At 45.5% G+C, this 71,710-nt stretch overlaps 3 protein-coding genes across 4 annotated transcripts in view; all 3 read right to left on the minus strand.

Annotated features, from left to right (window-relative positions):
- Positions 1 to 10,586: 10,586 nt before the first annotated feature.
- On the minus strand, positions 10,587 to 40,689 carry LOC144101604 (astacin-like metalloprotease toxin 5). Of its 2 annotated transcripts, none has more exons than XM_077634746.1 (6): positions 40,455 to 40,689; positions 36,937 to 36,998; positions 33,418 to 33,490; positions 21,487 to 21,607; positions 15,384 to 15,559; positions 10,587 to 10,913 (listed from the first exon to the last, which is right to left on the minus strand). In XM_077634746.1, exons 1-6 carry the CDS (start codon positions 40,561 to 40,563, stop codon positions 10,690 to 10,692), a joined length of 765 nt encoding a protein of 254 aa, XP_077490872.1. In that variant the 5' UTR covers positions 40,564 to 40,689; the 3' UTR covers positions 10,587 to 10,689. The 2 variants fall into 2 exon arrangements, with proteins under 2 accessions (XP_077490872.1, XP_077490873.1); XM_077634747.1 differs by having other exon boundaries at positions 10,588 to 10,913; positions 21,487 to 21,601; positions 40,455 to 40,686.
- A 9,002-nt stretch (positions 40,690 to 49,691) lies between these two features.
- On the minus strand, positions 49,692 to 54,600 carry LOC144102367 (astacin-like metalloprotease toxin 4). The gene is made up of 3 exons (XM_077635658.1): positions 54,567 to 54,600; positions 52,076 to 52,318; positions 49,692 to 49,915 (listed from the first exon to the last, which is right to left on the minus strand). Exons 1-3 carry the CDS (start codon positions 54,598 to 54,600, stop codon positions 49,692 to 49,694), a joined length of 501 nt encoding a protein of 166 aa, XP_077491784.1.
- A 2,914-nt stretch (positions 54,601 to 57,514) lies between these two features.
- LOC144102368 (zinc metalloproteinase nas-6-like) overlaps positions 57,515 to 71,710 on the minus strand; it is a 25,749-nt gene continuing 11,553 nt past the window's right edge. Inside the window, exons 4-5 of the mRNA XM_077635659.1 lie at positions 62,399 to 62,574; positions 57,515 to 57,751 (exon numbers count right to left, since the gene is read on the minus strand). Coding sequence (XP_077491785.1) covers positions 57,516 to 57,751; positions 62,399 to 62,574 — 412 coding nt within the window. The 3' untranslated portion in view covers position 57,515. The remainder of the gene's footprint in view (positions 57,752 to 62,398; positions 62,575 to 71,710) is intronic.

Here is a 71,710-nt window from a genome sequence, read left to right on the forward strand (position 1 = left end):
AATCGATCAGCTTGAAACCATCCAAAATCGCGCGGCCCGTTTCATCACATCGCAGTACGACAGACGACACAGTGTAACGACACAGTGTAACAACCCCTGGCACTTCGGGGTAAAATTTCACGGCTTTGTTTATTTCACAAATTATACTACACCTTTCCGCATCTAAGAAACTCTCTGTTGCACCCGCCGCTTCGCACCTCACGCCGACTTTTTAAATCTTTACGTTTGCAGCGTATACACGGCTCCACAAACTCATTTAATAAATCGTCTTTATTAGCTCCATTATACTGTGGAATGACCTACCCGATTCCGCAGTTACTGAAAAAGAACCTAATAAATTCAGACAGTTATTAACAGCACATTTCAAGACTGAGTTTTATTGCTCTGTTTTTGAGTGTGTGCATGTGTTTTTTCTTACCTTTCTCCAAGTTCTTCTTGAGCCTCTGTGTCTTTCTTGGTATTGACAATGTTAATAACGTTAATGTTGAACATGAACTCTGCACCTTGTATTCCTTATTGATGTTACCGACCACTGTATTATGTAACGACTGCCCCCCCCCCCTTATCTAATGTCGTAAGCCAAGGGTTTTTAACGGTAAATAAATGATGATGATGATGATGATGATGAACTTATGGGGTTCACTGAGCCGTCGGTTGTACGTGTACCCGGTTTCTGCTCATGGAAGTATTCAAGAGTCACTTGTTTTAGTTATATCGGTTATAATCGATCTTCTTCCTGACGCCAGATATTGAAAGAAGCACATGAGGATTGTTCAGGCTACAATGTGGCGAGTGCGGAATAGAGAGGGCTGTAAACTCGGACGGCAGCATGGCGAGATGCGCATCAATTGTGTTTGTAAACGATGTGCGTGGCCTGGTAATAAGAATACTAGCAAGATAATGAGAGGGAATCCGAGAGATGGTCTCGCAAATGTGCCCTCAGTGCGTCAACTCTAAGGCAGGTAAGGATTGGATGCTCCTGAGAGAGGAGTATAGTTGCGATTATAGAAGCATATTTCGACAAGCCTAGGCAGGTCCGGAGAGCTTGAGCTTAAACGCTTTGTAGACTTCGTATGTTGATTTTTTGGAATGTTTCCACGTGCAGATGGCTTTAGCGAAGAATCCCCATGAATAAGGCGTTGTACAGCTCCATCATCGACAACACTGACGCTCCTCACGACTTCCCCTAAGAAAGGCGAGAAAGTGAGCAACTGCTGTCATCTCATTCTCATGTAAGAAATATGGGGGTCCATGATAGATTTCGGTCGATTATTATCCCAGAAATCGATGACGCTTTTCGTTGAGCATTGCTGTGTCATTTATACATACGATATAATGAGTTATGTTCCTGAGTGTAAACACAACAAGCGAGCACTTTCCGGTTGGAATCTGTAGGCCTTGTCGGTGAAGGTAGGCTGCTAGAATACAGCACACCTTTTGAACACTCACTTGAACTTCTGGGCCCGTAACTCCGGATGGACAGATGCATCCGTTGTAGCGACTGTGGTATCAAGTCGAGAAGCCCGACAAGTGTAAAGTTGAACAGATTTGGGCTAAGCACCCCACCCTGTGGGACTCCGCGGGAAGTGAAATGAGATGTTGGCACATCCTCAGTCTGAACAAAGAGAGATCTGTTGGATGAATAACTGCGTATCCAGTAGAATACGTGGCCACCAAGTTAAGCAGCTTCCAGAGCGTCCAAAATAGACTGGCCAGTTACATTGTCATATGCGCCCTTTGTACTCCGGAACCAGGCCGCGGTCCTGGTCGAACACGTTGTCAAATGAAGAGCGTCCACGTCTAAATTCGGACATTATAGCCAGATATAGACCACAGTGCTACATGTACCACTCAATTCGTGTAAGCACCAACCTTTTCAGCACTTTGCCAACGCAGCGAGACAGTGCTAATGGACGGTATGAAGTCAGGTCAAGAGGCGCTTCCCCTGGTTTCAGGAGCGGCACTACTCGACTGGACTTCCACTCGTCTGCAACTGTGCCCTAATTCCTTGATTTCCGGTAATACTCCAGAATGACACACCTAGCTTCTTCTCCAAGGTATGCAAGCGCAGAGTAAGGCACACCGTCGGCACCCTGCGATGATGGCCGTCTCCAACAAGCCAGCGTGGCGTCCAGTTTCTCGACGGAGGAGGGGAGGTCCATCCGAGAATCCTGAGAATCGGGAACATTGCGGATGGGGTCGGTGGTCCTGCTACCCTAGCGTAGGAATATTGAGCTACCTCAACCTCGCCATGTCATTGGTAGAGTGCCAGAGACTTAAATGGATGCCGCTGGTGTGGGGATGTTCGAAGACCACGATAGGCATTCCAGATACATCACAAAGTGTCTGTGGATCAAGCATTTCACAGTTTCGCAGAAGGACATCCAATGTTGAGTCTGGTGGGCTTGAATTCTGCGCTGAGTTTTCTTTTGGACGCGCCTCGCATCTATGAGGCCGAGGTTCACTTAGTGCATCAGTATCTACGCTGTGCCCTCCGGCGCAGCGATCGCAGGCGCTGCAAATTGATATCAAATTCAGTGTGCTTTGTAATTACTGTGTCGTGAATTACCGTGTCGAATTTTCTATGGCCTGCTTAATTTTCTCTTCCACACCTGACGAAAACGCAAATTTTTTCATGGCCTCCTTAATTCTGTCTTCCATACCTGAGAGTATCAGAACGCTACCCTCGTGACTCTGCAGTTTTTGGTATTTTGTGCCATAACCAAGCAGGCGCCGCTCTCTTTTTGTCATGGCGATGCACGAGGAGGCCGCTAGGCCTGCTTTAGAGCCCGGCTGGTCGGCAGCGACCACCCAGAAAAAGCGCATCTGCCAACTGAGCAACTCAAGCAGCCGGCAGACTGTGGTGTACTCGGCGCCAAGTGACGACTCCTCGACAGACGACGGGCTCATACCGGTCGTTACACAGAAGGCCTATCGCAGACTGTGCCGACAAGCTGAGTCATCCTCATCCAGCCCGTCAACAGTCAACAGAGCGTGAAGTGTTGTTTGTTCTACAGGAACCATCCGACAACCTAAACCTTCTGAACAGGCAAGCCACCTCTACCTATCTGGAAAGCCTCGTACCGGGAGAGACCAAAGACGTGAGAATAAACCCATATAGAACGTGATTGCCATTGCATGATGTCAAGGAGCGCAGCGCACTAGAAAGTCTGACCCCCATCACCAAACTTGACAATACCATCGTACGCCCACTCATTTCCAAGGCAGCGACACTACCGCTGGCGTAATTTACGTCGACATCGCCGTCTGTGACGCTTATTTGCCTATATTGATCAAGCCGGTGACCGACAGCATTTCAATCTTCCATGTCCAGCGCATTCGCAGGTCTAAATACATTAAGCTGATTTTCAAAGGTGACTGTATACCATCATACGGGAAGGTTGGACATTTCCGACACCCAGTTCGACCTTTCGTCTCGAATCCGCTACAGTGCGGGAGATGCATGAAGATCGGCCACGTGAGCAGCGCCTGCAACAGTCCACCGTGTGCCCGAGATGTACCGGACCACACAGCGGTGACATTTGCAGAGGGACTGCCTTGAAGTGCGCAAACTACCGTGGCCCTCACGACTCTTCCTCGAAAGACTGCCCTCGTCTTCAGACTGACCGGGCAGTACTCAAACAAATGGCGCGACACAATTCTACGCACAGAGGCGCCGCAGCAAAGGTGTGTCGATGTCTTTCGCGTCACCGAATGTCTTCCAAGAAGGCAACTGCTTTTGTTGGGAAGGCCCCAAGCACAACTGCGGCGTGTCTGTCTTCTTTAGCAACCGCACTAAATAAAGGGAGCCCATCGTCTCCCGCAAATCTTTGTAGCGTTTGTTTGTTAATTCTTAAAAGCTGCCGGCACGCCACTTTATCGCTTTGCGATGCAAGACGCAACCAGATTTATCTCCATTGATCGCATCCAGGCAGAGCTGATTCTACATTGCTTCAGAGTGTTCTAGTAACTTTGCACGCTTTATCTCGAAAGTTCGCTACCAGCTTTAAATTCAGCACGGCCGACAGCGGCGGGCATTCTGTTCGACGAGCGCCGAGCACGCTTGCTGCTACTCCGGCGCCGAGCGATTCAGTCCATTGTGGGCGCAAGTCAGCCCAAATAAAGTGTGTTGTTTATGCGCCATTTTAGATGTCGTTCGGTTCCCCGGATTGCTGTCTCCACTAACCTGCTTGTGGCACCAGTTTTCCTGACTACATTAGAACCAAAATTGCGAGCAGACTGAACCAATATTGTGAGCAACCGTTTCTCCTACAGCGTGTCATATGATTTCTCTTTACATATAACTGAGTTGGACTACTCAAACTTGAGCGTACCCTGTGACAGTAATTCGAACCACCGCCATATGCACCTTCAATTGCATGTCTTCTGAGACTCTCTGCCTCTTCTCTTAAAGCGCGGTTGAGATGTCCACGGAGATGAGGGACAGTTACTGCACGATTTCGTTTCTACAAAAAACAATTTTCGCATTAAAACTATGGCGCAGCCGTTCGTCGTACACAGTTGCGGGTACTGTCATACAATTGCTCGCAGTGTATAGCATACGCCTCTTAGGTTGGAGGCTAGTCGTGCCGAATGAATGAATGAATGAATGAATGAATGAATGAATGAATGAATGAATGAATGAATGAATGAATGAATGAATGAATGAATGAAACACTTTATTCTTAAAGAGGATTCTCGCGGCGTGGGTGGGTACGTCATTCCAAGGCCGCAGTGGCCTTTGCAGTCTTGCGAGCCCTCTCGATCAGCTTGAGCTTTTCGTCAGGCTTCGAGCAGGACAGCGCAGCCTCCCACTGCTCCGGTGTTGGTGTGTCGTTTATTGGCGCTGCCTGCGTTTTCTGACAGGCCCTTGTAACGTGATAAAGCTTTGAGTGTTCCCCGCAGAGCGGGCATTTGCGCCTCCCGGTGGGCGAATGCCAAGGCATTGGCGCCCGCGCGTTGGTTCCCCTTGACAGCCTCATGGCCTCGTGTCCACGTCATGAAGCATCTCGCAAAGGTGACTGTTCTCGCCTTGAGTATGCGGATGGCCGCAGTTGATATGCGCCCACTGTTGTACCTTCTGCACGCCTCTTGTGAGTCTGTAATTTTTCGAGTATTCAAATGAAGTATTCGTGTGTTTCACTCGGACATTTGTGGATTAAGCGTTTGTGGAATATGCCTCTTCGTTTCATATTTCAGAGCGCAACCTCCGTCGACGTCGCACGCTCACGATGACACACCAATAGTTTCGCCGTCACAGGACATACACAGTCTTACGTGTCCACTGCATTTCCTTGTCAGTTCTTTAAGAAGTTCTTCGGCTACTGATACTAGCATGTTCAGCGCATGGCCAGTTTAAAACAAACATTTACAACGAAAGTTACTTCAGCTTTGGCCCGCCATACTGCCGAGATGAAGCGGTGGCGTACAGGTAGAGCGTAAGCCTCGCGTGCAAAAGGACCGAGGCTTGGATCCTGGTACCGCGCAATTCTCCATCGGGTTTGAGGAAAAAATACCACGTGTCGATGGAATTGCATAACAAGGCCTGGGGTGCGGCCTGGTCGCGGTGACCAGATCCGACAATGCACTCCCTCACCAGAACAGGATTTGACCACGCTGTTTTACTACTTGGCCACAAACTTCTATGCACAAACCAATGAACCCTCGGCCTTCAGTCCTTAGCGGCTGCAGAGCAACTGACCAAGGTGGCGGTCAGACCTGCGACGCAGCAGGGGGAGTTAAGAATTTATAGCTCCGGACAGGCCGCCATTGGAATCTGAACCTGGCAACGTTTAACGTTAGAACGTTATCTACTGAGGCTACCCTAGCAGTGCTGTTCGTGGAACTAGCGGGGATTAAATGGGATGTGATAGGGCTTAGTGAAGTTAGGAGGACAGGTGAGGCGTATAAAGTACTAAAGGACGGACACATACTATGCTATCGAGGATTAGCGTATAGACGAGAACTGGGTGTGGGATTCGTCATTAATCAGGATAGAGCCGGCAACGTAGACGAGTTCTGTAGTATTAACGAGAGGATGGCATGTACGTAATTAGGCTCAATGGGAGGTACCAGCTGAAGGCGGCGCAGGCCTACGCGCCTATATCGAGCCGTGATGACCAGACAGCTCAGTGGCTGTATTAAGACGTGTGGAGCCCGCAATGAACAAAGTAAAATCACAGCTCGTTGTAGTGATAGGCGACTTCAATGCGAAGCTGGGCATGAGGCAGGCTGGCGACCACGCGCCAGGCTAATGTGGGATAGGTTCTAGGAACAGCAGGGGACAGTTATTAGTAAAATTCGCAGATACGGGGGGGGGGGGATAATTTACGCATCATGAATACCTTCTTCCCCAACCGAGAGAACAGGAAGTGCACCTGGAAGAATACCTTCTTCCGCAAACGAGAGAACAGGAAAAGAACCTGGAAGAGTCCCATTGGTAAGGCTAAAAATGAAATCGAGTTCATACTGTGCGCTCAACCTGGCAGAGTTCACGATGTGGACGTCCTCCGAAATGTGCGCTGTAGCGGCAACAGAATGGAAAGGTCTCGAATTAGATTAGACTTTAAAAGGGAACGCAAGAAGCAAGTGAAGAGGATGTTCATGAACTAGTTAGCAGTAAGAGGGAAAATACAGGAATTCACGATATCTCTGCAGAAAAGGTATTCAGCTGTAACTGAGGAAGACGATCTTGATGATGATACTATGAGCGATAATCGGACAGCTATCATTACGGAGTGCGCTGTAGAAGTAGGCGGTAGGATGGTAGGAAACGAATGATCTTATTACTAAACGCCGAAGCATGCGGGCGTCTAACCAAACCGACAGAACAGAACAAGCAGAGGTATCGAAGTTAATAAATAGGCGCAAAGGGGAGGAGGGGGGGGGGGGGGGGGGCAACCGACATAAGGAAGATTAATATGGAGAAAATCGAGCATTCTCTCAAAAACAGAGGTAGCCTAAAAGCGGTGAAGAGGAAACTAGGCATATGTAAAAGCCAGATGTAAGAGACAAGGAGGCCAATGTCAGCAATACGGATATGATGGTTAAAGTAAGCGATGAGTTCTGCACAAATCTGTACAGTACCCAATGTAATCAGAACGATAATGAGACCGACAGTAGCGCACAGCAATGCATCATCCCGCCATTAAAGAAAGAGGAAGCAAAGAAAGCTTTAGGAGCAATGGAAAGGGGAAGGGCAGCTGGTGAGGATCAAGTAACACCAGATCTGTTGAAGGATGGAGGGGAGATCGTGCTAGAAAAACCAGCCACCCTGTATACGCAATGCCTTATAACTTCGACCGTACCAGAAGCTTGAATGAATGCAAAAATTATCTTAATTCTTAGGAAAGGAGACGCCAAGGACTTCAAAAATTAGACCGATCAGCTTACTATCAGTTGCCTACAAGGTATTTACTAAGGTAATCGCTAATAGAGTCAGGGCAACCTTAGACTTTATTCAACCGCATGATCTGGCAGGCTTTCGTAAAGGATATTCCACAATAGATCATATTCATACTATCAATCAAGTGATAGAGAAATGCAGAGAATATAACCAACTTCTATATATAGCCTTCATTGATTGCGACAAAGCAATCGACTAAGTGGAAACCTCAGCAGCCATACAAGCATTTTATAATCAGGGTGTAGAAGAGCCTTACATCAAAATACTGGAAGATAAATATATAGCAACTGCACAGCTACCATAGTCCCCCATAAAGTCGCCAAAAAAATTCCAATAAGGGAAGGCGTCAGGCAAAAAGGCATGATATCGCCAATGCTATTCACCGCCTTTCTACAGGAGGTATTCCGAGCCCTGAATTGGGAACAGTTGGGAATAAGAGTTAATGGAGAATACCTAAATAATCTGAGATTCACTGATGGCATTCACTTGCTGAGTCACTGAGGTGGTTAACTGCAAATCGTGATCAATTAGTTAGAAAGGCAGAGCAAAAGGGTGGGTCTAAAACTAACATGCAGAAAACCAAAGTAATGTTCAGGAGTCACGGAAGGGAACAGCAGTTTACAATTAGTGGAGAGGTACTAAAACTAGGAATACGTCTCCTTAGGGCCGGTAGGAAGAGCTGATCCGGATCATCGAGGGAAATAACTGGAAGATTAAGAATAGGGTGGAGCGCATATGACAGGTTCTCTAAGATCACAAATCGCAGTTTTGCGATATCCCTCAAAAGAAAAGCGTACAACAGCTGTATCTTACCGGTACTCACCTACGGGGCAGAAACGCGGAGGCTAAAGAAAAGGGTCCAGCTGAAGTTAAGGCCAACCCAACGAGGCATGGAAAAGAAAATGTTTGGTTTAAAGTTGAGACCGGAAACGGCAGATTGGGTGAGGGGACAAACGTGTGTTAATTACATCCTAGTCGAAATCAAGAGGAAGAAGTGGGCTTGGGCAGGGCATGTAATGCGAAGGCAATATAATCGCTGGTCCTTAAGGGTAACGGAGTGGATTCCAAGAGAAGGCCAGCGTAGCAGGGGGCGGCAGAAGGTTAGGTGGGCAGATGAGATTAAGAAGTTTGCAGGCGTAGGGTGGACGCAGCTAGCAACGAACACGGTTCACTCGAGAGACATAGGAGAGGCCTTCGACCTGCAGTGGGTGTAGTCAGGCTGAAGATGATGATAACTGCCCACCATTCTACCGTGCAATGTACAGAATCAGCCGCAAGACCTTAACTATTTGGTAAGTAATTTAATGTGATTAATTGAATCATAAGTTTTAAATTACATAATTACTTTTAACGACCTCCTCCTGCCACAAATGACAGGTGGCATGGTGCCACCTGCCACCATTCCGTTTCAGAAAGAAACTCCTAAAGGTGATCACTAAAGGCAAGGGGCAATGAGCAATGAAGAAAATCTCCCTCTGCATGCTTAAAAAAGACGATTGAGATATAGTGCAAGAGGTAAGATACAGAACGGTTGGGAGGCGATGGACATTTATATTAGATATTTCAGGTCCGCACTAGAACCGCTGGGCTTTTCCTAATAGCTGACAGCGTAGACTTTACGGCCAAACGCCGGGCTAAACGGCTAAACCAAAACTATAACAGCGGTCGCTTCTTAACTCGCAAAGTCGGTAAGCTTAGATGTGCGAACTTTTTTACTGCATGCGCAGGTTTTATTGTCCCGTGCACCATGGCTTCTTTACAGCAATTTAATGCCTGATTAAGCTTAGTTTTCGTCCGTAAACTTACAAATTTGCATCAAGGAAGTGACAGGGCATTTTTCAATCCCTGTTATGGTAAATACGGCAAGATTGTAAATTTAGAACTTTTAGTCATATGTCAAGGATGCGCATGCAGCTATTCTGGGAACTCTCGTGCGCATCGACAACTTGCAACAAATGGACCGCAAACATCATTAAAACACTTTCAACAGCCTCTTCAAGGATGATGCATATGTATCTGCATTATAAAAACTCCTCAAAGAAATAAAACATTTTTCGAACATTTAAACTATAACGGCCGGTTGAAGGCTTTCTGCCACGTTTAGGTAAAAGGCGATTACTTAAAATTGGAGCGACAGTGTACCCTATGCATATTCCTTGTTTTTCTAAAAACATGGCATTGCACCATATAACAAATGTCGAAATACGATAAATGCTTTACATAAAGAAAAGGATACCCATACCGATTCAGTTCTGGAAGGAAGTCCACCAGTGTTCTCTATACATGTTTCAACACACTGGCGCGAATTTGGAGAAGAAAATATCAAAGTCATTTAATGTTGACTGAGAAATCTGCCAGCTTTTTCAAAAATAACGATCAACGCTGAGCTTTCAAGGAGGGAGGTAGTTCTCCTTCAGCCGCCCTAAGCTGTACACAAAATGACAAAGACGCAATTAAAAACAGAATTGTAACCACGAACATGAAAACTTAAAAAAATTACATGGTGAAGTAGAGACGCTGCATCACATTTTATGATCGCGCGTTGTTTTTTGTACGATTGTGGTTTATAGCAATCGGAGTGAGAATTCATCACTTAGTTTCATAAGTGAGAGCCTACCACAACGCACTGGCGCAATGACGATCGTAAGCCGGAGTATGTGCGAGTTTTAGGGACTATATTTGGAATGTTTTCTGCCACGTTTAAATTGTGTGTGCTCGAGAACAAGGGGCACCGTTTGAAGCCTCAAGTTTCCAAAGGAACAGTTTGCCACTGAAGCATTTGTCTGCATGTCGGCATATCGTCCCCTTCACGTCATTTTATCTGGCCATTGCATATGAGCGGAATGTTTCAGATGGAATTTTGCATTTCACAGATCTTCGCAGGCTTGTAAACGGAAGATCATACTTCTTCCCGTTTTTTTTCGGTGTTACGCTGAGAACCCTTCTATGGATTTATGCGCATTATTACAGCAAGAGAAACCCCAGGGTCCTGCTATAAGAGTAAAAGCATAGAAAACTAAAGAAGAACGGCTGCGCGCACATTCAGCTGGAGCTGCATTCATTCATGACACCGTGGAAGTGTCATCTATGTAGTCATGCATGCAAAGCGAGCTCCGTGATTAAGGATGAAGCAAAGTAACGGAGCTCCGAAATGCTGCCGCACTCACATACTGTTAGAGAAAGAGCCAGAAGCTTAAAAGGCATAGCTATTTTTGTTGCTTCTTTATTCGAGCTTCTCTTATATGGTTCTTTCGCATGGTTTTGCTACGCACTAAATCTGTGTTTCATTTACAGTCGTAGAAGTCGTTGACGCGCTTGAAGTCCCAGTAGCTCAGTTCTTTCTTCTCGTAGACGTCAATAATCCGCTGGCCATCCTTCGTGAGTATGGTCGGCTGGGACTTACTTCGAGCGAATGCGTCCGAGCCGTACTCCATGACAGAACTTATGTCGAAGGGTGAGACCACGGCTTCACTCGACCACTTTCTCTTCTCGAACTGGTTGCGGTATGCTGCATGAAAAGTCATGATTTCACTGAAGGGGTGATACAGAGCTGCCAAGCGAGAGGACACCTCCTTTACAGTTCCCCCGCGCTGGACATCAGCAGCTCGACGCGAACGCCTCCTGCTGTGGCTATGAAGTTTGTTAGGTAGAAAAATTTCTTCGACCTATCGCTCAGATCTAACAAGTGCGTCCTTTGTAACAAGTTAAGACCCCGGGTCGTTTGCCTCCACTGGGAAGGTCTACCCAGTTGAGAGGGCAGTACATGAGGTCTTCTAAGCTTCGGAACACTTGGAAGCAGAAGGGCGCACAAAAATTCCCTGCACTGTAAATTTTTGATAAAGGCTCCACCCCGGCGGTCTGTTGCATATCTTTGCGTATTTTAACGCGAAAGCGTTAAGGTTCCTTGTGAGCAAAAAATCAGGAGCCCGGCTCTGGCGGGTTGACCCCAGAGAGCAACATAGAAGGCAGGTTGGCCACCTGGGTCACGTGTCCTTGCAGAGTCCTCACAACCTGCCCACCGCATAGTGAGAAAACTTCCCGCCATGGCAGGTTGCAATTAAATCAATGATTGGTCACTCGAGAAAAGCAACCTGTGTCGTACAAGGCCTACCGCTGGGAGCATCTGCCATGGCAGGGCAGTAGCACCTCACTTATTTGCTCTATCACTCCTCCAGGAGAGTTATGAAGGCTCCCAGGTATCTGTGAAAGTAAAGTAGAGGTTGACCTTCTGCATTTATGGGATTTTATCCATTACGCTATCGCGTCATATCTTAAAGGCGAAGCTCAAGTTTCCGTCCCATATTTTAATCCCCTTCGCAAATGTGCAAACGGTCCTAATGTAATACAAAAGCCACTTTGAGCCGACGGGAGCATAGCATTCTCTGGATCCGCGTGCCTTATGGCCAAATATCTCAAACAAAATGCATTAAAGAAGTTGATCTTGAGGAGCCGCTTTCCGTCTCGAAATGTAACCGTTCTTACTGCTCCTTTGTTCTGTATAGCGAGCCTTTACGTCTGAAACCGACCATTCTTCCCGACGTTTTCTTTCAAAAGCTCGATACGACCAGTTCAAGGCACTGTGTAAGAAAAACATCTACCGCGTGATACGGGCTCCTCCGCCGAAAATTTACGGTGAAGACCTAACTCTTTAGACAGCCACACAATAAGCAAGCTGCCTCAAGAATATTAGCAAGTTATCCACATGATTTAGCAGAAGTGACCATAAACACTGCATAGTGTAAGCTGGACATTTGAGAGATATGGGCAAAAACGCAGTTAACGCAGTTGTCGCTGCCTCGCAGCCTGTAATAGCTGACTGACAAGCCGTCACTGCAAGACGTTAAGTCAGCTGCATTTATGCTTCGACCCCCGATCATGGTGCCAAAATTACCACTGGTGCCGAATGAAGAATCTGTGAGAGCACGAATCTCACATGAAGTCCGCATAGTAGCACGGGGGTTTTTGCTTGGGCGCCGTTCTGTCTATGGTACAAGCTTAATATTTCCCCGTTATTTTGGCATTCTGAAGGCAAAACTGTGATTTACATTCCAGGAGTGTCTCCCAATCTTTTAGCGCAAAAGCATTTCTAGCCGCCCTTTCCAGATTTCAGCTTTGTCTCTGAAGCTTTTGTGTCTCTGTGAAGCCTCTGAGTAGCAGCAGTAACTTGCTCACTGGGTCAATAGATACCTTAATCGCGATGTGAATAGGCGGTGGTATGCACCTACAATTTGAGGCAGTTATGCTCCTTTGCTTTTCTCAGAACCTGAGGAAAGTTTGAGCTCCACTAGTTCTGAGCATTGGGAAGCTTCGAAACTGGCTCCCTTGGTCAGTAGACAGCTCAATCGCGCTTTGAAGTACGTGGTGATGGTGTACATCAGAAGGAACTGTGATTTTCACAATATTTCGTGCTTAGCGCAGCCAAATAGGCATTATTATTTCCTTCTTTTCTGAATCCTTCCCTATTGAAAAATGTGTACAGGTTTGAATAGGTCGACAAATAGGATAATGACACATTTCGGTTAACATTACAGTATGAAGCTTCCAAAGCAATTCAGCCTTTGGGAGACTCCTTAGTGGAGGGCTCCGTATTACTTCGATTACCCGTGGTTAATTACCGTGCACTTATATCACACAGCGCATGGAAGTTGTGGGTTCGAACTTGCCCGGTACGGTAGAACTTCGATAGAGGAAAAATGGAAAAGGTCCGTGTACTGTCCGGTGTTAGTGCTCGTTAAGAACCCCAGGTGGCCGAAATTATCCGGAGCCCTCCACTACGGCGTCCCTCATAGACTGAGCCGCTTTGGGACGTCCATCCTATAAAGCCAAACCAAATGTGCCATAATCCTATTTGCTGACCAATTCAAACCTATATACACTTTTCAGTAGGGATTCTTTCAGTCTGCCATCCACAGTGAGGTTGTTAATGTACCATCGCTTTCCATGCAATTGTTTGTCCTGGCCTGAGCACTAGCACACCGTCGAGAGACGGTGAAGACGGTGCGGAAAGCGAAAAGGGTAAAATTTTGTACGCTAGCGGAAATCAAGAGATGTGCGCCTAGGTAACAGGGAGACAGGTGAGTTTCGGTTCGGTTTACGCCGGGGCATTCATCAGTGCGCCAAATAGACAAGCACTGCCTTTTATTTTGTGCAAATATGACACTGTAACATGCTAGCTGTATTCCCTTTAACATATTGCGGATTTGTGCTCGGTCATTTTTCACGGAGCGGTCATGACTTGTCTATATCATTGCGCATCTTAGTTTTTATAAAGTTCTTTTCCATCTCCAAATTGATTCTTCTCTTATCCTGCAATGAGCAGCAGAAGTCTTGCACTTAACTCAAAATACGCATCAGTCTGAAACAATGAAACAAACAACGAAACATAGACAAGCACCTTTAAGTATTAGAATATTAGCGGATTACAGGCACATTCCTTGTCTCCGTCTGTTTTTTATTTCATTTCTATTCGCGCGCCGAAACACGTGGTGGCAATAATGATCGAATCTGCAGTCTGTCGCTATGCGCATGGCTGGCAAAATAATTATAATCAGCTCGTGGCCATGCATCCATATATCCTGACTGATTCCCCCTGTGAGCACCATCCTAAGTAGAACTAAGCAGCACTGGAGTCACTGGTGTAGAGAAAATATCAGTTCTGAATTGTGGGAGACAAGGAGTAATTTTTATGTGCTGCTAAGGAGTGCAGCCTAACAAACCCAGGCGTGGCGGTCTAATTTTTAAGGATGTGAACACAAAACACGCCAGTGTGCCGAGATATTTTAGCGCGCGGTAAGGAATTCCGGATGGTTTAAATTAAACTGCAGTCCACTTTACGGCGTCCCTGATAGCTCATGTGCCGCATCGGGAAATTAAAACGCACATATTGCAAATTAGTTTTGTGAGCGTGACGCTCCTCTTGCGTATATCGTCGATCGACTAGAAGCCTTCCACTGGGCTCGTGAGCAGCAGAATAAGTTCCAAGCCTGATTTTCATTCGCACGCAGAACTACATGAAAAGTGGTGACCTAATCTCTTAAACTAAGTGCCCCACGTAGCCATCGAGATTCAAGGCCTTGAGCACGGTTTTCCATATATACTGAACCAGCAGCTTTGTTTGATACTGTAATACCGGTGTGTTTCAAGAGCGAAGTCAGAACTATTGGCCTAAATACAGGAAGGAAAAGGTGCTTGAAGCGGTTTTTGTAGACGCCTGCCCGGCACACCCTAGTTGATTGAGTCGCGGTGGTGCAGTGCTGAAATGTTTTGTTCTGAACAGTTGTAAACAAACGCCTACAATTTCCTCACTGGCGACGCTACTTTTATTACGCCAGCTTGATCCCTGTTATACGGTTTTGACTGAAATCATCATTAATGTCAAATTATCGACATTCTTTGTGCTACTCTAGTATTTTAGATTTATTTCAAGCATGCAGACTGCTGCCGAGAGGAATGCCTTCAAACCTCACTACCTGGCATTAACGACATTCAACCGTTGACTATTGTACCTTGCAAACAATACTGCCCTGTCGAAAGCACCTTAATGTGCCGACCAGCCGACGTTTCATCCAAAAGATTTCAGAGTGAAAGCTCTACTCCTTCCGTAGAAAGCTGAAGGTCACGTGGCTATGAAATTTGACCTTGAAGCTAAGAGAAGCGGAGGTTTGGCTCTGACGTCATGCTATGTGACTCGCGACGCCTCGCCAGAGCTGCGCGCGCGGAGCCGACGGTGCTCCCTAGCCTCCAACCATCGAATCGCCTGACTTTGTGCGCCTTCCCAGAGCTGCTTATGCGGAGCCGACGGGGCTCTCGCAACTGCCGGAAATCGGGTGGAAACGAATTTCGCTGTATAAAAGCTTGTGGCGTGTGCGTACCTTCGTGCGCTTACCTTAACAGAGCTTTTGCTCGTCTTATTAGGTTGAGCTGGGGTGAACCACAGCTAATGTTTTGGGACTCAGCATCAATTATAATTTTTGCGTACTTGGTATTACATTGTCCAGCTTCACATTGAGGTGGTCGTCCCTGTCGGGGCGTGTGTGCTCGTGGTGGAAGCCCAGGGCATGCAGAAGCTCGTGCGCCACTGTGGTCATGTAGAGGCAGCCACGGCCTAGAGACAAGGGCTGTTCTCCACCTATACGGCCAAAGTAAGAGTAGCACCTGCAAGACACGCGTCCTATTTTAAGCTGCGATGGGCGAGATAGCTTGTGTTTACATATCATAACAGCACGCTTCATTACCGGAATGAAATACTGCAAAATCCCCCCTGTCCCGCATAAATTCCTAACCAAGACAAAAGAAGTAGCCCTCAGGCAATTGAAGCCCAAACTTTCCCGAACTCCTATATACAAGGTGTTTGACCTAAGACTTTACACAGTATTTAAAAACTGCCTTTTTGAGTTTGAAGAGCGCTTTTCTCGGCATAGCCTTGTCAACAGTGTAGTACATCGTAATTAAGTACATCATAATACGTTCTAACTGTCAGGCTGGTTGACTAATATTGAATAGCTGCCTGCATAACAATTACTCTTAGGCTCCTTAATTAATGAGATGCGTGTAGCCCATCGTAATTAATAACCATATCAGCTTTTAGAATTTCGAAAACGTAGTTGCCTTCGGCGCTGTGGCCCAACAAAGTATGGCTATTTGGACTAAATACCTGCACTGGAGAGATTGCTTGCCTGCAATCGTCTTGAAAGCGCATGTATTTTGACGCGATGTAGCCAAAATTTGTCAGCCTACAGCACCGACGGTAGCCGAATTTTCGAAATTATAAAAACAGATATGGACACCACTTGCGATGAGATACAAGCCTTGCAGTAGTTAAGAAGCCTAGCAGTAATACTTTAAAAGTTAACTATTCAATATTAGTTAACCAGCCTGTTAGTATCTCTTGGTCGTATTCTGATCTATTACACCGCTGACGTCGCTATGCCGAAAACAGTGCTCTTCTTACTGAAAAAGCCTATTTTTAAAAATTGTGTAAAGTCTTCGGTGTAACAACCTGCGTCAACCGTGAAGTGCTCTGAGCTATATCGTCCCGCTGCATTTCACGCAACCATTCTAAGGCTAATGTAAATCATATACCATAAGAGTGTCCTATGGGCTTATCATAACCCAAGGGAACTTGTACTATCAAGTAAGAATCAGTGGGGAGACTGCGTTGCCCAGAACGGATACGCAGCAACAACTTCCCGCCACCTGATGTCGTCGTGAGGGAACACGCTCGTTAGTTCAAGACAACCCTTAAAGCCTAACCCTTCCACTCATGCACTCTTTGTCTTGTCTTGATGACAATAAAGTTTTGCCGCCAGCAAGCGCCAGGAGGCGAAAAGGGCGCTAAAAACACGAGACGTACAAAAATCGTGGTAGAACAAGGTTGGAATGTAAGCGAAAATAAATAAAATAAATAAAAATGACTGCAATTCACTTGAATTCAAATTTCCATCATGGTCTAAATGACTGAGGGGGGAGGGGTTAAAAGAGAAATAGTAATGCACTGGGATTGGCACACGAAGTCGTTTCGTGAAATGAACGGGATTTATAACTCGCGCTTCCAAATCTCTAAGTAGCCGCCCTCTGTTGTCTTTTGAATATTTTTCCTGTATCTTGTTGTGAAGGGGCACGTTCACTTGTTCTAATGCGCGTTAACTTTTAATGCGGAAGGATTACTAGTCCCATTAGGAGGAAAGCCGGTGGCGTGTGTCTATGAGTATGTGTACCCGCCGATGGTAACCAATCTCAGCAATGGCAAAAAAAAATTGGGCGATGTCATCAAGCTCCCGTATGACGTAGTGCAGATATCGCACTAACATATATAGATACCACACACTCAAAACAGGAACAGACGAAGTGCTTACTTTCAGCCGAGTCTATTGGATAGGATGTAGCGTTTTTACAGAAGTAGAAAGAGTGAATTAAAAAAGAGAGAATTGTTTTCGTAACTCAAAAGGAACACTGTCACCCGCCTACCTATATTCTGTCCAAACACCGCAACCATTTCATTTTGCTACCTTCAACGGCTACTGACGGTGCCCTGATGCAACTTTGTGTTCCGCCTCTCCTTATCTTGAATTCTTCAATAATCTCTCTCTGGATGTATGTTTTTGTCTTACGTAGGAAGGTGGTGTCGTTAAGATAAGGATTACATTCTTTTTTCCCTTTGTTGACCTTTGTTGCTTCGTCATGGCGGGGTTTCCCTTTGCAATGATGACCCCAGAGGCCCCAGAGCCGCCGCTCTGTTGCCTTGATGGGTAGCCATTATCCCCTCGCGCTCCGTGTTTTCCTTTTTTTTTTTCCTCCGGGGTCGGCTCCCCGCGGCTGCGGGGTGGCCGGCGGGGGACAACACGTTTCTTATTTTTTATTTGTTTCCCTTTCTATCTGTATCTTTTCTAGTATTCTTTGCCTCCGTTTGTTTCTTTTGTTCATGTGTCGTACATGTGTGCCAGTGCCAACTCCTTATGAAGAGGAAAAAGACCCCTGTAACCTCAGTCTTGAGAAAGGACAGGCTCTGTCCGAAACGTCGACTCAAAATAAATCTATGGCTAAATGAAGCGTTTTCAACTTTAAATTATATATATATAGCTTACTGGGACTACTGAGCACGGACTGAGCTTTATTTCCACTGGCAAGTATGGCGGCCACTTCTCCAGAGACAAACGTGTGTGGTGATGAATATGTGCAGATGAAGTCGAAGGTTGAATACTGTGCCTACACTTTCTTCCATCACGGAGGAAAGCGACCGGCTCGGACACAGGTTATAGTGAAGTAGGGCGTCGTGCGAAGTGGGTTAAGCGTGAAACATGAACAATCTCAGCACCGCGGCAACGACGGTCATTTAGAAGCTGGATGGGGGCAACGCGATAGTTCGCTAGGGATGTTTCTTGTAGTACAGTGTACGGACCACCCTAGCGGGTGAGGGATTTTTAGCACACACGGCAGGTACGCACCGGAGTCTTATAAATTCATCGCCATAGAAAAAACATACTGCGCGGTGGGTGAAGCCACAGGTGCTTTTCTAGGAGGTTTGGTATGTGTCAGTATTCAGGCAGCTAACGGCACAGCAGTAGATAAGACGAGCAGTAAATTCTTGTTGAGAGAGTGGTGAAAAGGTTGTGGGAGCAGAGAAGTAAAGGTTCAAGAGAAAAAAAGGGAGCAGCTAGTTATTTTTTGCACTGCAGTGTTGTAATCAAAGGTAACGAAGGAGAGCTGGGCGTCCCATCTTGTATTGTCGGGTTGGATATACGCAGAGAGCATATTTCAGAGGGTGTGATCAAAGCGTTCTGTTAGCCCATTTGGTCCAGGGTCGACAGGTGGAAGTGGGTTTATGGACAGTTCTAGAAGCGTGAAGGACTTCGGCAAGGACGGTATACATGGTCACTTATAAGGACACGACGTGGTCACTAATAAAGAGACGATGGGCTCAATGGCGCAGAAGTATAAATATGGCATTAAGGAAGGAATGGGCGATTTAAGAAGTGGAGCCGAAAAGAACGGTGGTTGTTTTGCGTATCTGGTTAAATGGTCGATGACGGTGACGATCCAATCTATGCCAGACGGGGTTAACGGTAAGCGACCTTAGAGGCTAATGTCAACGACTTCGAAGGGGGAGAAAGAAGAGCAGAAGGGCTGCAGAAGACCCCCAGGAGGCGACGTGGCACGTTTGCGGCGTTGACAAGGGGTGCCAAACGTAATATATTTTCCAAAAGCCGTTGAAAGGCAGGCCAAAAGAAACGGCGGTTGATGCTGTCATAAGTTTTCTCGAAGCCTAAGCGGCCGCCCATCCCTTCGTCGTTAAAAACCTTGCAGAACTTACGGTGAAGAGAACGGAGTATGACAGGTACCCAGCAGTGACCAAGGGAGTTATAACAGCGCTAGAGAAAGATGTCGTCGACTAGTTTGAAACAAGAAGTTCGCAACGTACGCGGCCATTGTGAGGCCGCGTAGCGCAACTGACACGATTAATAAAAGTCCGACAGTAACGGTCATCGCATTGTGCTGAGGCGAGATCGTCGAGACTGCAGCGGGCATTGAATCAATGGCTGCGGCTGTCAAGGTTGAGATAGCTGATGAATCAGCAGAATGAAGGGGAGGGGGGGGGGTTAGCTTGAGGCGACGGGCAATGAGAGATTGCGTCATCGGCCTAGTGTTTGTTTCCCGATTTGTAGGCTACGGTAAGGTCATATGGCTGAAGGCGGAATATATAGCGTCCGAGGAGCCCGGACAATTATTCTGTTGCGACCACCAGCCACGGGTATGATGGTGAGTGGCGAAAGTAAAATAGCGGCCGTACAACTGGGGAGACATTGCTTTGCGGCCCAGACAACAACGACGCACTCTTGTTCAGTGATCATGGAGTTTTGGTCCACTGCAGTTAGGGTAGCAAATGTGTTTAAAGCAAATGATCCGAGGCCTTTAAAAACATGACGAAATCGATCGTACTCATTCATGGCGTTGCTGACACGTCGACACAGGCCCAGTACACCTTCAGTGTAGGACGCGTCAGATTTGCCCAGTAGGTGGACAAGCGTATCTAACTTTTTCTTTTCCTTGTCAGGGCTTGAACCAAAGGTTCCAAAAATTTGTGGAATCTGGAGGAGAAGTGGGTCAACTTGGAGATGGCATCCTTGATGTTCATGAACCAAGCATTGGCCATGGCGGTCAGCTTGATCGACGCGGTTAGCAGCTTCATTGAAGAGTCCCAACGATTATATGCACTGTATTGGTTGTACTCGTAGAGTCATTCCTCCACGTCGTCGCCGCGTAGACCCGCAAAGGTAGGAGGCTCGCGCTGAAGTGTGGGTGACGGTCCGCGTGGGGTGTCCACCGGTTTGCGGTCTGCCGTGTGGGTTGGAGTCGTTACTGCCGGCTGAGCGATTACAATCGGGAGGAAGCGCTCCTGCCTCAGCGGTAGAGCCAGTGGGATTTGGGTAGACGGTTCCCATCGCGGCGGATGGTCCGACCAGGTGGTGACTGGAACGCAGCTGCAGTGTGGCGGCGGAGAGTGCGCAAGCATCGAGAGCACCTCCACCACTTGTGAGACGACGGAGCGATCTTCAGACCCACTCGCAAGTATGGCGGCCACTTCTCCAGAGACAACAATGAGCGATGATCATGATGGTGATGGATTTTTATGGCACGAGGGAATCTACGGAAAAAGAGCGCCATGACACAAGGTGTTTTCCATTTCTCAAGGTGGGGTCAAAGACCCATTTCCCAAGAATTTCACCCTAAAGAAGCCGTGAACCAGGCCAGGGGAAAGCTTGTACCCATTGTATCACCGGTGGGTAGTACCCGGCGGCACTGGGTATCGAACCCCGCACCTCCCGCATGCGAGGCGGATGCTCAGCCACTTGGCCATCACTGCGGTTCGATGATGATGAATATGTTCAGATAAAGATGAAGGTCGCACGGTGATGATGAATACGTACAATGAGGAACGTCGCACTCTGTGCTGGCAATATAAGTGTATGTACGTACCTATAACTATATATATATATATATATATATATATATATATATATATATATATATATATATATATATATATATATATATATATATATATATATATATATATATATATATATATATACCTTTTCTGAGTTCCAAACCATGACAACTCAATTTTACTTTTTCGACGGCAACTGTATAAATTCAAGAAATTATCTTTACGAGTGCAGTAGTTGGAGAAATGTAGTCTCTATGAATTGATACCATGCAGGCAACCTAAAATATAGGTACGCCTATGGCGCATTTGCATAAATAATTTACAAGCATATGGCTGTTCAAAGTCACCACTCGCAGAAGGAAGTCAGCGTTCGGACCACAAGATATCTTTACAATAACCTAACACCCTTATAACTGTACATAAACAGTCAGTCATTGCTGTTTTCGGAAGAGACCAGAGGGAAGTCTGTAGCAGTGTCAATTAAACGTGTGCTGCGTTAAGCAGATAAGCCCGTCTTAATCTCATGCCATTTACCTCAGTCGATTATTAAATCGTGCGCTTTCATGAAAATAGCGCTGTGGCTTCAATAAAGGAAACAAAGAGTGAAGAAAAAAAAGTGCCCACCTGACGCACTTACCCATCTCCAATGAAGAGATAGAGGTAATCCGGCTGATTAGAGCGCTTCACGAAGCGCAGGCAGGTCTCATTCTGGAGAGTTGTCATGGCTGTCTGCACGACTTCGAACTCCCTGTCTAGGGGTGAAAGTAAACCGTATTTTAAAAAAATGCGGGGTTTCACCTATTCCGTAAATCAATTAGCGCACCATCTACCCGATCGAGGCTTCGTACCGAAGCGTGGCCTTGTGATAGAGCATCCGCCTCGCATTCGGGAGGGGTCAGTGCCGCCGGGTACCCGCCGGTACCGCGCCATGGCACAAAGTATTTTTTTGTTTACTCAAGGTGAGGTCGACAGCCCATTTTCCAAGCATTTCACCCTTATTAAGCCGAGCACCAGGCCAGGGGAAGCTGGTACCCATTGTATCACCGGTGGGTAGCCGGCGGCCATAGTCTATGGCTGAGCCAGGCCATCATATCTGAAGCGACTAGACCCAGTTCACTACTTAAGTCTGCGTCTTTCAAGCGGTTTGTACAGAACATCTCCCATAAACAGTCTTTATGTAGAAAGAAATGAATCATTGCTAGGACACAGAAGAACAATGCTCAGATGCGCATACGTGCTAAAAGAAAGGTCTCTACCGAAATATATTTGTTATCCAATTGTTACAAACTGCACCTCCAGAACGCTGTTCAACAACCCACCCCAGGCAAACAGACCTCTGCTTCTCCGCTTCGTGGACAGTTGCCAAATCTTTGAAATATCAGATAACCTTCCTGATGTCGCCTGAAAACATGACCCACTGGTCCCATGGTGCAGCCTTCCCGCTGTGTGTGACTTCACGTTCACAAACCTCCGAAAAAAAGAAACACCGCACGAGCCCATATTGCAGGAATACTGGGCACTGCAAGAGAAAATACGCGAACTACACGGATTTTTGCACTGATGGCTCAAAAACAGCATAATATGTTGGAACCGCAGTCGTACTAGGATCCTGGCAAAAAATAGTTAGGCTGACAAACTGTGCATTCATTTTTACAGCGGAATGTTATACAATCTCTCTAGCTGTAGGCAGAATAATAAAGAATAACATTCAAAACAGCATAATCTACACAGATTCACTTAGCGTGCTCATGGCATTACACTGCATAAATGCATTCGAATCCTTCATATGAAATAAAACACAACATAGAAAAAGTCAGAACACAGGGACATACAATTAAAGTCTGCTGGGTACTCAGCCATGTTGGATTATATGGTAATGAAAGAACCGACAATGCGCTGCACAGGCTCGCAGTCGTGCAATCGTGAAAGTCAGCGTGCCCCATAGAGACTGCATGATATTAATCCACAGTAATCTCAAGGCTAAATGGCAAGAAACCTGGGACAGAGAAGTAAATAACAAACTGCATTTGTAACAAACTGCATCGTCAACATCGGAAGGAAGCATGCTCAGAGCTCTTGGCACGGGATCTGCGTTCAGCGCCACTGCTCTCCACCGCTATAAAGAGCCTGTCCTGGATGAACTTTGCCACTGGGCACGGTGGCACTGCTAGCATGCGGCACGCTGACAACCCGTTTGTTCTCATCGTGCAGCTGTCCTTTGGCATGCTGCTTCATGCCGGCGATGGGGACACTGCGCAAGCCGGGGTGACCAGGTGACCAGGACTGCGCAGGGGCTCATCGCTACTCAATGCCACGTGCTGGATTCGCCACCGTATTCATCGTGGGAACTGCATCGTCAACATCGGAAGGAAGCATGCTCGGAGCCCTTGGCACGTGATCTGCGTTCAGCGCCACTGCTCTCCACCGCTATAAAGAGCCTGTTCTGGATGAACTTGGCCACTGGGCACGGTGGCACTGCTAGCATGCGGCACGCTGACAACCCGTTTGTTCTCATCGTGCAGGTGAGAAAACATTTCGGATATTGCATACGCTCAAGTGACCCTTTTCTGGTAGTGCTGCCGTGCCCACCATTTTGTATCCTGGTTCTTGATGTTGCCTTGACATTAAAAAAATTGCTGCTATTAGGTGGTGATATTGAAACTAACCCGGGTCCCGATCTATCCCAAATTTCAAAACAGCTGAAGGATATTGCAGTCTACATCAAAGATATTAAAGAAAAACGCATGGTAGACATAGAGAACAAGCTTGACCTCCTCACAGTCCTAGAAAGCAAAGTTGAATCCTGTCAACAAGAAATAGCTTGCATGAACCAAGTCATAGACACACTTCAACAAAAGATTGACGACCTTGAAAACCGCAGTAGGCGATCTAACCTAATTATCTATGGCCTACCAGAAAAAGAAGACGAAACTAGCGAGTCATTAGAGCAAACTGTGAACAAAGTCATCATTGAAGACACTCTAAAGCTAGAAAAGGTTGCCATTGAGCGCATACATAGGTTGGGGAAACCCGCTGCAGACAAAACTCGACCGTTAATAATGAAGTTACTTGACTACAGACAAAAAGTTGCAATCCTAAGTCAGGGATTCAAACTCAAAGCAACAGACTATTCATTGGTGAAGACTTCTCTAAAAGAATACGAAACATACGGAAGAAACTTTGGGATAGTGCGAAATCAAATCGCGAAAAAAAGGAGAAAGTATCCCTTCGTTAGGAGAAGCTTCAAATTAACAAACGCGCATATATTTGCGATGAAGAAAAGAACGAGAAAGTACCGATGCAAAAAACGACCCAGAAACAAGCCGCTGAATAACCCGTCAAACTGCACAAGCTGCACTATCAAAAAATTGAGATTGATAAATGTAAATGCCCGCAGTGTCCTAAATAAAACGGAAGATTTGAAAAGCCTTCTAATCGACTACGATCCTGATATTGTGGCCATCACGGAAACATGGCTATCGCCCGCTATACTCGATCACGAGATTGCCCCGCCAAACTACACAATCATACGGAAAGACCGGCCTTCACGAGGTGGAGGCGTGGCCTTAGTGATAAAAAATTCTCTTCACTTTGTCCTTCTTCCCGAGGTGAACAACGCTGAAGCAGTTTTCTGCAAAGTATTGTGCGATGCGATGTCAGTCATAACTGGTTGCGTTTATCGAAGCCCTTCCTCTGACTGTGCATGTCTTTCAGCAAGTCAACAGTATATGCAGCGTCATGTCCATCAATCCAGGATTATTCTGGCGGGAGACTTTAACCTTGCCGATATAGACTGGCCCACAATGCACTGCACATCAGAAGCTTCAGAAGTGCTAATAGACATAATGCTAAACTTTAACCTTCATCAACTTGTCACTAGTCCTACTCGCATTCAAGGCTCAGCAAAAAATATCCTCGACCTAATATTTCTTAATGACCATTTTCCTTTAAGTGAAGCAAAAATTGAAATTATTGAAGGGATAGCTGACCACAGTATACCTATGTGCACACTCCCGCTTCGATCATTACATTACTAGCCCGTCTACGGTAAAAAGTTTTTTCAACTTTCATAGGGCAGATGACGCAAGCATACTAACTCATCTGTCGCATGAATTCAATTCCTTCTTGGAAAAAGCTTCTGAAGAATCTACTGACGTAAATACTTTGTGGCTACATTTTAAAAGCATCGTCATTTACTGTGTAAAAAATTTCATCCCAATGATAAAGAAAAAACAGCAGCTTAAGAATCCATGGATCACACGTGACGTCATTCATGCTAAACGGCGCGTAAAACGGCTTCGTAGGGTTAACAAGATCAGCCCAAAATTATCCACAACTTTAAAGTTAAAGTCTGCGGTATCGCAGTTCAAGCAAAAACTAAAGGATTCGAAACAATACTACTACACTGTCACTTTACCTAGCTTCTTGAGGAACAGTCCACAAAGATTCTGGAAACATCTGCTCAGTACCCAGCCAACGACAACCAAACTAACCAAAGACGAGAAAAGTACAATGGCTAATCAATACAACAATTTCTTTCAGTCAGTCTTCACGAAAGGCAACTGTTCACTTCCCCCTCTCCCGCCACCCCGTGCCTCGGTGCTTGATCCCTTAACAATAACAGACGCCGGAATTCACAATCTTCTCCTCAACATTGACCCTAAAAAAGCAAACGGTCCCGACGAAATTCCAAGTGAATTCCTAAAAAAATACGCTGAGTGGTGCAGTAGGTATCTAGGACAGATTTTTCGCAAGTCACTATCAACTGCTAATCTGCCACATGATTGGAAAAAGGCTAAAATAGTGCCTATCCACAAGACAGGAAACAAAAATAATGTTGCTAATTTCAGACCTATATCGCTCACCAGCACTTCATGGAAAATACTAGAGCATATCATTTTAAAACACAGCAATCTTTCTAGAACGCGAAAATATACTCTCGCCCCACCAGCATGGTTTTCGATCAGGCTTATCAACCATCACTCAAATAACAGAGGTAGTTCATGACCTTGCATTTTGTGTTAATAATCGTTCTCAAATTGACATGATATTACTTGATTTTTCTAAAGCCTTTGATTGCGTAAGTCACGTCAAGCTCATCGCAAAACTGGAACAACCTATTGGGAAGGGAGAAGTGTCCGCTTGGATTACAGATTTTTTAACAAATCGCTCTCAGCTTGTTTTGTTCGATCATACGCCATCTGATATTGTACCTGTCATATCTGGAGTACCACAAGGCTCAGTTCTTGGGCCACTGCTATTTATTATATTTATTTGTGATTATTTTTTGATGCATTCCTCTTTAAGATCATCATTACTAGATGTCGATTACAATGATGTTGAATCAATATGGTGTACACTTACGCTGCGCGACAACTCGTCATACGCTGTTGGATCATTTTATCGCCCTCCCGGTTCTGATCTGAGCACTTTGCAATCACTTTATGAAATCATTTCCGAGGTTTCCCAAAAACCGATATTGCTCGGGGGTGATTTCAATCTGCCGGATCTGCGCTGGGGTGATGGCATGTGTGTAACCACAACAGGTTGTGGAATCGATATAGAAATGAAGAGCATCATAGATACTTTTGGCTTAGTACAGTACGTTCAGGAACCAACTAGGGATAAAAATGTTTTAGATCTTTTCTTTTCCAACTCTCCGGATCAAGTTAATGCTGTTCATGTTATTCCAGGCATTAGTGATCATCAGGCGGTCATTGCATGCATAAAAGCATCGCATAGTAGACAAAAGAAATGTGAGTCAAGGCGAGTCTTTTTTTACGATAAAGGTGACTATGCTAGAATGTCCGAAAAATTACAAAATCACCTGCCCGTTTTTGAGTGCTTTTATGATGAGTGCGATATTCATGAATTATGGAGTTTATTTGAGCAAAAACTTTTTGAACTGAGGGATGCACACGTGCCAAGTATAGATTCTGCTAGACTGAAGAAACGCAGAAAGCCGTGGGTGACTGCCAGTTTGATAAAAATGATAAGGAAAAGAAGGCGTGCGTACCTCAAGTTTAAGAGAACAAAACGTGAAGATGACTTCAGCAGATTACTTGTACTAACGCGTGAGCACAAAGAAAAACTAAAAACTTCGAAAGAGGAGTACTTTAAAACGCTGGACGTTAAAATGAAGAAAAACCCTAAACTTTTTTGGCACTACTTAAGGGAGTGTGGAACAGATTCATCTGGTGTAGGTGAAATCGTTTATAATCAACAGGCCATCTCAGGTGACTTTGAGAAGGCAACGTGTTTTAATAATCACTTCAAGTCTGTTTTCTCCCCTAACCATATCAACAGTCACCAACATTACACAAGTTATGCGCCAGCAATGCCGCCAGTCGAAATAAGTGTAAGAGGGATTCTAGCGCTCCTAGAGGATATAGATGAATCAAAGGCCTGTGGTCCCGACGGCATATCACCCCGGTTGCTAAAGAACCGTGTTTATCCTATCTCACAGTATTTATGCCTTATTTATAAAAAATCTTTGGATACAGATCTTTTACCACACGACTGGAAGATAGCTCATGTGGTCCCGATTCACAAAGGCGGATCAAGAAAAGATGTATCAAATTACAGGCCTATTTCTCTAACAGCAGTTTCATGCAAAATTTTTGAGCACATCTTATACACAGAAATAATGAACCACCTGGTAAAGAATGATTTGCTGATGAAGGAACAACATGGGTTCCGGAAAGGTTTATCATGTACTACTCAACTTGTTGAATTTTATCACGAACTTGTATCTGAAGTTGACCGCGGGGGCCAAAAAGACTGCATATTTCTGGATTTCCGGAAAGCGTTTGACACTGTGTCACACCCACTCCTTCTCTATAAACTAAAAATGTTGAATCTGGACACAGCTGTTATAGTATGGATTCAGAATTATTTGCTCGGCCGCCGCCAACGTGTAGTCCTTAATGGTGTATGTTCAGATTACGTTGATGTGACATCAGGGGTCCCACAGGGGTCGGTCCTGGGGCCACTCCTGTTCTTAATCTATATAATGATATTTCACTCGGTATCTCCTCAAGTATACGTCTGTTTGCAGATGACTGCGTTTTGTACAGGAAAATTAACAATGCCAATGACGTCGTTCAACGCCAAACTGACTTAACACTTATCCACGATTGGTGTCTGAAATGGAAAATGTCTTTGAATACGGAGAAATGCGCTCATCTTTGTTTTTCACGAAACAAAATCAAAGTCCAAGCTCAGTATCGCATAAGTAATGAATTGATCACACAGAAATGTACTTACAGATACTTAGGTGTTATACTAACGGATGACTGTTCCTGGAATGCTCACGTGGATCATGTGGTTACCAAAGCCGGTAGGGCTCTAAATTTCATACAGCGGAGTTTAAGGTCTTCGCAGCCAAACCTCAAGAAAACTGCTTTTCTCTCTTGTGTTCGACCTATCATTGAATATGCCTGTATTGTATGGGACCCTGCACATCGGGTGTTAACTAAAAAACTTGAAAAAATTCATAACAGAGCAGCAAGGTTCGTCTTGGGCAGGTACGGGCGAAGGGATAGTTGTACAGCAATGAAAAAAGAATTGCAATGGGAACCACTCGCTTCCCGTAGAAGAAAATTGAGGCTAAAATTGCTGTACTTAATAGTTCACGGAAAAACGGGAATTGATTTTGAAAATTACTTAAAACAGCCCTTTTACGTTTCTCAACGACATGACCATTCCCGTAAAATTAGAGAGTACCGTACCAGGACGAACTTGTTTGCAAATTCATTTTTTGTTAAAACAGTGCAACAGTGGAACCGGCTTTCCGAGGAGCAAGTGTGCTCTGCAAGTGAAGATGTATTTTTTGGCAATCTGTAACACCCCTGCTATAACGCCTTCGGGCAAATGCGAGGTAACTCTTGAATAAAGAATAAAGAATAAAAATAGGGCGCAAAATTAAACTCTTTGCTGATGACTGTGTGATATATAAAGAAACTAACAGCCATGACGACCATCTTGCTCTTTCTGGTTCTCTTAACACGTTAGCCGAGTGGTGCTCCAAGTGGCAAATGTCTATTAATGTAAATAAATCAGTGTCAATGACAATAACAAGAAAAAACAGCCATCTCACTTCACCTATACCGTTAATAACATGCCTCTTTCGAAGGTCGATCAACATAAATACTTAGGCATAACACTTACATCTAACCTCAAATGGGAAACACACATAACTAATATTACAACTACTGCACTGCGAAAGCTATTTTATCTAAAAAGACGCCTAAAGCTCGTTCCAATGAATATTAAGCTTCTGGCATACAAAACATTTGTGAGACCTATTTTAGAATACGCTAACACAGTTTGGTTTCCTTACACAGCAACTAACATAGCTAAACTTGAAGGCGTACAAAGAAAAGCCGTAAGGTTCATTCACAGCAAATACCGTCCTACTGACTCACCCTCGCGTCTCTTAGCTTGTTCAGGCCTTGACACACTATTGACGAGAGCAAAACAAGCCCGACTTAAGTTCCTTTTTCAAATTCTGCGTTGTCAGTATAAAATAGATACCACCCAGTACATTTCATATTCGCAAGCTAGAAAAACACGGTATTAACACGAGCATACACTAACTGAGTATTCTTTCTCTAACGACACTTTCAGGTACTCATTTTTTCCTCGCGTAATCAGAGAATGGAATAAACTTAGCCCATCATTACCAACAACAAATTCATTATCCGGGTTTGTTTCACAGTTAGAGTTAATCACAAAAGATTATTAAGATCTTCTAATGTTTGTTCGCGATTCTATTTTAGGTAGCACTCTCAATAAGTAGAATTGAAATGCAGTTGCTTCTTTAAACTTTCTCTTTTTTGCTTATGACTATGACGTGAAAAGTTGTCATTATATACTACGTTGTTTTCTATTGTATGCTTCTATTAATTTGTCGCTTGTATTTTGATGAATTATGTTGTTTCTTCGTGATTTGTGCCACTCACACGTATACTGTTACGCGTACAAGAAATCATTTTTTATGCCCTTCTGCTAGGCTCTCGGCTGAGAGTGGCAGTATTGTAAATAAATAAAAATAAAGCCCGTATTGATTGAATGGAAAATCTGTAGTCCCCAGGAACGTTTCATGGAAGTAATTTTATGCCGTCTCCGTGTTGAACGTACACACTTTACCCACAACTTCTTACAAACAAAAGAAGACAAACCTATTTGTGAAAAGCGCGGAGATTAAATTACAGTACACCACATCTTATTCTCGTGCACAGAACTTGAGCCACCGAGGAAAAAGTATCTCAGTCTATTCTACAAAGAACACATTCCTCTTCACTAGCATTGATTTTAGGTCGCGATGCATTTATTGATAACCCAAATGTTTTTAGCTTTTTAGGAAAGCAGGTCTCCTCTTGAAAAGCTCTAAATTCCGACCCTGCGCCTTCCTGCATATAGTGGTACACCCCCGCCACTTTCTCATTCCTGAGAAGCAGGCTGAGGTTTTTTTTTTTTTCATGTAGATAGGTTGGGAGCCTCGAGATCCTTGCCAGGGCAAGGATGGTTGCTGAGGTTACTTGACTCTCTTTAAAGCTTTCGCTATCCATTTTTAAAGTTTCTTTACTTTCGCATTACTAACAAACCAAAGCACAACCAAACCCAACCACAATTTCGACCACTAGATTTTTCTACCAGAGCTTGACGTGCTCTGCAGATATATTTGTGGCGACTAAACAGTTGCCACAGTTGATGCGTACTATAGATCAATTAATTTCATATTTTTAAAAGTACACTTTTAATACACTGCCAATGTTGCCAGTATCTTAAAACCGCATATGTATTTTTCTCGTATTTGAAACGCTGTAATCCTCCTTTCAGATGCGGTATTTCAGATAAATTTTAAGAATTTATTTCGTATGATAAGCAAGAAATTATACCAAACAATATACCACAAATTTTCAGCCGAGTCATCAGTACAGAATATGTTAAAATTCAGCATAGATACCACAACGTTAATGCCAAAAGTATTAATTTTCCCTAAGCGTTAATTATACACTCCATCTGTTATTCCTTGTAACCATAGAAAGAGTTCCTACAAGTATTGAAAAGTATGCTTTTTCTACGAAGTGCACAATGTCTTCGCCGTCATCCTCATTGCCTCAACCGTAAGAGCATCAAGTCGTCCGGTGCCGGCTGCAGGCCCACTATACCCGGAAAAATTTCTGATCTCCTCTGTCTAGTTTCTGCGGTGTCTGTTTAAGTACCTGCTGCTTCATGCACACGTAACTGTCAAGCACTGAGCAGGTAGTTCAATTAACGCACAAGATTTGTTCTTTATTTCTGCAGCCCAGATCAATCCTTCAAAGATTTGAGCACAGCCATTCCAACCGTGACAGAAACAGTTAAACTGGTGGAGGAGGAAAGGCCGACAGGTTGACCAGGCAAGAATATCAGCTACACCAGCTCTGTATGCCAGTGTAGCTTGGTAGTTCTTGTAATTCTACCGCCAAGGGCGTTCTATTAGTTGTCTTCAAACACAGTTCACATTACTGAACAGATGGCATATCTACACATCACTGCTGCGCTTGCATTTCCGTTTGGCATAATCTCTCGCTGTCGGACAAGGCTATTGCCTGTGACTTACTCTTGTCCACAAATATTTCTGGTCTAGAAATTTTTCAGTGTACTATGTTTTATATTAAACTTAGTTTCTTATATTCATCACCCCTCGCACAATACAGATATGGCCAACCTCTGCATTAATGTCTATCTGTCTGTACCTTGCGCGTTGTCGTAGATTTGAGATTCAAATGACCATAAAATGCTAGAGAATGCTGCAGAAAACAAGAAACTGTGTTCACAGAGTACATCACTAATTTGGTTTATGTCCGTCCTATTCCCTGCGGAAATTAATGCAGAGGGCAGACGGGCTACTGATTCAGCATTAGTTCAAGACAGCATAAAACGCAGACGAACAACGGTTATGGTATCCACATGGCTATAGACTGTAGTACCTGTTATTGCAGTCCTGCTTTTGAAAAACGTAGATTCATTACTCGGTCAAAAGACAGGTTGGAAAGACAAAAAATGAAGGCACCCTATATCAAACAATGGGGCCCCGTGTGCGTGAGCAAGCCCTCAATGTCTCTAACAAATGAAGAGGTGGATTTTTGAATATTTCATTGCCCGCGTTTAAACCTGTTTGCTCTTTTTCTGCGCTTCTTGCGTCTTGTTTTACTGTACACTCTCAGGTAGCTATAGGCGTTTTTTTTTCCTAGAAAAAAAATCAATTGTTGGCGCCCATCCTGTTCGAAGTGTGTTGTTGTACATGTGTTGTGCCGCTGCATTCCAGAAGCTAGGTCTGTTAAGCAACTATCTCAAACCGAAGTCTTGCTGTACTTGGGAAGCATTTTTTTCTAGCATATGGAAGCTTTTTAGTCAGATATTTTTTAATCGGACTAGTTTCGACGCTATTTTTGTTTAGGTTTCACTATGAGTTCTTACCAAGATTGCAAAGGGAGAGAGGCAAAAGCTACTCTTAGCTGAAAACCCGCTGTGATGTTCTATTACGCCTAAATGTAGGTAAATCCTGGGTCGGAAAAAAATCGGGACTGCTTCGGGTTCGTTTTTATGGAGGAAAAACGCTAAGGCGCCCATGTGCTGTGCGATGTCAGTGCACGTTAAAGATCCCCAGGTGGTCGAAATTATTCCGGACCCCTCCACTACGGCACCTATTCTTCCTTTCTTCGTTCACTCCCTCCTTTATCCCTTCCCTTACGGCGCGGTTCAGGTGTCCAAAGATATATAAGAAAGATACTGCGCCATTTCCTTTCCCCAAAAACCAATTATTAATATTATATTATTACGGCGTCTTCCCTTTTTCTTCTTCTTCTTCTTTGCTATTGCCTCAGTAGCAAAGAAGAAGAAGAAAAAGCGAATATTCCGACCTCCACTTCAGCCTCTTTTCATCCTTCCCCTCACGGCGCAGTGCTCGCGGTCGCCCTAAGTGGTACAATCAATATGCCTCTTTTTTCCCCACAACCGTACGCAGATGCGCCTACAAAACACCAAATATTCTCGGAGAATTTCTACTCTAGAAGTGCTCCTAATTTGCCTGGCCTTGTGTTGCACGCTTTTTTTGCCCTTTTTTCGTTCTTATATTAAGCTGTTAAGTAGCAGTACAGCTACTGTACTGCTACTGTACTTATATTTAGCAGTACAGTAGCAGTACAGCAGTAGCAGTAGAGGAGTTACGCCATTTCACGGCGAAACTCCTGTACTGCTTATGTTTTTGCTTTATTTTTTCTTTACTTTCTAAATTGTCTTTGTTCTAGCGCTTCTCGCGGCATTCATCCACTTGTTTTTTCTAGAGGCTGCGCATGGTTTCATGTCATCAATTAAAATATCAAGAATAAACTTGACCTCCTAATAGTTTTGTGTCTCCATGAAATTTTTGCCGCCACTAAGATGTATAAAATACGGAACAACTGTCGCACTAAGATTATTTCTTTATTGTCAGAATTTGTATACAGAAACATCACTTGACAATCCTACTTTCCACAGAATACAGACTTGATACAACTCCGTAACAGAGATTTCTCACCAAGTAAACGGTCCACTTCGTAGGGTACAACACCACCAGACCACTTTTTTGGAGGGTCATTGATTCCGGCCCTCTGCATACAAGGAGAAAAAAACCACGAAAGCTAGTGCATGTGCACCAAAAAATTGACCGCTTCATTGTCTAGCTGTAATTTTTTTTATACATCGCGCAACTTCGAACGTCACGCAACTGCATCCAAGACGAAGAAGTGCAGTGCTGACAGCGCGTTCCTGAATGGATGCCGGTGTTGAGTGGTCTGTGAATCTTGAAACGTTTTTTGCCACTTTGAACAATTATTGTGGCCCCGCTGCGGTGGCTCAATGATTATGCGCTCGGCTGCTGACATGAAAAACGCGGGTTCGGCCCCGGCCGCGGAGGTCGACTTTCGATGGAGGCAAAATTCTAGAGGGCCGTGTACTGTGCGATGTCCGTGCACGTTAAAGAACCTCAGGTGGACGAAATTTCCGGAGCCCTTCACTACGTCGTCCCTCATAGCCTGAGTCGCTCAAGGACGTTAAACCGCCATATATCATAAACTAATAATTATTGTATTTTATCGTTATTTTGCTCTGCTTCTGCTCTAACCTATTCTTTTGGCGGTTAACAGGAAATAAGAAAAAAAAGAATTGCCGCTTTGTCGAAGGCATCTCCTAAGTGACCGGAACAGCCATCCCCACCTACTATAACGGTGTCTGGGAATGCACACCAGCACTGCAAATGTAACACATGGTCGGCCGTCGCTTTGGATACTTGGCTGAACTTTGATGCTCCCTGGCGTGTTTGCGCGATGATCACTTTGTCTTTCTGAGGAAGGCGGCAACAAACAACTGGAAAGCTTTGTAAGACAATGAGATGTCTTATAAGAGTGATGTCTACTCTAGATGCAATGCTGCGGCATGCGTGCCTGCCTATTGTGAAGGTACCTATCCTAGGCACTCTCACAATATGCCATTAAAACCAGCAACCATCAGGTGCTAGTCAGTTTTAGCCGCATAGCTAACTCTTTTTTTATTAAATCAGAAACGAAAGGCCTTCAGATGCCGAGGTAAAAGCATCGTCCTGTATAGTCCTCTGCATAAAACTGCACAACTCAATTGTGATGGTAGCTAAAATTAATCAGTAAATAATTTTGTTTTCCTTTGGCCTGAGAGTTACAGATTTCCTGAGGAACATATTCACCAAACGGTGGGGCCGTGTGAACAGTGTAAGTTATTTCAAACTAGTACCAGCTGTCGTAATATGTTTTCTAAGTTGGATGCTACTTGAGACAGGAATCCTCAAATTAGCGGGGTTTTTTTTTGTTTAAAAGGTGCCCTGTTGTGCTTGCAATGATTGATAATTACTCCGTCTTTAGAAGGAACTGGGTATTCCAATGGCACGAAACGAGAAGTCTGGCACGTATGCCTTCGGGCTGTCCTGCGCGCCATCTCTTGGTAAATTTTGCACCCATATCAAGTTTTCATCAAATCTTCTAATGCTCCTGCTTTATGCGCTGTACTCTAGGAATCGTGTTTCGTCGAAAACATTATTTTTCTATGAACAAACATCTTTTTGCAAGAAATGCAAAAACAGTCACCATTGTTTAATCTTTTTTTTCAAGTACAGAAGTACTTATTAAAATCTAGTACAAATGAAATCCCGGATTTTCTGACACGACTGTATGCTTCGGTGATTTTTTAAAGTTTGTATGCAGAACATACTGCACTAAGCCTGCAAAAACTCAAAATTATATAATTGACATAAAGGACAGGAATCAGCAAAACAATTTCAATCTCATGTTAACCTACCATATCGTTCAGAAGCATAGCCATACAAGTGCACCGAGCAACCATGGCAAGCTGCATCAAGCTAGATGAATTGTAGAAGTTAAATATAACCAAGAAAATTGTACAATGTTAGTACGGCTACGTTCGCTGCACACGTTTCTAAGTATTCATCGAAATACAATGTTGGTTATATCTCTAGCACTTGGAGACCTCAGTGGCAAAATTTTTATTTTTTTTCAATTCGCTTGGAAACATAGAATGAGGGCTTTCGTTTTATGAAACTTCTGTTTCGTGTGCTGTAAAGTTTCAGTATTTGGGGCAGCAATAAAACACTCTGACGTCGGCTACACATGTGCTAGACAGGATGTTTCAGGCATATATGGGAGTGATCACAGCGTGGGCATGAACAGTCACAGGAAGCGCAGCAAATATTCACAAGGTGCTTTTATTTTTTGTACTCTGCTGTTTTTCCAGACACAAATCTTTTAGGAGAGCTGGGTTTTAGAAATTTCAGGTAACTGTAAAGACAAACGTGACATTTAACCTCCACGGTCCCCAAGAAAAACGTGTGCCTCTTTTGGTGATTATTATCCTGGTACACGATGCCTCTATAAGCAATAAAACACTCTGACGTCGGCTGCACATGTGCTAGACAGGATGTTTCAGGCATATATGGGAGTGATAACAGCGTGGGCATGAACAGTCACAGGAAGCGCAGCAAATATTCACAAGGTGCTTTTATTTTTTGTACTCTGCTGTTTTTCCAGACACAAATGTTCTAGGAGAGCTGGGTTTTAGAAATTTCAGGTAACTGTAAAGACAAACGTGACATTTAACCTCCACGGTCCCCAAGAAAAACGTATGCCTCTTTTGGTGATTATTATCCTGGTACACGATGCCTCTATAAGCACTCCCTGGTGGATAGTTCTGATATCTGAGGGCAGTACTCGTTCTGAGTCTCTTCGAAGACGCCTTTCTGTTTGCTGGTGCAAATATTTATTTTTGTTTGCCTTGCATGCGATAAAACACCATCGTTTTGATAGTTGGTGTTTCTGTTGGGATCCTTCGTAGTACATGCATGAAGACGATCCACCAGACGATGAAAATAAATGACGCGTTGTAAAACAATTCAGGAGTGATCAGTTGGATGGAGGCGGACTAAATGTGGTGTCACTTTTTTGACTTACCAATCTATTCCAATTTTGATTATATTATTCTTATTCAATTTCCATTCTCCGTCAGTTACCTATCTAATGCGAGTCCCATCTTATTTTAATTCTGATGCTATTATTATTTCGACCGTATGCCCATTCTGATTCAATTCTTACTTCATTTATATTCATATTTGCTTTTTTTATTGATTTTCTCACTAACTTTTACCTGGCTTCTCACTCCTCTCCCAGACAAGTGAAGAGGGGGAGGGGATGGTTTGTAAGTGCCAGATGGAGATAGAGAAATCCCCTTAAACACCATCTGCCACTTGCACGTTGGCAGGCGTAGGTGTCGCCTTCTTTTGCACTATAATGCTACCGAATTTCATCTAAGATAAATGCTGCATCGGCCAAACTGATGTAACGGACAATAAATATATCTAAGGCTTGATAAAATAACGAGGAAAAAACTTTATTTCCCGCAACATTGAGGAAAAATGGGAGATGCATTAGAACAGGGAGTGTGAATAAATGTTCAGGAAGAAACGATGCGCCCTGCAGTCGCATGTGCGAACAGAAAGCAGAGGCGTTACAACACTTACGCTGTCAGTCTCCGGCATGATGATGTCTCCTTCGAAGTAGCCCGCCATCATCGCAAGGACGGCTGCAGATTCAGAATGTAAAATGTGAAGGAGTTCCACAAAAGTGCAAACAGTCTGCAAATCCCATATAGTGCCGGAATTGTGAAACGAATATCTGATTCACCTCCATTTACAACCTTACTCCACCGATAAGAGCCGTACAAAATAAATTGTGAAGTTGGAATCCCGGCCTGTCGCCAATCATTGAAGTGTTTCTTGAACGTTTCGTGTGTTGCAAGCTTTCATTTAGAAAGCGGCTGTGGACGCGGCAACTTATAATCCTTAGGTCTTCGTAGAATTAGTCCCAAAAGTTGCCAGGACAAGCGAGCCGCAGCCGAAGCTCACACCACTGCTATTACACTATGTTTTCAGACCACACGCGCTGAGGCGACATTCGGCTTTTCCTGCTTTCATGTGTAATCATGAAAGAAGGTGACAGGGGAAAATATGCAACCATACAGCCACATTCCTTTTCACACGTGCTAAATTCTTTAGTTCCACATTATGCATATAAGAGGCGGTCGTACAGGAAATTCTGTAAAAAGTGCCCGTTCCTAAATATTAGGGCAATATTCGTACCCCAAACTGGTGAATGCGAACGGTTTCTGTTAGCACATGCGCCGACACTGTTTACGCTTAATTATATTCATGCAGCCATCGACGAATACAGTTTCGTGCAGATTCGGGCGGTTCCTCTCAGAAATTATGGAAAAATTAAGTAATTTCAGGTGGAAAAATCAAAAAGCAAGCATACGCGTCGTGATGCGGATCATCAGCGCCAGATATTGAGACAACAAAAAACGTTGTTATACGTAGAGTAGACTTCGAAGATGGTTCTCAAAGGTTGTCTACTGCAGTTATAATAAAAATTAGAGCTTTACAATAGGAAGGAATATATAAGATAGATACAGCTTGCACTATAGCTACTTTATGAAAAGTTCTGAGAATTCGTACGAGAGTAGCAACCACTGCTTTACACAACTGGTACCAAATTTTGCGCTTCACACAAAGACTAGGCATCTTACGTTTTTCTTTGTCGATGCAATAAATTTCCCCCCTGAATGTCTTTATAGTCAGTAAAATACGATTGACCGTAGGCTATCGACTTTCATATCAGCTATGTAGGTGCCATTCATTAACGTCCCTAAGGAATTTTATTCTTATGAATTTCCTTCTAATTCCAGAGAAGGTACACAAATCACCAAAAAAAATTTTTTCGGAAAAACTTGAATAAAGTCTCTAAAACAGCTTTACTGGTCAAACCTTCCCTTCCCACAATAACTAAAAGAGGAGCCCTGTTGGCTCAAGAACGTACTAAGATGAAGGCCAAATTCTAAACTAAAAGCGAAACTTCTGTTTGTGACGAAAGACTTCAGAGCAATGAACTCCTGCAAGTATCCGAAAAAAAGAAACACGCCGAGTCGCACCCTCTCCTCAGGGCAATGAAACTACGAGACAACACAAAAATTTAATTCCTATGAAATCACGAATACCTAAGTACAACATATCTTCTGAAGGATAATGAAATGCTGTATCGAATCGACTCAGAAATCTTACAATGGAATCGTGTTACAAAGAAGTATCTCACTCGAAGATACAAGGCGCAAGAGTGGGCAGACACGAACGAGGAAGGAGCACGGACAAGGCGCTTACTGCAACTGTAGCTAATTGCACGCACTCGCCCTTTATAGCAATGTGCAAGGAAAAAGCAAATAGGCTCGCAGGCGATAGGCACACAATGCCTTACCCTATTCAAAAATCCCCGGCTTGGAACACGGCTGTAGTCTCATGAACTTCGTATTGCTTTAATGGTTAAAGCTTTTGCTCAAAAGGCAACCGACTGCAAATTGCTCCCTCAGAATTGCGATGAAGTTTCTCTAGAATATTAGTGTCGCTTTCAAGCAGTGTGGTTGGTGCCGCGACCTAGCAGCTTCTGCCTCTCATTAGCTCTCGATCCTAGCGTAGTTAGCGAGCGGCTGCGGCACGCTGAGCTCGAGCATGAATACATGAATACTTTTTATTCTCTGTCGGCTGGCTTGTGCTTCTCTTCAACGCACACAGAGCCTTGGCGTCTACGACGAGCGGTTTCAGTGTACCGCTATTTCCTCGAGCGTTTCGACATCGGCGAAGCAGCTGCGGACTGGCTATGCTTTCGTGCTAGGCCAGGTCGCATACGAGCTGACCGTGGCCATGGTTTGAGCCCGGCGTCTTCTCACACGAACAACTTGAGAGTGGCTACCAACGCCAACGCTTCTCGCTTTCAGTGCACGAACGCATTCTAGGCTCCCGCTATAGTTCTTGGAGTTCAACTTCCTCAGCTCACACCATCTCCGCGAAAGCATACATGCGGAAACCGAAGGAAGAGAGCCGGGCAACTGGTACCTTCTGGACATGAGGTTCCGGTGGACTGCTTTCGAGACCTCCTCTTTCACTCCCCCCCAGTCTTGCGTATGGCCCCTTTGCCGCCTGCACTCCTGCACTTTCTTGCGATGCCAGGCACTTGTCAGCGACGGTGAATCGTAACTGGGTGGTGGAGGCCGCTTCTGAGCTCACACCAACCGGCGCCTTCCTGGTAAGCCTCTGGTCTTAAAGGGAGTCGTTGCTTTCGTTGGCGTCCTTTACCCAAGAGTGTCGGGTCTCCTTAAGAAGTTTAGTACAAGGTTCGTTTGCAGTTATTCTTGCTTTTGTCTTTTACAGCGAAACCACTACTGTCAAACCCACTGTGGTCAAACCTAACCAAGAATCTTGTGGCTCGCATAACCTTGAAGTTGACTTTGGCCAATTTGCCCAAATAAAATCAATATTGCGGCGACTTGGTTTCCAACCCACGGCGGCGTGAACAGATCAGATACGGTGGCCACTGCACGAGAGCAGTATGCTATCAGCACACCCGATCACGCCTCGTCTTAAGATATAACACCCTCTCGCGCTGTGCATTGCGCGCCACTGTGTCCATCAACTTCTATCTGTGAGCAAAAGCTTTCGCACGTCCTACTCACTTTAGCTACGTTCAAACCCCACGTTCAAACCCTCAAGAGCCTGTGCTGGGGCGTTCGCGCAACGTTTCTTTGCACGCGTTTTATTTATAGCACGGTAGATGCGACGGAAAAAGCGCTCACGTGCTTCAGTCAAGAAGGAACTGGATTCGACAACAGTTCTGGAGACATGTGCCTTTGCTATAGGTGGGCCCTTTCGACGCTGTTCAAATGTAGGAATTAACGTCATGCAAACATCACCTATAGAGATGAATACGATGTTTATAGCTCAGGCATTCGAGATAACGGATACCATACAAGAGAGCGGTTCCATAGTTCCTATGAAGGCCTGCTTTCTACATTTCCGCCATATCTTTTCTGCCTCTGAATAACGCCAGTTAGGTTTACTGGAAGTAGCATCTAGGGATGCTATTTATTTATTACTATGTGTTTATTACTGATGCTAGGAAGCAGAAATGAGCAAGAGCAAAGGGCGAGCAATACCTTCGTGTATCTCATCGGAAGCTTCATCGCTCAAAGGAGCCAGCAGGGCCTTCTGTGTCGTCGTTGCCAGGATGCAGAGAGCGATGCTCCTCATCGTTGCAGAACGCATGGCGCCACGCCGTTGCCCTCCGCAATGAGACGATTGGGGGATAGGCTCCCCCTTAAAAAGCAACGGTGGCGAAACGACATGATCCGTTTCTCTGCTGCCAAATGCTATTATCACTTTGCTTCAACGTCATATAAATGCCGAACCAATGGTGTGGCATCTAAGCATAAGCAGCTAAGGAAGATGAAAAGTGGCTTTTTTTTTGTTCCTGATAACGTTGACTTTATAGTCGGCGGATGTTTCTGCACAGTTCGGCGGATGTTTTTACGCTGAGCCTTTCTTTGTGGATAACTATAGTGACCTGGAACAGAGGTCTCCGCTTGTCGACCGCAGGTGCGCTAAAAGTTCTGATTTCAGTACAAGGCTGTGAGAATATTTTTTCTTAGTTTTAGTATGAACATTTAGAGCGGAAATCGCATCCCATATCAATGTTTTGACCTCAATAAACGTCAAGGTTGCTCTCATGTCAATGCCCATCCGTGAAGAGTAAATATACTGGCGAGAGCATTTGATCTGTCGATAAAACCGCACCAGCTGCCGCTGCTGCAATCAAGGGCCATACACGTATTCACCACGGCTAGCGAGCGCCAAATTAGCGTAGGGTCCGATATGGAGAGTTATGTACCGCATAGTTGGCGGGAGCATGTTCTGCGTCTCACTTGTCCTTGGACTCATTTTTAGCGCTTGTTGGGTGGTTCATCTGCAGTACCATTATACTGTAAACTAGCTCAGCAAAAATGATAATTTACCAATGCAAGGGCAATTTGTTAGGTTTGGTAAAAAAGCATCATAAATTAGTCTTGCCTTGAAGTATAGAGTCTTTTTAAAGGTAAAGAAAGCACTGGCAAAGACAGCCAAGCAAACATTGAGGGAAGTGATAGTATCTTCACTGGGTATGAGCTACATCCCGTTGACCGCTTTCAAGTTTAGCCAAAGAAGCAGCAGTGAGAAGGGGACCAATCTGGAAAAATAGTGGTGAGCATTGAACTGTACGCCTAATCAATATTAACGATCTATCTATTTGTAACATCAACCGCGTGATCTATTTGTAAGACGGCGTTTGTCTTCTCAAAGTAACGATATTCTTTCCGCAGCCATTTTTTTTCTTTTTTTCAAAGAAGCCAGTATTACTGTAAATAGGGTCCTTTTATCTGTCGGAGCGGTAGCAGAAAGTCAATGGGTATTATTCGTCAGCTATCCAGAAACACAATGGCCTCCACCATGTCTGCAGACAAAATGATCTTGGTTTTACAATCAATATTTGAACTGAACCTTTTTCAGTCTTCAGAGTGCTGCTTTTACCCAGGGGTGTAGGGATGTTTTGTTTAGATTTAGATATCGACGCAGAAACTTGCGCAACGTTCAACACGCCGTAAACTTTATGCTAACCGGTGATCACCCATTTTGCACGGGAAAAGGCAGCAAAACAAAAACCGAAAGCTTGAATAGGAACATTTAGGCTAAACCTTAAGGGCATAAAACAATAAAGCTATTCTATTCATGAGTGGTGGCTCTACTTCAGTGTCGATGCTCACCACCAGGGTGGAATCAGATGGAACCTCTACCATTTTCAGCGGAGTTATTGGCCCCATAAGCACCAAGCACTCAACGGTGTTCACTGTAAGTTTATGTTTGTTTCAGGGCCAACCAGAAGCGTGCGCTCGCCGATGCTGTTTTTATTGTTTGCCGATGCACTGCAGCAGCCGCGTAGACACACGGTTGTTGTCGTCGTTACAAAACGGATAGATCTAAATTAAGGAAATAAGACATAAGTAGAAAATGTGGCTTCTCCTAAAAGGATAATTTTGCATCTCCTCAAAATTTTACGGTGTTTTGAATACTAGAAATTTTGAACAGTCAGCTCAAAAAGTTTCTATTTCGCTGGAATCTGCCAATTAGTTATGTGACAACCTTATTTATAGAACTAATTACGAGTTGGCATGTGAAAATAAAATAATTACTTGCAGAACATAAAAGCTTTCAAATCAAATAATTCGAAACATTTCACTTAAACTCTTGCAGATACCTCATGTCTTATTTAACACGTAAGGAATTTAGAACTTTTTACTTTTATCATGAATTAAGCAGCACAAAAGTGGGCACAATACACAGGACACATTACTACATAGGGCACCAAAACTATATGGTTAACTGTTTCGGTGTCCATAATACGGGTAAATCCAGAGAACCAGCTGCAATTAGTGCTCGAAACAATGCTTTGGGCAGTTTATTCATATTTTTTGAGTGAATTCTCTCTCTATATCTTCATTTTGTCATGCTCCTCTTTCTTAACAACTAATATTGAAGTTGCCTCTCGTGCTTGTAGGTGGATTCCCCCTCTGTAGCAGCTACATTGCAAATTATCAATGATTCTACACAGTTCACATACCAACTAATTCCGTGTGCTTAAGCTTCAACGCAAGAAAAATCTTCTGGCCGCTCCTGGCACTAAATGATTTTATATTTGAAAGTGGAACTAAATAGGTTTTCAAACAACAGCTACAAGAGCAAAGGCCGTCAGAGGCCATGTATTTAAAAGACAGGTGGTATGGCAGCAGCTTTAAGTTTTGTGACAATTTATAAGTGCAAAAAAGAACTGAAAGTTTTTTTGCCTCTGTGGAGTTTGTGGTAAAAGCAACTGCTGTACGTGGTCATTATGTACGCAGATTTCTCTCCTGAATTTCAATGCGTGTGCTCTCACTTGGGAAAGGAATACCCTGTGCTAGTTGTTTATAGCGGCTGTAGGTACGGTTCAGAATTTTAATTTAATTTTGTGAAACCTCTGCCCCGCAGTTATTGCCATCAAAAACTAGCAGTCACTATAAAAATGAGAAGATTTCCTTAGTGATGACAATTTGCCGGTTAGTGTCAGAAAAGGCCATATTTGCTGAAGCTAGCGAATTTCTTCTGCCCGCCTTTATGCACTTTGATGCCACTGAATGGAGTTTCTTGTTATTGTTTTGCAGAAGATCACGGCACCCATTTTTTGAGTGCACGCTAAATGATGTGCTCAAGCGTAACATTACTATTTACTATGTGATGAAGGAATAACTATAGTTTATGCAAATTTTAAGCAAAGAAAATATTAAGCCGTGAAAGAAAAAATGTCCTCTGGCACTGCAATTCCGGCAGAGGTATAATATGAACCCTTTCCACAATGCATCACCAAAACCCGCTCCTACCTCGGAATCGCAACACTTTACCCAAAAATATATTGTATGGTAGCAGCACACTTAGCCTTACAGCTCAAAAGCTACATCCAATGAGGGTGTGCCGCTTCTTCCTGACATGATATCATCATAGATACATAATGCAAAATTAGGATCTTTGAGTCATCTGAAAAGTGAATTCCTTTTTCTGATCACTTTTTCACTCGTAAAAACAGAGCGAAAATTGATGTTTGCCTGAATTGGTGTCGCTATTTGATCAACAAATATACCTGCCTTTATTCATACCAACGGCAGTAGGTAAACTTAAATTCAATATTGCATTCACTGTCAAATTATTCACATGTGTTTTCGTAGTTTTTGCCAGCTATTGTTTCTCAGGAAACCTCGCAACAAGATCATTTGCAATATGAAACTAGGCTGGCTGCGTTTCCTAGCGCGCCACGCATTGAAGCTCAAGCTTTTATTTGCAGCGGACTGTCTTATGCAACGACGTGGTGGAACAAAAGTAATGTTTGTTTTCTTAACTGTTTCACTCGCTAAATTAGAGAGACAGTAAAGTCGTAGAGAAAGGGCATTGAGGTTAACCAGAAGGATATTCTGGTTGGCTGATCTGCAGCGGGGGAGTCTGAAGAGGGGGCATAAAAGATAAAGAGGACGTAGTGCAATGCAGTCGGTACCAAGCGCAGAAAGAGAACCTTTTACTGAGAACCTTTTATCCAACATTGGTGTGGATCCCAATTTTGTATGCATAGTTGTTTGGGCAGCGTCCCCTGTGGATATTGCTTTTGATTATATTTTCCAACCTAATGCGAAGCATCTTCCTGCAAGCATATTAACTGGACTCCTCTTTGATCACCTTGCCCATTTTCCGCAACATACTGTGATTGCTACAGATGCGTCTGGGGCCGGCCGGAAGGAAGCGGTTGGTATTTTTTCAAGAGTATCTCTCGTGGAGCTTTTCAGTTAAAGTCCCGGATTACACAACCATATTTCTAGCAGAGTTTATGCCTCTTGGGCTGGCCCCTTTGAAAATTCCCCTACTGTTTCTCAGGTGATATTCCTCTCAGATTGTCTCTCTGTTTTGTTGGCGCTGGAGTCCACACGAAACGCTTTTTTGAGACGCTCACTAAAGTTTTTTTTTTTTACTGGATGGGTGAAAGAGGTGCGCTTCAATTGGATACCACGCCACTGCGGTATTTTACAAAATGAGGCAGCAGAGTTTTGGAAAAATCAGCTCTAAACGCACCTGTTGCCTGTAGCGTCCCTAATCTTGTTCTTTTCGGTATGAGTCGATTTCAGCGTTTTCAGTTTATAACCGCCACGTGCAACGATCCCTTACTCTCTACTGTTGACTACCAACATCTCGTACCCATGGAAGGCTCGTGCGTGTAAAACCTGGCAGTGTGAGGTAGCGATGACACTCAGGCGGTGCAGGATTCCCCGTTTAAATTTTTATTTATGCAGATGCGGGTTCAGTCCCACAAACCTTTGTGCGGCTTGTGGTGAAGTCGAGACATTGAAGCATTTCCTACTCTATTGCCGGAGGTTTGCACATCAGAGGAGAGCACACCTAGAAATTCCCATTACAAAGTTGGGTCTCACTTTGTCGGTTCCTCTCCTCCTCTCTTTCGGCGCGAGCGCCAGGGGTTTTGCATTGCATCAAGTTTGCGAATAGCTCCACAATTATATAACCGCTACCGGCAGATTCCCTTGCTGTTTCCAAAATTTCCGCATTTAAAAGAGCCTTGGGGTATTTTCATATACTTACTTATTTCATTCTCAGATTTTTTCTACCGATATTTTACTTCTTCCTTTTCTTTTAAATTACTCTTTACTTTTAAATTACTTGAAACCAGTTCACCCTATTTTATGGGGTCTCGCCACTGAACCCTGACCAATACCCCGTCGTGGGTATGTGCCATGTCACCAAGGCAACAACAACAACAGCAAGCACAGCAATCATTGACAAAACCGCTGGAGGTCAGCGACCACCGCATATGTGGCCTGCACAAACTGAGGATTGCCGAGCGCTGAGACGTCAGTAAGACACAGCGATTGACCTTCATAGCTAAACACAGCGCAGTTATGTAGCGCCCACGTCCTACCGTGAAAACAAGGCTGCTTGGCGTTCCGGTTGAGGATGCGGATGACGACTACTTCTCAGAACGGTGAAGCTGGAGTAGCCACTATGCTAGCTGCTGAAGAGCTGCACGGACTGAATTGAGCACTTACAACACCTGCAGTACATTCTGTACAGCTGGTGTGTGCTGGTCGGAAAGCAGCTCAAGCATGGAGCTCATATGTCCTCAGTATTGCAATTTTTCGTCTTCGACGTGGAGCGGTTCCTGGTCTAGTGCCCGACCAGCATTTGGGTCAGTATACTGAGCGCGCGGTAAGTGCTCAATTATTTAGCGTGCGCAGGGATTCGGGAGCGATGTCCAAGTCACTTGTCGGTCTTGGACTTGGACTGGAGTTGGGTCCTATGATTGATTACAAATAGGCTCGGAAACTTTGATGCGCAATACCTGCTTGGTCACTGCGGTTGTGTGTAGTTCTGGTAGCGATGACCAAGGCACGTCTGCGAAAGCCGTGCCTGCTTCGGCAGTAATATGGCCCCCTTGCTTTAGTGTGGCGTGTGGAGAACAAGTTGCAGATATATCCGAACCATCCTTATTAATGACCGCTAAACTCTTATAAGACTTTTGCGGAGAGTGACAACGCCGTGGCACCTTAGCGGCGGCCTTTCTTCTGTGTGGAATGGTTTCTTGTCACTTGTTTCAGTAACGCCCGTTCACCTTTCAGGGGGTGACAATCTGTTCACGCAACGTCATGAGGACCACGGCAATTGGCGCACTTTTGACTCTTGCCCGGAAAGCATAGCCGCACTATGGCTGAGAACACGATGAGAACACGACGGAAAAATTGCACACACTGCACACGTGTCTGAACGTATTCCTTTCCGGCACTGCAGAGGCTTCAAGACGAAAGGCCTAGCCGCGTGTCGTAAGTTCTCAACCTTCACTTACGTTGGAAGGCAATCCCCCTGGAAAGTGTACTTGATGAACTTTGTCCTCACAAGGCGCTGAGCTTGTAGTTTTGCTACGCATATCTACTTTGCATTCAAAGATCCCTGGGAGTCCTCATACCTCTCCTGCCGCAGTGGTGCAGCGGTTAAGCGATCCGCCACTGCCCACCGATCTATGGCAGGTGCTCCCAGCGGTGGTCTTGTGCGCCCAAATTTGCTCTTCCTTAGCGACCAATCAATAATTTATCTGCCACCTGCCACGGTGGGGAGTTTTCTCACTATCCGGTGGGCAGATCGTGGTGACGCCGCAACGTCACGTGACCCAGGTGGCTCACCTGCCACCTAGCTTGCTTTCTAGATTCATTCCCGTGATTTTTCGCTGAAAACGGCGATGCCGACACCAATGCCGACAACGCTGGCACCGAATTTCCGGCGGAACGGCGCCTTTAATTAAGGCTCTCGGGTTAAAATAGGAGCGGCAGTGGGCACCATGCATATTCCTTGTCTTTGTGAAAACAGTGCTTTGCGACACATGACCAACGTGGAATCAAGTGATTGAAACATGAGAAAATAACGAAGCTCGTATCCACTACAGTATATTCTGGAAGCGAATCGGACCATAGTTGCAATACATGTTTCAGCACACTGCAGGAAACATTCTTGGGGTCGAGAACAATAACAGTGTATTACGTCGACCGAGAAACCAGACAGGCTTTTCCCAAAACGAATAAAAACTGCTTTTCAAGACAAGGGCTAAATACTCGTTCAGCCACCTCAAGGTGGCCGAGAAATCAAAAGGACGGAATAAACAGAAGAATTTAAGACGCCATTATGAAAAAATTTGGTTTGATCATAGAAGGTTGTGGCCAAGTACTACACCAGGGTGGCCAAATCCTGCTCTGGTGAGAGAGTCCGTTGTCGGTTCTGGTCACCGAGATAAGGCCGCACTCCAGGCCTGGTTATGCAATTCCATCGACACGCGGATTTTTTTTTTTAAACCCGGTGGAGAATTGCGCGGCACCAAGATTTGAACCCCGGTCCTCTTGCACGCGAGGCGGATGTTCTACCTCTACGCCATCGCATTATGTCAAAATACTGGAAGATATATATAGCAACTGCACAGCTACTATAGTCCTCCATAAAGTGAGCAATAAAATTCCAATAAGGAAGGGCGTCAGGCAAGGAGACACGATATCGCCAATGCTGTTCACCGCATGTTTGCAGGAGGTATTTCGAGGCCTGAATTGGGAACAGTTGGGAATAAGAATAAATGGAGAATACCTAAATAATCTGAGATTTGCTGATGACATTGCCTTGCTGAGTCACTCAGGAGGTGAACTGCAAATCATGATCAACGAGTTAGACAGGCAGAGCAGATCGATGGGTCTAAAAGTTAACATGCAGAAAACCAAGGTAATGTTCAACAGTCTAGCAAGGGAACAACAGTTCACAATTGGCAGCGAGAGCCTAGAAATTGTGCCGGAATACGTCTACTTAGGGCAGGTAGTGACAGCTGATCCGGATCATGAGAGGGAGATAACTAGAAGGATAAGAATGGGGTGGAGCGCATATGGCAAATTCTCGCAGATCATGAGTGGCAGTTTACCAATTTCCCTCAAGAGGAAAGTGTACAACAGCATAATCTTACCGGTACTCACCTACGGGGCAGAAACGTGGAGGCTAACGAAAAGAGTTCAGCTTAAGTTAAGGACAACGCAGCGAGCCATGGAAAGAAAAATGATAGGTGTAACGTTAAGAGATCGGAAGCGGGCAGAGTGGGTGAGGGAACAAACACGGGTTAATGACATCCTAGTCGAAATCAAGAGAAAGAAATGGGCTTGGGCAGGGCATGTGATGCGAAGGCAAGATAACCGCTGGTCTTTAAGGGTAACGGAGTGGGTTCCAAGAGAAAGTAAGCGTAGCAGGGGGCGGCAGAAGGTTAGATGGGCGGATGAGATTAAGAAGTTTGCAGGCAAAGGGTGGATGCAGCTGGCAAAGGATAGGGTTAATTGGAGAGACATGGGAGAGGCCTTTGCCCTGCAGTGGGTGTAGTAAGGCTGATGATGATGATGATGATGAAAAAAAAGTAAAATATATTCAGAATGTGTACGCAGAAATACTGAAATCATGTTCTATAATCGCCTGTTAATTTCTTATGATGTTGTTTATCGCCCCGTCAGGAGCATTTGTCACTTAGCTTTATATGTAACAGTATATGACAGCGCGCTGGAGCAATGGTGATCAAAAGCCGCGGTTTCCGTGATTTTAGACTTAGTTTTAGGAAACTTCCCTAGAATGTTTTAGGCTGTTCGTAAATTGTACGTGGCCGAGAACAATTCTTAGCACGACATTATAGTGCACTTACTACTGCCCCAACTAACTGCCAACTTTCTTTCCGTTCGACACCTGAAGTTTGCAAATAAACATTTTTCCACCGAAGCCTGTGTTATGTCGGCATGTAGCCTGCTTGACGTCATATTATATAAGCGTAGCAGATGACAGAAGACTTTCACGTAAAATTTCCCATTTCAGAGAAGGTCCCAGGCTTGTAATCGAAGATGACACTTCCTCTCAGTTTTCGGTGTTAAGCTGAGCACAAACGCTTCAAAGGATGCATTCGCATCATTACAGCAAGAGAAATCCCACGGTCCTGCTACCACGATGAAAGCATAGAAAACTAAGAATGGCTCCGCACACATTCAGTTGAAGTTCCATTCATTCATGACACTGTGCATTTGTGTAGTCATGCATACCAGGCGAACTCCGTCATTTGGAGAGAAGCAAAGCAATGGAGCTGCGAAGAGCTACCGCTCACACATAATGTTAGCGAAGCAGCCAAAAGTAAAAAAAGTCATTAGCTCATTTTTACGGTCCTTTATGTGAGTTTCTCTTGTACGGCTCTTTCGTGAGGTGTTGCCACGCGCTAAATTAGTGTTTCATTTCCACTTGTAGAACTCATTGCCTCGCCGCATGTCCCATTTGCTCAGTCCTTTTTTCTCGTAGACTTCGGGGAGCCGCTTGCCGGCCTTGGTCAGAATAGTTGGCTTTGAGCTAGTGCGAGCGAATGCCTGCGAGCCGTACTCCATGACAGAGGTTATGATGAAGGGTGATCTCACGGCCTCACTCGACCACTTTCTTTTCTCGAACTGGTCGCGGTACTCTGCATGAAAAGACATCGTTTCATTGAGGCAGCGATAAGGAGATGTCAAGCGAGAGAACACCACCTTTACAGTTCCCCCTGTGCCGGAGGTGAGCAACATTGCACGAACGCCTCCACCTTGAGGCTATAAAGAGTGTTAGGTAACGAAAACTCCAAGAGCTCTACGCCTGCTCTGACGGGCACAGCCTTTGCCAAAAAAGTTTAGAAGCCGGGAGGTTTTCTTTTAAACCAATTAGTGGGGCTCCTGCAGCATTCGCTGAAGTCGTACTCATTGGAACAGGCACGACCATATATCCTTCGGAAGATTTGGAACACTGTGCATGCATACGTCGGCGTACGGTAAACCCACTGGGCTGTAGACTTTTAAAAACTTTTGCACATCGCAGGGCAGTTACATAGACTAGCGTGTTTTTGTGCCCCTTGGCGAGTATGAAAAGCGTCCCATGCATCCGAAAACCCACTTTCAGCCGACTGGAGCCTATCGTTCTGGATGCAGATGGTGCGCATGCATTATGGTCAAATGTTGAAAACAAAATGCATCGAAAAATTCGATCTGGAAGAGAACCGTTGGTCAAATTTTTTAGAGGAATTCCTCAATGTATAGTAGATTTGTAATAACAAAGTAATTACTAATTTACATTTTGCCCAAACGCATCTGTACGGCTACAAAGAAAAGCTATACAGCTTCAGCGCAAAGTTCCTTCCTCAGAAGCAAAAATATTTCCTAGCCCTGGGTTCGAACCTCGAAACACCGCTTCACCGGAGCAGTCACTCTGCCGATGCAGCTAACCGGGACTGCTAGCTAAAGCTTGGGAGCGAGCGAATTGGTTAATGTAGCTGTATGCCTGTGGTTGTGTGGATGCCAATGAGCAATAACTCCTTTAGGAGAAGCGTTCCGTCTCGAATCGTCATGACCGCCCCAACTGCTGCGTTGTACTGTGTGGAGAGCCATAACGTCGCAAAGCGAAATTTCTTCACACCGGTTTCCCTCAATGCAGCGTACAGCGGGGCAACGGGCAAGTTGGTACCGCCAATCCAATGCGCTGAATAACGAGAACATTGTAGACAGGTTTCTCCGTCGTAGTTAAGGCAAAAAATCACGCGGAAGACATAGCTCTCTATGGAAACACGCCGTGAGCAAGTGATGTTGCAGGGAAGGCAAATTGCCAAAGGCCACTGCATTCGGCAGAACTGACATTAAACACTGTGCAGTGGCAAGCAGGACAATTGAGAAATATGAACAAAAGCGCAGTTCACGCAAACATTTTAATATTTCCCGGCCAGTAATACTGAACTGACAAGCCGACACACAAAGAGAACAAAGCAGCCACATTTATGCTTCCCCCAATCGTGGAGAAAAGGCGCAAGGCGGTTTGCTCATGCGGAGATACCGGTACGACTCAAGAACCAAGTAAGATATAATAGCCTCAATAAAAGAACAGAAACGTGCAGAAAGAGAGGGCTTTGTGGACGCCCGCCGAGCTTCCTTTCACCCTGTCTGGATTTAGCAGTGTTTAAACACTTTGTTCGAGCAGTTGTAAATAAACAAGTAGGATAATCCCAATGCGCAATGCCACGTCTGTTAGGCATGTATAACCTCTATTTTAAGGCTTTAAACTGAAACCTTATTTCCAGTAAAAGTTTTCGCGATTTCTGCGCTACTCGAGTGTTTTCGAGACATATTCGAAGCACGTGAATTGCACTCGCGAGAAGTAATGTTTTCAAACCCCTCGTGCTGGCATTAGCGTCAGTCAGCGGTTGCTGATTGCAAAATGGTAGAAAATTGGGCAAGTTAATTGGTATGAATCCATGTTGTTGCGGCACTAGACTAACGACAACGAACAAGAAGGGCACAAGCAGAGCACTTTTTTGTCCTTTTTTTTCGTCATTGTTCGATTGGGGCCGCAACATAGATCCGTACCAACTTGCCCAATTCTCTACCTTTTTGCAATTTATTTCTTTTACAACGGGCTCTTTTCAATGCGAGCACTTGTTCTGTCCTTCTTCTCCTTTGGTCTCGTTCTTTTGGTGCAGCAACAACAGAGATTATTGCACCTTGCAAGCAACACTACATATCGACGGCACCTTCACTGTGCTCAGACACCGGTATTTTATCCTCAATAGCTTTGCGTCGAGAATCGTTTAGAATTTTTGGGCTACCTGGTATTACATTCTCCAGCATGATCTTGAGGTGTTGGTCCCGGTCGGGGCGCATGTGCTCGTGCTGGAAACCCAAGGGGTGCAGAAGTTCGTGCATCGCTACTGCCAAGTAGAGGCAGCCGTCGCCCAGGGACAAGGGCTGCTTTCCACCCTCGTAGCCCACGGCTGAGAAGCACCTGCGGGGCGAGCGTCCCGTTTTAAGCAGGCGCCGAAAACGGAATAGGGTGCCTAAAATCACGTGACCTGTGACGGTCGAACAAGTTTGGAACATAAAATGAGATACATAAAAGACAATAAATATTACTGCATTTCAATTGAATTCAAATTTTTGATCACGGTATAAATGACGGGGGAGGGGGAGATGGCAGTAAAAAAGTTTACAGGACGGTTACGACTATCTAACGCGAGATTCAGCGATATATGTTCAGACGTTTAGTTGAGTTGAAGCGTTTCGTCCCATGACCACTGGTGTAGGGGTTACGTGATGCATCCCTGCAATGACAGGCAGCTGTTTCAAACAGAGAGCCACCCGTGGGCATTTTCTACCCAGATTGACCGGCGCAACCGGTGGCTGAGCTAGAACCCACCGGTTACGCCGACTACGCCGACGACGCGCAAGCTTGGGACGGGCGCCTAACAGCTATCGCTGTAAAATGTATATTAGGTACTGAGACAGACATTTCAAGTCATTTACTGAAACGAACGCGTTTTCTAGCACGCGCTTCCAAATCTCTTGGTAGTCAACCTCTGCTCTCTTTCGACATTTACTGTTATCTTTGCATGAAGGGTCACGTTTTGTTGCACTGATGCATGCTAACGTTCATTCGTTAAGAGACACTAGGAGTGAACTAATCTTAATTTTAGAGCTAAAAGCCTTTATAGCTTCGCAATTCTCGTACCAGTAGCAACTTCACGCTGTTTTAGATTCAATGCCTAGGACGCGCAGGGCGTGGAAAATGATAACGGGGCGCTGCACCCTCACAGACTGTTGTGCTGGCGGCGGCCGATGTGGCGCTAGACTGTGGTTTAACCGAGACTTCTCGCCGCGGCTACCGCGTGAATACGCATGTCATCGCCGCGACTGTTCAACCGCGGGTGCTTAGACCTGTTCACGGCGGCGTTCAGGATGACATTCGTGGACAGGTGTCTAATGGAGCATCCGTCCAGCGAGCGCGTCTATGGAAATTATGCGAGAACTCGCCTCCATTTGTTAAGTGGCTGGAGCAAGAGATGTCAACAGCGGCTTTTTTTAAAATAGACTACCGGTATAATTACAGCGAAGAGCTTTTTCTCGCGCTCAGCAAAATTCTCCTGGACGTCTTTATCGCTTCTTCTTTACTATAAGAAAGGAAGGAAGTAAAAGAGGAGTTAGGAGACATTTTCCGCACTCCCTTTTAAATGCGGGTCACGCTGCCCAAGTTCCGCAGCAGATTTCGCTCACTAAATGTACGCAACTTGCATTGTTGGTCACAGACCCATATTGTCACCATAACGTGTAGTAACTTAGAGAACTTACCAGTGGGTGGAGGCCTTTAAAAGCCGAGCAAGAGGTTTTAAGGTTTTGAAGTAGAAATGGAGAACTCGGCTAAAATTTTTGTATCTGCAAGAAAGTCGTTCTAACCCCTATATTCGCCAAAACAGACACCTACAAGTTTTCATTTTTCCCACGAACTATAATAGATTGGAATCAAATAACCCAACTATTGCCCCATGAGGTCTAACCAATTAGTGCTATTTCTGTCTATTTTCCAGTGTTATTTCTTTCGTATTTCGCTCACTTGTACGCCCACCCTGCTTGGACTTAGTGTCCGCAGTATTTCATAAATAAATAAAATAAAAAATAAATATTTTAAACATGGATGCTGCTTGCGTTGCCTACTTTAAAAATTGCATATCTTTATTGTTTGTCAAATGTTTAGAGGAATCGCGCAAGGTAGAGTGTATTTGTAATTAGGAAGTAATTACTCATTGGCATCCTCTAAATACTTTACCAACAGTGTTCCCACTTCGAGTTATTGATCAATTCGCTCTCGCCCTACCATAAGCTTGCCGTCCCTGTTAGCTCAGTTGGCAGACCGACTGCTCCGGTGAAGCGGTGTTCCCAGGTTCGAGCCCCGGACCAGGACCAATTTTTCTTTAACTATGAAGCCTGTGAGAAAGCTTTATAGCTTTCCTTTGTAGCCATGTGGCTGCGCTTGGGTGAATGCCAATGATTAATTACTCCCTTATTACAAATCTACTCCTCCTTGGGGGAATCCCCTAAGCATTTGACCAACAGTGTTCCCATTTCGAGTTACTGAACAATTCGCTCTCGACCTACCGTAAGCTTGCCGTCCCGGTTAGCTCAGGGAAGAGGAAAAGGAAGCCGTTCTGATCGCCTGTGTGTTGAAATGCTTCTACACGGAAACAGCGCATCGGCCGTTGGCCGAGGTCTCCCGACATCTGAAGTTGCCACGGACCCGTACAAAGTTGTCCTCCCTCGACTACTTACCGGGAATGTTGCCCTGAACACCGTCTTTCTGCATGCTGACCTCAAGGGTCGCCCATACCGTGCCCCCGACTTCCGAGGCTCGCTTGCGCAGATTGTGGACCTCCGTGAGATTCTGTGTATTGGCCAGTACCAAATGAGCCACGTTTGGATGCTTACCTGCGGGCGCAGTTCCTCAAAACAGAAGCTTATTGATAAAGCACAGTTCCACGTCAAAGGTCTAAAATGTATCGTGTTTGGCCCGGACACCAAAAACGTGAAGCTTAAGCTTCTTTGGCTCCCGCGCTATATGACGCACCGGAGGATTCTGGAAGCTTTGGAGCCTTTTGGAACTGTACTAACTATCAAGCGTGGGAAGTGGCGGTGCCCCGGAATGGAGCACATGGAAACAGCGAACCGGGAAATTTCACTCACGCTCAAGGACGGAGTGTCAGCAAGTACAATACCTCACACGCTCAACGTTTTCAGGTTGCAAGCTTTAGTTGTGATCCCAAGCAGGCCTCCGCTGTGTCTTCGTGGTAACCGTGGGGGCCATGTACGGCGTCAGAGTCGTATGCCTCGATGCACCCAGTGCCGACGCTTTGGGCACACAGTAGACAATTGTGTTATGAGTTATGCTGACAGGTTACGCCAGGGCAACTGGGCACATGAGGATGAAGTGGTGTCAGAGTACAATATGGGTGTGTCGGAGGTTGTGGAAGCATCGGGTCATGAGCACTGAGGCATGAGCTCCAAACTGAAGATGAACCCAAGCCTTATGCACCGAATAACGGCAAGGGTCCGCCTGCAAGTACGGACCAACAGGAACCCCCGTCTCCAGACCCAAAGCCACCCCGCGTCTGCCCGGGTGTGCTACTTTGAGTCCTATCCTTGCTGCTCAGGAGCCACCTGTCACCCAACGATCACGAGAGCAGAACGCGCCTGCTGTAGAGTCAGTGGAGGCGCTTCAGCCAGTGAATGTGCCACATGCCTTCTGTGCCGGCGATGCCCCTTCGTCGCCAGAGTGCAGCAGTGTGTCGCCTGAAGTGTCAGCTTCTAGCGTGTTCGGTTCCCCGTCGGCTGTCAGCGTGGTTGCGAGTGACGTGGCCCACTCGGCTTCATGGGCCGAAGCCTTGGCTGTCTCAGAAGAGGCGATGGACAACAGCGCACCTTTGAAGCGTCCTGCAGATGAAGAGGTGTGTGTCGGTGGCGATGTGCAGAAGGCACCTGGTGTGGTGGCATTGGGAAGGGTCACCTCAAAACGCAGGACGATGTCTGCCCTACAGGCCGCCGATTTGCAGGCCGGCCGTTTCAGTACAGGGGATGGCCTTCACTAACACAAGCACCAAAAATGGCGGATGTCACAGCATTTCAGGTCGCTACCCTTACCTTTAGGGGTCTGATTAATCGTCGAAGGCAACATGAGTCACGCCATCTTTTAAACAAAAGGGGTGTGAGTGTGGCAGCCGTCCAGGAAACCAAGCTGACCTCTGATGAGGAGACTGAAGCTGCTGTCGAGCCTTTTTTGTCTGAATTCAACATTATCGTTAGTCACTCGAGAGGCTTATCAGGTGTGTGCGTGCTATTCCTGGCCAACACACAGGAGATTACTGCCGCATCGTATAGCGCAGATGATGACGGGCGACTTATCCGCTGTGGCCTTGCAAATACAGTGGCGAACTGTCTGTGTTAATGCCCGTGTAAAGCAGAGTGATAGAAGGCTACTTTTCCTGTCATTAGTAGGTCATATGTCCATGGATCGTAAAGTTTTGCTGTTGGGTGGTTTCAATTGTGTTTGTAGGGATGAAGACCGAGCAGTGTTAAATAAGCGATATGACCGTAGTGCTGCTGTACTCACTGATTTGGCATGCGAATACAACCTGGTGAATGTTGGGCAAGATAAGAGACATAACATCCATTTCACTCATCTTCAGCGCTCCTTTATTGATCGGCTTGGCAGGATTTACGTTTCGGCAGACATGTTATGCAGCGTTTTTGGTTACTGGGTGCGGCCCATATTCTTCAGTGATCACTGCATGGCGTCTCTTCAGATAGGAAGGTACAGTCGGCGCATACTCCATCCTCGATGGGAGCTGTGGAAGCTGAATAGCTGCCTGCTCTCAGATGAAATACTTTATGAAATTAAAAATACTTTACGCAATTAAAAAGTGAATTGTGGCCACGAATATGAAAACCTTAATAACTTGCACGGTGAAGAAGAGACGCTGCATCACATTTCATTAACCCCTCGTTGTTTTTTGTACGATGTTAGTTTATTGCTACCGGAGTGAGAATTCATCACTTAGTTTCATAAGTGAGAGCCTACCGCACCGCCCTTGCGCAATGACGATCATACGCCAGAGTATGTGTGATTTCCAGGGACTCTTTTTGTAAAGTTTTCTGCCACGTTTAAATTGTGTGCGCTCGAGAACAAGGGGCACCGTTTGAAGCCTCAATTTCAAAAGGAACTGTTTGCCACTGAAGCCTTTGTTTGCATGCCGGTACATCGTCACCTTCACGTCATTTTATTTAGGCATGGCATATGAGCGGAATGTTTCAGATGGAATTTTGAATTTCACAGATCTTCGCAGGCTTGTAAACGGAAGATCATAATTCCTCCCGTTTTTTCGGTGCTACGCTGAGAACCCTTCTATGGATTCATGCGCATCATTACAGCAAGAGAAACCCCAGGGTCCTGCTATAAGAGTAAAAGCATAGAAAACTAAATAAGAACGGCTCCGCACACATTTAGCTGGAGCTGCATTCATTCATGACGCCGTGGACGTGTCATCTGTGTAGTCACGCAAACAAGGTGAACTCCGTGATTTAGGCTTAAGCAATGTAACGGAGCCCTGAAATGCTGCCGCACACATACTGTTGAGAAAGAGCCAGAAGCTGAAAAGGCAGCGATTTTGGTCGGTTCTTTATTCGGGCTTCACTTATATGGTTCTTTCGCATGGTTTTGCTGCGCACTTAAATCTGTGTTCTATTACACTCGTAGTAGTCGTTGACGCGCTGGAAGTCCAAGGGGCTCAGTGCTTTCTTATCGTAGACGTCAATGATCCGCTGGCCATCCTTCGTGAGTATGGTCGGCTTGGACTTGCTTCGAGCGAATGCGTCCGAGCCGTACTCCATGACAGAGCTTATGTCGAAGGGTGAGGCCACGGGGTCATCCGGCAACCTTCTCTTCTGAAACTGGGCCTCGTATTCTGCATGAAAAGTCACGATTTCACAGAAAGAGTGATAAAAAGCTGTCAAGCGAGGGAACACCTCCTTTACAGTTCCCCCGCGCTGGACATCAGCAGCTCGATGCGAACGCCTCCCCTTGTGGCTATGAAGTTTGTTAAGTAGAAGAATTTCTTCGAGCTCTCCCTCTGATCTAACAGGTGCGTCTTTTGTACAAAGTTTATACCCAGGTCGTTTGCCTCCACTGAGAAGCTCTACCCAGTTGAGAGGGCAAGACATGAGGTCTTCTAAGCTTCGGAACACTTCCAAGCAGAAGGATGCACAACAGGGCGCACAAAAACTCCCTGGACTCTAAAGTTTTGATAAAGGCTCCACCTCCGTGGTCTGTTGCATATATTTGCGCATTCTAACGCGACAGCGTTAAGGTTCCTGTTCACAAGAGAATCCGTTGTTGGCATCGGCATTGTGAGCGACAAATCGTGAGCACAGTTCTCGCGGGTTGTCCCCAGAGAGCAGAGTAGAAGGCAGGTTGGCCACCTGGGTCATGTGACCTTGCAGCGTCCTGACAACCTACCCACCGCATAGTGAGAAAACTTGCCACCGTGGCAGGTGGCCGTTAAATTAATGATTTGACACTCAGGAAAAGCAACCTGTTTCGTACAAGGCCTACCGCTGGGAGCACCTGCCATGGCAGGGCAGTAGCACATCACTTATCTGCTGCACTACTGCTCCAGGAGAGGTATGAAGGCTCCCAGGCATCTGTGACTGTAAAGTAGAGGTTTACCTTCAGCGTTTATGGAATTTTACCCATTACGCTACCGCGTCATATCTTAAAGGCGGCGCTTAAGTTTCCCATCTAAATTTTAATCCCTTTCGCAAATGTGCAAATGTCCTAATGCATTACAAAAGCCACTTTGAGCCGACGGAAGCATAGCATTCTCTGGATCCGCGTGACTTATGGGCAAATATCTGAACAAAATGCATTGAAGAAGTCGATCTGGAGGAGCCGCTTCCCGTCTTGAAATGTCCTGACCAGCCCTACAGCTCCTTCGTTCTGTATAGCGAACCTTTATGTCTGAAACCGACTATTTTTCCCATCATTTTCTTTCACAAGTTCGATACGGCCAGATCAAAGCACTGTGTAAAAAAAAACATCTGCCTCGTGATACGGGTGCCTCCGCCGACAATTTACGGTGAAGAGCTAATTCTTTAAACGTCCACACAATAAGCAAGCTGCCGGAAGAATATTAGCAAATAAGTTACATGATTTGGCAGTAGTGATCATAAACGCTGCACAGCTGTAAGCTGGATATTTGAGAGATATGGGCAAAAACGCAGTTCAGGCAAAGCTTTCTCTGCCCCGCAGCCTGACTGAAAAGCTGTCATTGCAAGAGAATAATTCAGCTGCATATATGCTTCGACCCCCGATCATGGTGCCAAAATTATCACTGGCGCCGAATCAAGAATCTGTGAGCGCGCGACAAGTAATCGAAATGCACGAATCTCACGTGAAGTCGACCACTACACCCGCAGTGCTCCGGAGTCATGAAGTGCAAAATGTTTTTAGCGTGACTACTCTGCAGAGTATTGAAGTTCATGGCCTTTTGGTCTGCATTTTGCTCTGGCTACTAGGACGCGGGTTTCTCTCTGGGGCGCTGCTCTGTCTATGGCACAAGCCTAATAATCTTTACGCGCTAATTTTGGCATTCTTAAGGCAAAACTGCGATTTACATTCTAGGAATGCTGTTCCAGAAAAGAAGATGCGGTCACGATCTATTCTGCAGCTTAAATAGTTTTTCGTGTGTAACAGCACTGCTGCAAAATTCCCTTTGGTGTTTGGTGTTGCTGGTTCCAGGTGCAACGTTAGCAGTGTTTGAATAGCCATGATCAGTAAGGAGTCAAAGGGCTAGGTTACAGGTGTACGAGCGGGGTGTGCGACATTGACAGTATTAGAGTAACTAGGTGCGATGTGCAGTATTAGGATGCACTCTAAGGGATTTGCCGCCCTCTTGAACGCAAAATTTGGCCTTCCGAGAGCAAACTGCATTTCCACAACCATTAGACATTCAGGCCTTAACAGTTAGCCTGCTAGAAATCATCCCTCAGGGCACAACTTTTTGTTCGCAGAGTGCACCGTTGGTGAGGAGTAGGAGGATGAGAAGAGTAGGAGAATAAGGTAGCAGTACAAGCTTTCACCACAAGACAGCAACTGCTGAAAGGAGAAAATTTTGGGTTCAGAGGCACACTTTAAATTGCTGCGTCCTCAATTCGGAATCCACTGGACACCTTGTATAACTGATTTCGCCCTTCAAGTTCCCCGGTAATTTATCAAGGAAAAAAGGGGTTTTTTTATCTCCTTGCCACACACAGATCTTGCCACACACACTTGCCACACACAAGTTAGCCATTACGATGGCCAAACGACGTCTCCGGGGACAACACTCGTTCTTGCTTCCAGAAGAATGAAAACTGGCTTTAAGTTCCGCGTTTAGGAGCACAGGCTGTGGTGATGCGGCCTGGGTGAGCGACGACATCATGTCGCTGAACGGCACCCAAGCATATTTCGCTGCAAAACATCGCTCACGAACACACTCGAATAGGTCAAGCAACGGACGCAACCGAGCGCATGGTGCTAGGCCGCCACCAACGTGGCCCGCAGTTTTTTCCTTCGATTGGTTCTTTTTGCGGAGGAATTCTGCGAAGCATTGAAGTGCTTTGTTTACTGTGTTCTTAGCGTATTTTCCCCGGCACCTGGTATTATCACTCCGTTGGTTACGTGATACGAAACTAGAGCACTCTAGAATTTTTACGATCACGTGGGGTGTTTTTACCGACATTTTTGATTCCTTTTATCGTCTAACACATCTCATGTTCATAAGTTCCCGGGCGCGCATAAATGGAGCTGTTGTGAGAGCAATGGACATTCAGTTCTTCGCCGACCGTCTAGACCATTTGCTCCTACCATCGCCGTCGAATTTCTTCTCTGTCTCTGAGTAAGCGTTGTCCAAATAAACAGTCTTCGAAAGACGCTAGCTGGCCTTCTTTTGCGAGCGATCGCCTCCAGGTCTACTGCTATATTCCCTTCGGCATTGTACACTAATGCGCCAGGCAGGAGATACAGGTTTGCGACTGCTCCGATAATTGTTCTCTTTTATCCACCGACCCGGGCAGGGAAGGATTCGACTTGGCTCCCTAACTTGTAGTGCGAAAGCAGTTATAGCCGGGTTTCAGCCTTGCCTCTGAAGCTTCTGTGTCTCTGTGACGCCTCTGAGTAGCAAGTGTAACTGGCTCCCTGGGTCAGTGGATACCTCAATCGCGCTCTGAATACGTGGTGGTATGCAGCTGGGTCATTCCATGCCAAATGTCCCTGACGTGGCTCTCAACCATCTCTAATTTGTTCAAACCAATTCATGGAAACCTAACCTAATGTTCGTAATCAAAGCCCGATATATTTTTACCGAACAAATTTTATTGGTGGTGAGGGCAGTTTGAACATTTAGAAAAGGCGAGAAACCAGGCAGAGCTCAATAATTAATAAAAAAATTCAAATCTTTAGAACACACTTTAAAGTTTTATTCACTTACATTTTCACAGATTAAGGATTTCGATACAAGTCGCAGCATGCAGCTTTACACGATATAAATATCTTTCAAAAATCGAAAAATGTATGAAATTGTACCATTTTGGTCATTTTTTGTTTTAAATATCAACTTGCTCTCAGAAATTCTGAAATAGCCGTTTTGTTTTCCTAGATGCCTAAAACAGATAAGAAATGTTAAAGGTGATGAAACTCCGTGCATCAAAGTAAAAATTACCTCTAGTTGAGAAGTGTGTTTTGAGCCGAAAACACGCGTAAATTTCACCTTGAGGTGCTCGAAGCAAAATACAAACAACAGAGGGTTACGCAGAACAGTTTACTGCCTTTCATTTCAAAATTTTTGTCGAGGAACTTTTTGTTTAAAGCGAGAAAAGAATTTTTGAAGTTGAGCTCTTGCGCCGCAAGTTGCGACGTCTCTTAACGGCCCTTCGCCGCAGAGCGCGACACTGCCGACACTGTGGCCAGGCGAAATGCCGAGTTCTTAATTTTAAGCGAGGTTAGCAATTCAGGCAAGCAAGGGAGCGCTGAGTAGTCGAACTGGTAATCGTGGGAAAAGGTTTTCTTAACGCTACCTGGCATTAACGACATTCAACCGTTGACTATTATACCTTGCAAACAATACTGCCGTGTCGAAAGCACCTTAATGTGCCGACAAACCGACGTTTCATAACAAAAGATTTCAGAGCGAAACCTCTACTCCTTCCGTACAAAGCAGAAGGTCACGTGCATATGAAATCTGACCTTGAAACCAGGAGGAGAGGAGGCTTGGCTCTGACGTCATGCCATGTGACTTGCCACGCCTCGCCAGAACTGCGCGCGCGGAGCCGACGGCGCTCCCTAGCCTCTAACCATCGAATCGCATGACTTTTTGCGCCTCACCGGAGCTGCGTATGCGGAGCCTACGGCGCTCTCGCAACTGCCGGAAATCGGGTGACGCGCATTTCACTGTATAAAAGCCTGTGGCGCGTGCATACTTTCGTGTGCTTGCCTTAACAGAGCTTTCGCTCGCCTTAGCCGGGCTGAACCACAGCTCATTTTTGGGCACTCAGGATTGTATAGAATTTTTGCGTACCTGGTCTTACATTCTCCAGCATGATAGTGATGTAATCGTCCCTGTCCGGGCGTGTGTGCTCGTGGTGGAAGCCCACGGCGTGCAGAAGCTCGTGCGCCACTGTGGTCATGTAGAGGCAGCCCTGGCCTAGGGACACGGGCTGTCGTCTGCCCGTACGACCAAGGTAAGAGTAGCACCTGCAAGACACGCGTCCTATTTTAAGCAGCGGTCTGCGAGATAGCTTGTGGTTACATATCATGACACCAAACTTTATTACCGAAGTTAAAGATTGAAAAATCACCCTGCACCCTCCCGCGGAAATCCATAACCAAGACGGAAGAGGTTGCCCTGAGGCAATTGAAACCCACACTATACCGAACCTCTATATACAGGGTTTGGATTCATTTATGGGGGTTAAACCTCCCAAAGCGACTCAGGCTATGAGAGACGCCGTAGGGAGGGACTCCGGGAATTTCGACCACCTGGGGTTCTCTAACGTGCACACATCGCACAGTACTTGGGCCTCTAGAATTTCGCCTCCATCAAAATTCGACCGCCGCGGCCGGGACTATACACAGGGTGTTTGACCTAAGGCATTATACAATATTTAAAAGCATCCTTTTTGAGTTTGATAAACGCTTTTGTCGGCACAGCCTTGTAAACAGTGTAGCACATCATAAATAAGATAATACGTGATAAATATTAGCTGGTTGACTAATATTGAATAGTTAACTTTTTGGACTTACTGTTAGGCTCCTTAATTTTTTAGATGCGTGTAGCCGGTCGTAATTAGTAACCATATCAGCTTTTAGAATTTCGAAAACGTTGTTACCCTCGAAGCGGCCCAACAAAGCGTGGATATTTGGACTGGTTTCCTGTACTGCAGAGTTTGTTTTGCCTTCAATTGTCTCGAAAGCACATGTATTTTGACGCGATGTAGCCGAAATTTCTTGTGTCACTGCTCCGAAGGTAACCGCGTGTTCAAAATCCTAAAATCTGGTATGGTTGTTAATAACGGTGGGTTACAGGCATCTCAATAATTTTGTAGTCTAACAGTAATTGTCAAAAAGTGAACTATTGAATATTAGTTAACCAGCCTATTAGTTAACACGTATTAGTTGTATTCTGATCTACTACACCGCTGATAACCCTATCCCGAAAAATGTGCTCTTCTTAATGAGAAAGCCTATTTTTAAAAAAAAATTGTAAAATCTTAGGTGTAACAACCTGCCTAAACCCTCATGTAACCTGCGCTATATCATCCCACTGAAATTCATGCAACCGTTCAGCGGCTAATATAAATCATATACCATAAAAGTGCCCTAAAGGCGTATCAATTCAGATTCAGTAGGGAGACAGTGTGGCCCAGATCGGATCCGGAGCCACAACATCCCGCCACTTCACACCGCCGTGAAGGTACACCCTCGTTACTTTAAGACGACCCATAACCGCTAACCGTTTCACTCCTTCTCTTGATGACAATAAAGTTTTGCCACCATGCCGGCGCCGAGCGATAAAGTTTACATGTAAAAACGTCGTGGTGGAACAAGGCTCGAATTTAAAAGCAGACAAACAGAATGAATAAAAATGACTGCGCTTGAGTTGAATTAAAATTTTCATCATCATATAAATGGACGATTGGGGGGGGGGGGGTGCGAGAGAAATAGTGTTCACTAGGACTGGCATCCGACGCAACTTTGTGAAATGAACGCGATTTCAAACACGAGCTTACAAATCTCTGGTTAGCCAACCTCTGTTCTGTTTTCATATTTACCATTATTTTGGTATGAAGGTACACATTCTCTTGTTCTAATGCACGTTACCTTTTAATGCGGAAGCAGTAGCTCAGTGGTTAGGGCGCTCGGCTACTGTTCCGGAGTTCCCGGGTTCGAACCCGACCGCGGCAGCTGCGTTTTTATGAAGGAAAAACGCTAAGGCGCCCGTGTGCTGTGCGATGTCAGTGGACGTTAAAGATCCCCAGGTGGTCGAAATTATTCCGGAGCCCTCCACTACGGCACCTATTCTTCCTTTCTTCTTTCACTCCCTCCTTTATCCCTTGCCTTACGGCGCGGTTCAGGTGTCCAAAGATATATGAGACAGATACTGAGCCATTTCCTTTCCCCAAAAACCAATTATTATTATTACTAGTCCCTTTACGGAAAAAGCACGTGGCGTGTGTGTATCAGTATGTGTGCTTGCCGATGGTAACGAAAGTCCTAGCAAGGTCAAGAAAAATTGGGCAAACCCATCAAGCGCCCGTATGACGTAGTGGAGATATCCCACTCAATTATATAGACACCACACCCACAAAACAGGAACATACGAAGCGCGTACCTTCAGCTGAGTTCATTGAATAGAATATAGCTTTGTACAGAAAGAGAAAAAGTGAATTAAGAGAGAGTGAATTGTTTTCGCAATTCAAAAGGAACACTGTCACCCACCCGCCTGCCTATATTCCGGCCAAACAGCGCAACCATTCCATTTCGCTCTCTTAGAGGCCTACTGACGGTGCCCTGATGCAACTTTTTGTTCCAGCTCTCCTGATCTTGAATGCTTCAATAATCCCTCTCGCGATTTATGTTTCTGCGTTACCTATGATGGTGGGGTCGCTCAGATGAGGGTTGCATTCTTTTTGTTGTTTTCTTTCTTGACCTTGGAAGGTGCTTCGTCATGGCGGTGTTTCCTTTTGCAATGATGATATTGGGTGTTTATATAGCTTGCTAGGACTGACGACAGAGAAAGCTTTATTCCTACTTGCAAGTATGGCGGTCACTTCTCCGGAGACAAACATGAGCGCTGATGAATATGTGCAGATGAAGTCGAAGGTGGAATACTGTGCCTACACTTTCTTCTATCGCGGATGAAAGCGACCGGCTCGGGCACAGGTTATAGTGAAGTAGGGCGATCGGCGAAGGGTGTTAAGGGTGAAACATGAACAATCTCAGCACCGCGGCAACGACGGTCATGTACAAGATGGAGGGAGGGAACGCGATAGTTGTAATAATAATAATAATTGGTTTTTTGGGGGAAAGGAAATGGCGCAGTATCTGTCTCATATATCGTTGGACACCTGAACCGCGCCGTAAGGGAAGGGATAAAGGAGGGAGTGAAAGAAAGGAAGAAGAGGTGCCGTCGTGGAGGGCTCCGGAATAATTTCGACCACCTGGGGATCTTTAACGTGCGCTGACATCGCACAGCACACGGGCGCCTTAGCGTTTTTCCTCCATAAAAACGCAGCCGCCGCGGTCGGGTTCGAACCCGGGAACTCCGGATCAGTAGTCGAGCGCCCTAACCACTGAGCCACCGCGGCGGGGCGCGATAGTTCGCTAGATATGTTTCTTGTAGTACAGTGTACAGACCACCCTAGCGGGTGAGTAATTTTTAGCACAAACGGCAGGTACGCACTGGGGTCCCAACAATCCATCGCGACGGAAAAAACATACTGCGCGGTAGGTGAAGTCAGAGTCGCTTTTCTAGGAGGCTTTATATGTGTCTGTATTCAGGCAGCTAACGGCACAGCAGTATATAAGACGAGAAGTAAATTCATGGGAGAGTGGTGAAGAGGTTGTGGGAGCAAAGAAGTAAAAGTGAAAGAGAAAAAAAAGGAAAAGCTGGTTATTTTTTGCACTGCAGTGTTGCAACCAAAGGTAATGAACGAGAGCTTGGTGTCTCAGCGTGTATGATTGGATTGGATATACGCGGAGAGCATATTTCAGAGGGTGTGATGAAAGCGTTCTGTTAGCCCATTTGGTCTGGGATTGAAAGGGGGAAGCGGGTTTATGGACAGTTCTAGAAGCGTGAAGAACTTCGGCAAGGACGGTATACATGGTCACTAATAAGGACACGACGTGGTTACTAATACGGACACGAGGGGCTACATGGCGCAGAAGTGATACTATGGCATTAAGGAAGAAATGGGCGATCTCAGAAGCAGAGCCGAAAGGAGCGGGGGTTATTTTAACGTATCTGGTTAAGCGGTCGATGGCGGTGACGATCCAGCGGTTGCCAGACTGAGTTAACGGTAAGTGACCTAAGAGGCCAATGTCAAAGACTTCGAAGGGGGAGAAAGAAGAGCAGAAGGGCTGCAGAAGACCCCCAGGAGGCGACGTGACGAGTCTGCGGCGTTGGCAACAGCTTCAAAAAGCAATATAGTTTCCAAAAGACGTTGAAAAGCAGGCCAAAAGAAATGGTGGTTAATGCTGTCATAAGTGTTCTCGAAGCCTAAGTCGCCGGCCATGCGGTTGTCGTGATACCCTTGCAGAACTTTACGGTAAAGAGAACGAGGTGTGAGGGTACCCAGCAGTGACCGAGGCAGTAATAATTGCGCCAAAGAAGGATGTCGTCGACCGCTTTGAAACAGTCAAATACGCAACGTATGTGGGCATTGTGAGGCCGCGTAGCGGCACTGACACGATCTATGAGAGTCCGACAGTAACGATCGTCGCACTGTGTGGAGGCGAGATCCTCGAGACTGGAAGCGGGTATTGAATCAATGGCTGCGGCTGTCAAGGTTGAGATAGCTGATGAATCAGCAGAATGAAGGGGGAGGTTAGGTTGAGGCGACGGAGCAATGAGAGAGTGCATCAGCGGCATTGTGTTTGTTTCCCAATTTGTAGGAGACGGTAAAATCACACTGCTGAAGGCGGAGTATACAGCTTTCGAAGAGCCCGGACAAGTTATTCAGTTATGACAACCAGCACACGGCATGAGGTGAGCGACGACAATGAAGTGGTGACCCAGACAACAAGGAGACACTATTGCTCAGTGATCGTGTAGTTTTGTTCCGCTGCAGTCAGGGTACGATCCTTGTGTAGGAAATTACTTGCTCAGTTGACGAGTGCTGGCGCTGCACAAGAATTGCACCACTGGCGTCCGTGTGCAAAATTGTTGGGGCGTTGTCATCAAAATGGCCCAGTACCGAATCAGATTTCAGAACCTGCTATAAGGTTGTAAAAGCAACTTCGCAGGTTTCCGGCCATACGAAAGGCGTGCTGGTGCCTAGAAGGTTTTGAAAAGAGGCCGAGATGGAGGTTAAACTTTGAACGAAGCGACGCAAGCATGATGCTTGTTAAAAACAACACTGCGTAGGTCTATAAAGAGCGTTCGGCGTGAAAACTGCAGAACTACAGCCACTTTTTCAGGAGCATGCTCTATACCCTTCTGACTAACGACGTGGCCGAGGACCTTGATTTTAATGGAAGAAAAGCAACATTTCTCCGTGTTTCACTGAATGACAGTCTAGTGAAGTGCACTTAAATTTTCACCAGTGCGAGCAAGGTGCTTAGAAAAAGTCGAGGAGACAATGGCCATGTCGTCCAGATATCAGAGACAGGGTTTGCATTTCAAGCCACGCAGAACGATGTCAATCATGCGTTGGAACGGGACCCGTGCATTGCACAGGCTTAATGCATAACGCTAAATTCGTATAAGCCTTCGCGTTTTGTGAAAGCTGTCTTTTCTTTGCTACCCTCATGCATCACGATTTGCCATTATCGTGGCCTTAGTCCGAGACTAAAAAACTGACCCCCTTGGATACAGTCGAGGGTATCGTCAATCCGAGGCACTGGATAAACGTTCTTTTGAGTGACCTTAGCCCAGCCGTGATATTCAACACAAAAGCGTACTGAACCACCCGTATTTTGAACCAACGCAACGCGCGATGACCACGGACTTGAAAAAGGTGTATGTTCTGGCATTTGAGCATGTCGACTATATTATCTTGAATAATTTAGCGCTCAATAGAATACACGGTACGGGCGACGAGGACTGGTTCTCTCACCCTCTGTGTGGAAGCGAAGGGCAGCTGCGGAGGTTTGCCTAAAAGTGTTGACTAGGTGTCGAGGTAAGCGGCAAGCTTGGTCAAGACGGCAAGCAATTCTTTCCTACCGGATGTGAAACCAATGCTGTTTATAGATGAAATAGGTGCACAGGGAGAAACATAGGTTGAAATGACAAAGCTGGGTGGGTAGGAGGAAAGGACGTTGATAGGTTGATTATTTGTCACAGAAGTGATTGCCGAGCCTTCGCGCAGAGGAATGGGCTCCGGCATAGTCTTGAAGGCAGTGAGAAGTTAAGATTCATTGGTGAAGCCAAGCAGGGACGCAACGAGAAACATACCCCTTGAGAGAAGACAGGACCTTGGTGTGAGGAAAACGTCCCCAGATTTACGGGGTTAAAAGCAAGTGCGAGGACATCTAGGCAGTGTGGACAATGTACATGGTCAGGGGTAATAAACAATTGATCAGAAAGCAGGACAGGAGCGTCAGAAAGGGTGGATGCATTACCTTCAGTGGAGCAGGACAACATGTGACTAAAGCTTGCGCATAGTAGGGGAAATCCCAGTCGAGGATGACGGGGTAGGCAAAGCAGGGTAAAACAGAGAACTTGATGCGGCGCAGGATGACGTCGATCGTGACCCGCGTAGTACACCGTCCGGAAGGATACAGTGCTTCATCATTAGGATCACGGGGAAGTGGAGAACGCAGTGAGCTATATTGAAAGAAAAAGACACGTTGGACGTCAAGAGACCGGACGCAGGTAGAGTGGGGGAGTGAACAGACCCGGGTTAGTGACATCCTAGTCCAAATCAAAAGAAAGAAATGTGTTTGGGCATGGCAAAAATTGGAAGGAAAGATAACCGCTGGCTCACGGATAACGGAGTGGATTCCAAGATAAGTCAAACGTGGCAGGGGGTGACAGGAAGTTGGGTAAGCGGATGCGATTAAAAAACTTTCAAGGTGCAGTGTCCACAGTTTGCCATTTGGACAGACATGGAATAACACAAAGCCGAGCTAATGACGGGAATAGCGGCGACTGTCTCAATCGAAGCTTCTGCTGTAGTGCTTTTAGTAGCAACAGGTAACATACTCGACTGCAGCATAGGACGAACTGAGGGGTCGGGGGGTGGTGCAGTTTTACCTCCGGAAACTGCCAAATGTATTTACCGTGAGGCCAATAGCCTGAAAAGGTGGACAAAGAGGCGATGAGGAGCGGAGGTGCTACAATCAGACTTTCGACCAGCCGTCAGAAAAGGTACACGAGAGTAGGAGAAGCGTGGATCGTTGGTGGCAGACCTGGAGCAGTAAGCAAACGACGGGTATGTGGTGTCGTGCCAGAAGTTACCGTACCACTCACGCTCGTCAAGCTAACGCCGCCGACGAACACGGGCCACATGGCTACGAATTACACAGCAAAAATACACCGGACGATGCGAAGGTGGGCGCCAAAGAGAACGGCATACAGCGAGTCTCCGGGAAAAGGCAGCGAGATTCTGCTGGACTTGCCGCATATGGGGAGCATAAACAGCAAGCGCAGGAGTCACAGCAACCTTGGCATATGTAGTAAGCAGCAGCGGGAAGATGGTTACGGACCCGTGTGGCGAGTAACGGAAGCGAGTTCGGCCTTGATGAGATCATGCAAAGGCGAGGATGGTGACGGATGCTGTTGGGAATCCAGTGGCGGCCAAGGTCATGCCGTGCAGTTCTTCTCGGAAATATGTCGAATAGGGGAGCGTAAGCGCGCATCGGTTGAATGGTGGGAGTCCCAGGTGTCTTGCAAGCGGAGCGATTGAAGGTCATCTAGACGGTGACAATTAGTGCAGATAACTTCTGCTGTGGTAGGAGTCTGGGCAGCAAACGTTTTTAAAGCAAGTGATGACCAAATCGATCGTACTTATACGTGGCGTTGTACTCCGACACAGGCGGAGTACATTTTCAATGTAGGACGCGTAAGATTCGCCTGGCAGGTGAACACGCGCATCTAACTTTCTCTAGTCCTTGTCCGGGCTTAAGCAAAAGGTTCCAAAAATTTATCGAATTTGGGAGAGAAGTGAGTAAACTTGGGGATGGCATCCTTGTTGTTCACGAACCAAGCATTGGCCACGGCGGTCAGCTTGATCGAGGCGGTTAGCAGCTTCATTGAAGAGTCCCAACGATTATATGCACTGTATTGGTTGCACTCGTAGAGTCATTCCTCCACGTGGTCGCCACGAAGACCTGAAAAGTTGGGAGGCTCGCGCTGAAGTGTGGGTGACGGTCCGCGTGGGGTGTCCACCGGGTTGCGGTCTGCCGGGTGGGGTGGAGTCGTCACCGCCGGCTGAGCGATTAGAATCGGGAGGAAGCGCTCCTGCCTCAGCGGTAGAACCAGTGGGACTTTAGTAGACGGTTCCCATCGTGGCGGATGGTACGAGCAGGTGGCGACTGGAACGCAGCTGCAGTGTGGCGGCGGAAAGTGCGCAGGCATTGAGAGCACCTCCACCATTTCTGAGAGGACGGAGCGACCTTCAGTCCCACTCGCATATAGCGGCCACTTTTCCAGAGACAACGATGAACGACGGTGATGAATATGTGCAGATAAAAATGAAAGTCGCGCAATGATGATGAATACGCAAAAATAAAGACGAACATAGCACTCGGTGCTGGCAATATATTGTATGTACAGTCTCGGTCACAAGTCTTAAGGCCACAGCGTGAAGCTGCAGCGGAAAGAATGTTCCCAGAAAATTCGTGTAGTGGATTATTCAAAACACATGTCAAGCAGGAAGCTTCTCTACCGCAAGAAGAAGCCTTCTGCTAGCCTTTCAAAATGTTTCGGTGTTTAATAGTGCCGTAATGGCTCTTTTATGCGGCTGAAGTGAAAAATCCTTGTTTTTAAGACTTTTGAACAAGACTCTGCATATATACCAGGGGTCCCAGCTAAAAATAACCGAGCTTTTAAGAAACACGGAATGTTCTAGCCGCGTGAGACCAACTGAGGGCTGTTTAGAGTAGCGTGACCTAGTCTGCAGTATTTTTTGTTCTTCGAGGTGAACTAATTAGTTAATCCTTATTAGCTAACTTTTTAATTATTACCCTGGGGAACAAAGTGTCAATAGAAAAATTGTAGATCGCTTTGAAAAACAGTTGTCTGCAACGTTTGCACCACGATACCGTTACCAAAGTAGTTTTGTTCTGGGCCTTAAACCCGAGCTCTTAAAATAAAAAAGCGTCTACGTGGCAATGGTGCAACTTAAACATCCCAAGACGCGTCTTAGAGAACAAGATCCATTTTTACTGAAGTGCTCTCCCCGACAAGCCTTTGTGCGCACACTGGGGCAGAGATGTGACCCAGCAGCTGGTCACGTGATAGCTTTCTTGTAAGGGCAATAAGCTAAGCTACGTAAACCGTACCTTTATGGAAACAGCGCTCCTAGCGGTTTTTTGAGACGATCTACAACTTTTGCATTGACGCTTTCTTCCTCAATTCAATAATTAAAAAATAGCTAATTAGACTTAACTAAATATTTAACTTTAAAGAAGGAAAAAATACTGCAGGCTAGGTCAAAAGACACTAAAT

Source organism: Amblyomma americanum, chromosome 8 (assembly GCF_052857255.1).
Source record: "Amblyomma americanum isolate KBUSLIRL-KWMA chromosome 8, ASM5285725v1, whole genome shotgun sequence".
In the NCBI taxonomy this organism is placed as follows: Eukaryota; Metazoa; Arthropoda; class Arachnida; order Ixodida; family Ixodidae; genus Amblyomma; species Amblyomma americanum.

Bases quoted from the DNA above. Each gene is read 5' to 3' on its own strand.
- LOC144101604 (XM_077634746.1), bottom strand. From the start codon at position 40,563: ATGCGTTCTGCAACGATGAGGAGCATCGCTCTCTGCATCCTGGCAACG. The intron at 36,999-40,454 runs GTATTGCTCGCC...CTGAATCTGCAG, and splicing joins TTCCGATGAGATACACGAAG to CCGTCCTTGCGATGATGGCG. The intron at 10,914-15,383 runs GTACGCAAAAAT...CTTTTCATGCAG, and splicing joins GCTGGACAATGTAATACCAA to CATACCGCAACCAGTTCGAG.
- LOC144102367 (XM_077635658.1), bottom strand. From the start codon at position 54,600: ATGCAGAAAGACGGTGTTCAGGGCAACATTCCCG. The intron at 52,319-54,566 runs GTAAGTAGTCGA...CGACCGTCACAG, and splicing joins TGTTCAGGGCAACATTCCCG to GTCACGTGATTTTAGGCACC. The intron at 49,916-52,075 runs GTAGCCCAAAAA...CTTTTCATGCAG, and splicing joins GCTGGAGAATGTAATACCAG to AGTACCGCGACCAGTTCGAG.